The sequence below is a fragment of the Arachis ipaensis genome, chromosome B1 (genome assembly GCF_059453495.1).
Source record: "Arachis ipaensis isolate K30076 ecotype BB chromosome B1, ASM5945349v1, whole genome shotgun sequence".
NCBI classification, from domain to species: Eukaryota; Viridiplantae; Streptophyta; class Magnoliopsida; order Fabales; family Fabaceae; genus Arachis; species Arachis ipaensis.
The window spans coordinates 8,007,024-8,079,112 of record NC_142436.1 but is presented as its reverse complement, the minus strand read 5'-3'; the positions used below and the strand labels follow the sequence as shown (position 1 = coordinate 8,079,112).

At 32.6% G+C, this 72,089-nt stretch overlaps 1 protein-coding gene, 1 long non-coding RNA gene and 1 pseudogene across 2 annotated transcripts; 1 reads left to right on the top strand and 2 right to left on the bottom strand.

Moving 5' to 3' along the window:
• Positions 1 to 8,040: 8,040 nt before the first annotated feature.
• LOC148575645 (uncharacterized) lies at positions 8,041 to 14,012 on the bottom strand. The gene is made up of 4 exons (XR_015902206.1): positions 13,895 to 14,012; positions 13,742 to 13,796; positions 11,779 to 13,664; positions 8,041 to 8,436 (listed from the first exon to the last, which is right to left on the bottom strand). It is a non-coding gene; the product is annotated as an uncharacterized LOC148575645 (long non-coding RNA).
• Positions 14,013 to 16,607: 2,595 nt separating this feature from the next.
• Positions 16,608 to 51,859, top strand: LOC107645464 (ent-copalyl diphosphate synthase 1-like; annotated as a pseudogene).
• Positions 51,860 to 52,394: 535 nt separating this feature from the next.
• On the bottom strand, positions 52,395 to 58,230 carry AHG2 (Polynucleotidyl transferase, ribonuclease H-like superfamily protein). The gene is made up of 7 exons (XM_016318029.3): positions 57,681 to 58,230; positions 56,021 to 56,151; positions 55,253 to 55,578; positions 54,941 to 55,054; positions 54,335 to 54,461; positions 53,987 to 54,257; positions 52,395 to 53,389 (listed from the first exon to the last, which is right to left on the bottom strand). Exons 1-7 carry the CDS (start codon positions 58,040 to 58,042, stop codon positions 52,558 to 52,560), a joined length of 2,163 nt encoding a protein of 720 aa, XP_016173515.1. The 5' UTR covers positions 58,043 to 58,230; the 3' UTR covers positions 52,395 to 52,557.
• Positions 58,231 to 72,089: the final 13,859 nt, after the last annotated feature.

The following is a 72,089-nucleotide window of genomic DNA, read 5'->3' as shown; positions in this document are numbered from 1 at the left end:
AACCGCTACTGGCAGTAGCGGTTTACAGATGTGCATAAACCGCTACAACCAGCCGCGGTTTATGTGTGTGAGTGTGTGAGTGTAAACCGCTGCTGCCAGCAGCGGTTTACGTGCGTGTGTATGTGAGTGTAAACCGCTACTGGCAGTAGCGGTTTACGTGCGCGTGTGTGTGAGTGTAAACCGCTACTGCCAGTAGCGGTTTACGTGTATGTGTGTGTATACTATTTAAATAATATTATAAATAAAAAATTTAATTTATCATTTCACAATATAATTTAAAAAATATAAATATGCATGTAATAAATTTTTTATTTGTATTTATTATTAGAAGTGAGACCAAATTACAAATAAAAAAATACAGTCTTCAAAGTATTGAATTATATAAAGCAAGACTAATTTTTTTTATTCTCATCTCTTTTAAAATTTATAAATAATAAAATAATTTATTTTTAGCCAAAAGTTTACTAAATTATATATTTTACTCTTTAAAAATCAATTCATTCTCTTTTATTTATATCAACCATACAAAGGAGATTGGAGAGTTTGGAAAATGGGTTGTGTTCTTTGCTGCAATGATTTGCATTTGAGGTTCTAGCTAAATGATTTTTTTTTATTTGTGCAACTTTGTTGTCTTATACCAAAAAATAAAAATTATTTGTATTTTACAGTTGATTAATTAGATAAATAATAGTGATAGCATCATAATTTTGATGAATAAAATAAAAAATATAAATATGCATGTAATAATTTTTTATTTGTATTTATTATTAAAATGAGATTAAATAGCAAATCAAAGAGTGAGTACTCACAGAATACTAAAATATATAAACTAAGACTAATTTTTTTTTATCTTCATCCCTTCTAAAACTCATGAATGATAAAATAATTTATTTTTAGTAAAAAATTCACTAAAGCATACACTTTTTCTTTAAAAATTACTTCATTTTTTATCCATATAAATTATATGATTGCAAAAAATATATACTCTGTTTTCTTTCTCTCAATTTTTTTGTAACTTAATTTAGCATAAACAAACATTTTTTCTAATCAACGTAAACCGCTAGAGGAACACAGAAACCGCTAAATTAAGTTACAAAAAAATTGAGAGAAAGAAAATGGATTATATATTTTTTGCAATCATATGATTTATATGGATAAAAAATGAAGTAATTTTTAAAGAAAAAGTGTATGCTTTAGTGAATTTTTTACTAAAAATAAATTATTTTATCATTCATGAGTTTTAGAAGGGATGAAGATAAAAAAAAATTTAGTCTTAGTTTATATATTTTAGTACTCTGTGAGTACTCACTCTTTGATTTGTTATTTAATCTCATTTTAATAATAAATACAAATAAAAAATTTATTACATGCATATTTATATTTTTTAAATTATATTGTGAAATGATAAATTAAATTTTTTATTTATAATATTATTTAAATAGTATACACACATACACGTAAACCGCTACTGGCAGTAGCGGTTTACACTCACACACACATGCACGTAAACCGCTACTGCCAGTAGCGGTTTACACTCACACACACGCACGTAAACCGCTGCTGGCAGCAGCGGTTTACACTCACACACTCGCACACATAAACCGCGGCTGGTTGTAGCGGTTTATGCACACCTGTAAACCGCTACTGCCAGTAGCGGTTTACATAAAATAGTGAAACAATGCATTTGTGTATTAAATTTGGAAACAATGTATTTGCATAATATTGAGGGTCAAACAATTTAGATGCGTAAATTACCCTAATATGACTGCGACAATAAGGCACTTGGATTGCAATAAGGGCACAAGGTCGGCCAGTGAATGGTCACACATTGTCCGATATAAGTATAACAGAACATGTTTGGAGAGAAAGGTTTTAAACGATAACAATGAGACTTTTTTAAAAAATAAATAAAATAAAATAAAAAATTGATTAACCATTATAGAATAAGATAGGATATTAGATAAACTCTCATATATTTTAATTTTAGAAGACATTTTAGGACCAGAAAATAAACTAATAAACAGATATTAAGATGCTAGTCATTTAAGGTCCTCAAATATAAATTAGGATAAAGTAATATTTTAATTTAAAGTTTAGACTAAATTATAATTTGATTTTTAATATTTTTAATATTTTATTTTAATTTAAAAAATTTTAAATAAGTTTAATGTTATTTTATTATTAAATTTAATATGAACAATTGACATATTAAAAAGAGAATAATGTTCAATTTTTAGTACGAAAATAAAATTGATCCTCCAACAATTACTAACATAAATAATTTCTCTTAGATTTTGAAATGTTAATGATTAATTACTAGACTCAATGGGAGCTGGAACTAGTAAACCAACTTCATGCGGTTCTGTAATAAGTGAAACTTAACAAATAACTGAGAGAGAGGATAGAGTGGTCTGAAAATTTGGTAAAAAAAGATATTTATTCTATTAATTCTTTTGTGTAGGTATTGCACGCAGAGGTGCTTCTGGCGGATATCACAATCTATGGTTTCACTAGTACTATTTGGAGAGGATTCGTCCCACCAAGAGTTAAGTTGTTTACTTGATTTGCACTTGTTGGTAGGGTGAATATAAGAAAAAGACTGTATAGATTAGGCGTTATTGGTCAGAATGATAATATGTGTGTTTCATGGGCGGAGCTACATTATAGAGAAGGGGGCAATGACCCCCTAATTTAAATTTTTTACATGTAAATTATATGTAAATTTCAGTTTAGCCCTCCCTTAAAATTTTATTTTAGTCTTATTTTGTTGTTTAAATATTTTTGGCCCCCTTTAATATTTTATCTAGCTCCGTTCTTGGTGTGTTTTATGTCATAAGTCTGTTGAAACTGCTTTTCACTTATTTATTAGTTGTGAGCTCACTTGACAGGTGTAGTGTGCTTGATTATTCGCTCTTGGAAGGATATGGACCATTCCAGGTACACTCAAGCAACACTATAAAAGTTAGACGGATATATCAGCAAAAAAGATAAAACAGAAGCGGTGATTGGTTGGCTTTTTTGCGGTCATTTGGACAATTTGGCTAAAAAAATGATAGAATCTTCAAAAATCAAAGTTCAAGTGTGGTGGATATTATTAACAGATCCTTTACAAATTACGATGAGTAGATTGGTGGTGAACTCTATAGTTGTTGATGGCAATACCGGAGATGGCTAGGAGTTGTTATTTTTAGCGTTACGAGTTTTTGTTTCTTTTCTTTTGCTCCACCTTATTGTGTTGAGCTTTTTACTTAAAAAAATGATTAATTGCTAGGCTTTGAGATTTTATATAAAAATAAAAATAAAAAGATGAAATATTATAAGAAAATTTTAATTATATTTCTTTAATACGCACAAACTAAAAGATATAACTTAACTATAATTATTGTTAACGTTCACATCACTTGTTCGGTTGTTCCATTAATTAATTATTAATATCAAATTTAAAGGTGATATTTAATTCATTTAATTTTTTTTAAAATTAAAATAAAATATTTAAAATATTAAAAACTAAATTAAAATTAAATTCAAATAATAATAAAGACTAAAATAATACTTTGCCATCTAAATTAACTTGTTCGGCATTAATAAAACCAAACTAAGAAATCAATGAACTATATAGATGGAGCCAAACACTAACAAAATATGCTATTTAACACGTGCACTTACAATAAATGTTACCAAGCTGCTAACAAAATATCAATTCTTGAGCAGTGGATATTATCAACGCAGCACTAGTAATTTTGCTTGAATTGAGCCATTTTCTTTATTTAATATAACAATCTGATGTTCTATAGTTCAAATGAGTGGATGATTAAACATTATGAATTTCTAATGATTTTTTTTTCCAAAATATAAAAAGGCAATAGAACCAACAATATATAGTTCTCCAAAAAAGTAAGAATGGTATACAGTAAAATGAAATAATTATATAAGAATCAATTTCTAGATAAGTATTGCTAATTTGCTACTTTGAAACCCTTACAGTCACAGAATTAAAAAAAAATAAAATATAAAAAACTAAATAAAATATTATATATGGAATTTATCACTAATTTTCTATTTTTCAACATGTACATTTTCTCATAAATGCAATTACATAGGAGAACGGAATATTGTTTGATTTTGATACCTGAAATGAAAAGCTAATCTAGAAGACGAGAACTAGAATCAACAGGTAGTAAACCTTTGGGTTTTAAAGAACTCTTGAAATCCTCAGTGCGTGGCAGCAGACATTCATAGTCATAATCGGAGACTTTTTAAAATAAATATTTTATTTATTGAAATAGGTTATTTGTAATATTTTTACGAAAATTCATCTTTTTACTATTTCGTTTATACTGTAAACGATTTTATTTTGAGTATATCTCATTTACAATATAAATGAAATAAGACACATCATAAATTGTATGTATCACGTTTATAAATATGTTGTGTAACGTGTCTTATCTCGTTTACAATATAAACGAGATATGTACAATCCTATTTCGTTTACACTGTAAACGAAATAAGACTTAGACGCGTCTATATAAGCACCTCGTTTACAGCGTCTATTTGGTCATTTCATTACTTTTGTTTCTCCATTTCTCGAACATTTCTCTTGATATTCATTTGTGAGATACTCAGACTTTATGATACGTGCGGACGCACGGGACAGAGACATCAACCACCTGAATATTACTTGGCACATTGTGGGAGCGATAGACTTCGAGGTTAATTTTGATCATTTTTCTCTTTTAAGAGATTGAATATGTAATTACAGTTAGGATACTTTTATAGATTCAGTGTTATTATACATGTAGATTAGATTGTCATGTTAATAAAATTTGTTAGATTATCTGGAATATAGAAATTAATAAATGTTAATTAATTAATTTAATTAAGATTCTTAATTAATTTAATTGTCATTATTAGTTATAATTTATTTATTAAATGTTTATTCTATTTTTGCATGTATTTAAATCAAATTTTATATTGTCAATTTTAATTTTGAATATGTTGCATTAATGTTTGATAAATTAATTAATAGTTGGATTTTTATAGTTAATTATTTTGAAATGTGAAATAATTGTTTATCATTAATTTTTATCTTTTTATGTCAAAATAAAATTCTTTACAATTGAAATAGATTTGTTATTGGAATACATTTATCTCTTAATATAGGCTACGTCTACTACTCCCTAGGCGAGTGAGCCGCACTCTTGCACTACCGGACGCCATTGTCCCTTACTTGAGGGAGGCTGGCTTCAGGGACACAGTGTAGCTCAAGGACTTTGTCTTCGACAACTCCCTGGTTACTGCATTCGTGGAGCGGTAGCATCCGGTGACCTACACTTTCCATCTGCCTTGAGGTGAGTGCACGATCACCCTATAAGATATTGCATATATACCACCTAGGGTTACGCACGCACGGAGAGCCTGTGGGTGGGTGGTCGCATGACATTCAACGTGGTACCAGCACTTGACCTGGGAGTGGGTAGATGAGCTCTTAGGTGCTAGGCCTCCTTATGCTCAACAGCAGGGTGCGCAAAGAAATGAATCGTTTTCCATCAAGGTGACATGGCTGCGAGACCGGGTCCGGCATATGTCAGCTACTGTCGATGCAGCCACCTTTCGACAGTACACGAGATGTTATATCATGTTGTTGATCGGTGGTTACCTGATGACAGACAAATCAAACAATCAGGTCTATATCAGATGGTTACCACTGTTGGCGGACTTCGAGAGGTGCCATGGTATGTCTTGGGATCCGCTGTGCTTGCATGGACGTACCACTCTTTATGCCATGCAGCACATCGAGATACCACGGACATTGCCAGTTGCACTCTGCTCCTCGTTTCGTAGATATACTATAGGTTTTCTCAATGGTGTCTACCCAATAGACAGATCCTGACGTTTTCTCTGACCATGAGGTAACTATTTTCAATTACGATTTTTGTGCTTTCTATTTATGTAAATGTAATTCATCCTTTTATTGCATAAAGTGAGAAAATGTAGAACACGCTCTCCTAATACGCAACAGAATAGGATTTTCACACTCAAATACAACTCCAGTATCATTGTTTTTCATGTGGCAATTGGGATACACCATCATAACAAAATAACCACTCACACTAGACATTCCTACTAAATTTACTAAAAAAACGGATGAGAAGAATGATTGAGATGTTTGTGAAGAATACCAACAGTTTGTAGATCCTTTTATAGCTAATTGATTTTTGTCATACTGTCTCTCTTTTACAATGTAAAAGAGATATATGGATCCCACTATATTTCACGTATCACGTTTATAAACATGATACATGCAACTGTGTAAACGAGATAAATAAAAAGATGAATTTTGATAAAAATATTATAAATTATCTATTTCAGTAAATAAAATATTTATATTATTTATTTAAAAAAAATCAACCATAATTTGAAAATTCATACAACAATTCACCAACAAATTAAACTTTTTATCTAACTTTTTGTGTTTTTTTTTTTTTTAATATGACAGTCCAAGATTAAACTTGAAGGTTAACTGTAATTGATATTTATCGTGACCATCGGCCATATTTTTCTATAAATATGATTGGTACCAAACTACTAATAATAGGAGATTTCGAAGCAGCTACTAGTGCATAATGACTTCTCAGCTTTCTTTCCTTCTAAATCTCATGCCTACTCTTTGTTCTGATGCTACCACACCTCCACCACCCAAATATAGCTTTGCCGCTTTCAAGTTCCACCTTCAATCTCCTCAGGTTTCTTTGTGGGGTATGTTTCAAATTTTGTATATGATTTTTGTTCTATTGTTTATTTAATTAATATATTTGATCTGGTTTAATTTATATAGTAATGAATATGTAATTTAAGGGTCAAAGTCTTGGTATAAAATTCTAAATCCTTACCCACGTGTTAAAAGGAAGAGACTTTTCTATATCAAAAATATAATTATTTATATATTTTTATTCTAATAATCATCTTAAATTTTTTAAATAATTAATTTATAATATAATATTAAAATTTTTATAATAAAAAAATTAAAATTTTATTTTATTTTTAAAATTAGTAGTTTATGATATAATATTAAAATATTTATAATAAAAAATATTTGAAAAAAAGTTTAGTATTCTTAAGATATTTGAAAACTTGAAAAAAAAAAACAGTTAAGTAGGAATAATAGTGGCTTGGTTTAATTTGCCTCGTCCCACTAAATTAATATGAGTTAAATTTGTTATTTTCTGACAAAAAAAAAAACTTGTTACCCCATTCTATTAAAAGGTGAATCGCCAACCGCTTTTTTTTTTTTTACATCCCAAAAAATAATATTATACAAAGTACAATTCAATAAATTCATGATAATGACTATATTTTTTAAAAGTTTTAAGTAATATACAATCCATAATAATTATCACATCAAACATATTTAAATCACAATATTAACAGTTTCAAACACAACAACATAAATACATAATCTATATTCCATAGTAATTGAAATACTTAATAAGTCACACGCAATTATTGATAACTTTGGATAACGTTGTTCATATAATTTTTATCATTTCAAAATATTTAAATCCTTAAAATAATCCTTTAACAAAACTGGCTCATCTAAGTATGTATTAAGTTGATTTTTTTTAATATAGATCTTAGCTTGATGATTACATTTCATTAATTTCTAACAAAAAATAAAAATAATTATCTTGTTAGGATAGAATAATGATAATAAAATAATATAAGAAAATCAAAATATGTTAAACATTACTTATACCAATAATCATAAGTTGCTTCTTGCCTACACTTTAGAGGTAAGTACTATGGATCATATTTTTTAAAAAGCTTGTATAACTTTTTATTTCCACATGTTTCACCTTCTCTTTTGCAGTTTCAGCATCAATCTATTCATACATAAGCTCTAAAGTAGAAATCTTAGGATTAGGATCAAGAATAGTGCCGGATGCAAGAATGACAATATACCTCTCTTAATACTTCTTAAATTTGTTTATCATCTTTTCTCCCATACTTCTTAGAAGTCCATCTTCACTTTTCAAACTTTCCATCAAAACACATTGAATATGATAAACTTGTAAGAAATACAAGTTCGAGGTAGAATAAGATATGTCATAAATCAAATTAAAATTTCTTAGAAAGGATATAAAAATTCACACATCTTTTCGGTTCTCCTCCATTTATCAATCGAAGGACAACGCTTATAAGTATGATCGGCTTCCTTTAAATACTCAAAGGCCTTTCGATACTTGATAGCACTTTCGAGTATAATGTAAGTAGAATTGCATCTAGTAGTAACATCTAGATGTAACCCACTTGTAAATTTCAAGTTCTGAATCACTGAAACACATTTTTTGAACTTTATCTTTTTACCTTTTGATCGCCTTACATATTTCACACTTTTCCCAATTTTATCCGATGCATTATGGGCAATCTTTAATCCATCTTGCATAGTGAAATTCAAGAGCCGAACAACGAATATAAAAAAAACTCTTAGTCATACAACAACCAATCATGCATGTTTAAAGTACTTTTCAAATGATCTTAACATGTATAATTATCAAATGCGTTATTTACGGTAAGAGTCATAATCTTCTTCTCAATTTTCTACTAATTTAAAAGTTCAAAAATCTTGGAAGACAATTCAAATTCTATACGAGAAGGAGACAAATGACAAAAATTTAAAATTTTGCTTTGCAATTTTTAATTTAAATCAACAAAGTGAGCAGTTAAACATAAATAACTCTAGGTAGTGATAAATATTCACAAATTAGAAGTCAAACAAACTTTATTAGAAAAGGCTACTAAAGTACTTTTAAGCTTCTCTTTTTTCCTTAAGTAAAATTTCAGCACATCTTAAGAGTATTCCTAGTAATGAGCCTAGAGTTAGACTAATGTATTTTACTCAATTCCTAAATTTTCTATTATCAATAATAGAAAATGGAACATCACAATTATCACAAAGACAGCAAACATCTTACGCGATACATGATTATCTATCTCGAGGGATCCCATTTTATTTTGCATTTCTATCAACGTCTGACCAATATTCTCAAAGTTTATTTTCACGCACCTGTTCAAATGACGCGTAAGTGATATTGTTCCATATTGTTTACCACCAATTTTAAATTTTTGTTTGCATCCATCACGTTCTATACCATTATCATTAGGTCTAATTTTTGTGAAATATCTCTACACATTAGATGTTGTTGCCTTCAACTTTTTCTTTTTAATATTTTTTGCAGCTTCAGATCCCTCTTCATTTTAAGAATTTTGTGTTAAATTTTCACCATCAACTTCTATGGAGATAGAGTTATCCATTACAGAATTTATAACTCAAACCCTAAATAACATAATAATATTTAAATTAGTAACTACATCAATAACTAAATCAATTACAAAATAACAATAACAGTAACTAAATCAATAACAATAACTAAATAAGAATAATAAAATAATAGAGATTATGAAGGTTTGTAAATGGCCTAAAGAAAGGGGTTTGAATTTATAGGCTCCTTTGTTTGAACTTTTTTAACTTTTGCTTCTGATTGGATTAGGAACTCGGTTGCTGTTAAGTTTGTCAAGTTAAAAATTAGGAGATAATTTTATTTTGTCTTTTCATGATGCAATCAGGAACAGAGCAACTTTTTACTTTTGGATAGATGCAACTTCTAAGAAATGAACAATATAAGAGACACTTTTATTTTGTCTCATAACGAAAGAAATAAGAAGAAGAGTAGATAAGAGAAAATCACACAATCATATATCATGATTCAACCACCATGTGCAATGTGACCTATATCCAGTCTCTCCCATAATAGTGGTAGAATTTCACTATCATTCATAGTGATTACAAACACCAATTTTTCTAGAATTCAACCCAATCCTATTCGGAACAAATCCAACTTTTACCTAAGTTAGATTTGGCTAGGTCACTCTCTAGACTTGCAATCACTAAGTGCTCATCCAACTTAGCAAGGGAATTCCCTTAAGATCACGTGTACAAAATAGAAAAATATACAAAAGAGTTTGACATTGCAAAGAAATCCCATCAAGATCATGTATACAAGACTTTCTTTTTCTTGCTTTCTTTGAGCTACTTCATGTGGGTATGAAAAGAGAGAAGTGAGAGAACAAATTCGATTACTTTTGGTTTTGGTTCAGATGCAAGTGAATTGCTTCTCTTCAACTAGGTTAGTGATTAGCAACCATTCTTTGGGCCTTTAGTGGTTCAATGGGATGAATGCTTTGATCATGGGTTTGGATCATTATTTGAGCCTTGTCCATTTGCTCTTTTTTTTTTGTACATTTCCTGCACACTAGCCAAACAAAATTATTCACACCACTTTGAGCTTTTTGGCCTATTATCATAATGTTTGGTCATCATAAAATTGTTATTATTTCTTTTAAACTCAATAGATTAGAATCAATAGTCAGTAACTAAATAATAGAGAACAGAATTAGTGAATAAGTAATCACTAAGAAAAAAAAAATAGTAAATCAGACGTTTCCAAAGCTCAAATAGAATCATCAACATCCCTCAAAATTTAAAGTATAACACCTTACCATACAAAACCTCACGCTGCAGTCGTAAGTCAGAGGTGGCGAGGCATTACGACCTCTAAAAACAAAGTACATACGTATATACTTGAAAGATAATAATATAGCTAGGAGCTTGTGAAGAAAAATGATAGAACAAAAATCACACTAGTCTCGAGTTGCGAAGACAACGTCGGCTAGAAAGTATAATACAACTCAGAAGTAAACAAAATACAACATGTTTCTCCATAAATCAGCCTCTAAAAAGGATATACATATACATATCCAAAAGTGGAGAAATAAACATCTAAGTACAAAATAAAGAGGAGTCTTGGCTTTCCACAAAGTTCGGCACACTCAACAAGGTAAACCACGTCCTGCATTTGAAAAACAAAATCCGACAACAGGTGAGAACCTGAAAGTTTCCAGTACGGTAATAATTCCAAATAGAGACTATGTAAAAAGATATGAACCTACTAGACAATCCTGAACTCCAGTCATTCACTGTTTAAGCCTAGGGTCCTGTTCTAAACCAAACCGGAAAAACTTTAACAGATACTTCAAATTTATCCTTTACTTGTCTCTTCATTAACGAAGTTCTATAATACAATAATAATTCTCTCGTAGTTACGGACTAAGAATGTTAAGTTAAACAATTTATTCATCGGCCTTAAATTGACGCCACCATAATATCTTCTGTATCTATTAATCATCTCAATCTCTAACGATTGTCAACTCGCCAAACTTGGCTACGTTTCAAAGTTATAAATCTCATATCATCATCTAGCTCATATCGATTATTCTCTACATTTAGTTTCAACCTCAATCCGGAGCAAGTGGGATGAACCACCACATCTACCCAGGGAGTCTCAAATCTCAACCCGAAGCAAGTGGGAGCGAACCACTGCATCTACCCAGGGAGCCTCAATCTCAATCAAATTTATTTTTCCATCATACAATCATATCAATACATCACATCAGTAGCAACCCTCAGCATCAACACCGCCAGCATGAGGGATCTCTCAGTTGTTCAAACACATATAAAGCAATACAAAGAATACACAAGTAGAGAGAACATGTAACGCTATTAGGTCAAGTAACATAGAGATATAATTAATCAACAAGGCAAGACAAATACAAGATGTATACCCAATCAATATACACAAATACAAATGATGCATGTCTGTCCTACTGGCCATGAGCTCATCTATAGTTATACAGCCAAATCTGACATGTCCGGTTGTTAACCTGGACATTGTCTCTCTGTTGTGCACTAATATCTCAGCACATCGGCTAGCCATTAGAGGAAATATGTACCTTATCACCATTAGAGAGACTACGTGCCCTCTCACCGTTACAAGAAACACGTGCCCTATTACCATGCAATCAGAGAGAACCACGAACAAGCAGGAGTAACCACCGTCCTTGTTCTGGCATAACTCAGCTTAGTGCGCAAGCAGGATTGACTACCATCCTTGCCACGAGAAAACATCAATTCGCAGTAAAGTATTTAATTTGAAACCGTTAAGTCATTAACCACCTTCTCATTCAGTTTACTAATTTATTTATCTCGTGAGCGGGATAATACCACCATCCTCACTGTGGGGAACAAAGCTACCATCCCCACAAAGCAATAACACACTAGGTAAGCGGGATGATACCACCATCCTCGCCAATCTAGTCACTCAGACCACAATTCACCATTTTCATTTACTGAAATAAGTTTCATAAGTTAGTTCGTTCTTTAACCCAAATTAGTTTATCAATTGCCAAATTCATTAACTCATGAGTGGGATAATACCATTGTAAATAGATATTCAATTAATACACAAGCGGGATATCACCCTTGCCAATTCAGCCAATCAGGCCATACTCAGTCATCATTAATATCATTATCCATGTCTTATATCAATTTAGTATTCATTAAGTTCATTACTCTCAAGCTTTCATTAATATTCATCAACTTAAACCCTCAATCTCCTCTAAAATATCAACTTAATTTGTTGGACTTAATCACACCCTATCCGGGACTTAAAAATGAGTTATCGGAGTTTATTTAAGGGTTACAGGAGTTTACAAGAGTGCCAGAAAGGCCGAACAGTCAACAACATAGTTTAAGTGTGAAAACAAGACTTGTGCATACCATCATACTATGCGTACGCACAGGTCAGAATGACATTCCCATCTTGTGCGTACGCATGAGCCTTGTTACCCATTCTATGCAGTGCGCATGCACCATAGGGTGCGTGGGCATGCATACCAGAGATTCTGGTTTTTTGCATAATCTCATAATTCAGTTTTTTATATACCAGTTTTCATTCATTCATATCTTTCTCTATAAAATTCTGATTTTTTCCATTCTTAAACCATTTTAAAGATCTTTTAACTAGCTTCGATTTAAGATAGATCTTACCCCAATCCAAGTTTCAAGCACCAAGTTATGGCACATCGAAGTTGGTCAAAATTTTGGTTTTCCCAATTTTCACAAAATGCTCTTTTCATCAAAATTCCAAATCCAAATTAGCTCAAACCATTCCAATACCACTACTAGGCCTTCTAAACACTCAATCATTAATTTCTAGCTATCCAAAACAAATCAATCCAATTCTCACTCATTTATCAAATTTCACCAACTAAATCCAATTTCACAACCAAGCAAGACATCAATCATCACTTTCTCATACAATAATTCACACACTTATCTCATAGCGAATTTCTCACACTATCTCGGTCTCCGGCCAAATTTTCATATCAATATCTATCATAATCAAGCATACCACAACTCATATTTAATTCAACTCATTTATATACACATTTGTATCATTCGTTAACCACTCAATTCACAAAATCACAACTAATCAACTCAACATCAACCAATTCTATTCATCATATTTTAGGGACAATTAACTTAGGTATTCACATAGTTTTACATCATGCCTATCCGAAATTAAGACTCGTACCTTCGTTGACGGCGGTCTTAACTTCAGAAGCTTTTCTCCAGCAAATTACCAATGTCCACCGGTCCAAACTCCACCAATTTCACACCAAAATGATTCTTAAATTAACTCCACACCAAATTTCACCGGGTTAGCTCTACTTCACCCCAAAATCAATCCAAACAAGCTCTATTCTATCTAATCACAAAATTTTCACATAACTCAACCTAGATTTTTGCATATAGTGGAAAAATTAGGTGATTGAGCTTTCTTACCTTAAGCCACTCCAGTTTGGGATGAAACCCACTTGGAATCCATGCTAGAGTACCCCTAAACAATCAAAATTACAATTTTCTCAACACCCATATAACCAAAAATGCAAAATTGAAGGAAAAGAAGAATTGGAAAAAGAGTTCAAGGTTCTTTACCATAATGTTTAAATAGAATTAAAGAGGATTCCGAGATGAACACGTGGCCATAAATGGTTCGTTAATCAGAACTCCGAAGCAAAAGTTATGAACAATAAAAGTGGAGGATGAATAGTGAACAAACTTATCTTCTCCCTTCTCTCTTAGGGCTTTGTTTGTGTTTTAGTGAAAATGTGGGGTTGGGGGAGGGGGGGGGGGAGTGTGCTGAAGTGAGGTTGATTAGGAGTGTTAATGAGTGGACTTTGGGCCCAACATGAGCCCAATTCACTCGTTTTAGTCTGTTGGCTTAATATTTGGCCAAAACTTTTAAAATTAGCTTTTAAATTTGTATTCTAATTATTTTTATTTTCTCCAACCATAAAATTTTAATTTCTTAATCCTTTTGTTCATAATTAATTTATTAGTTAATTATTCATCATTTACCCGAATTTTACACAAAGAGAACAAAATCATCAAACATCCCTCCCACAAATAGAAAAATTAAGAAAAATAAACAAATAGATTACCAGAGAGAGGGATGCCAGGGAGAGAGACCTAGGAATGCTAGTGCGATGGAAAGTCGATTCATCGTCACCGCTATTGATTCTGGTGCTTTCTGGGCTCTGGGAGACTTCTCAGATTCTCCGCTCTCAAGCTTCGCTTGAGGGAGATGCAGGGATGCAGAGTATGGTCAAGTGGGAGAGAGGGACGCATAGTGTGGTCAAGTGGGAGAGTGGTACGCAGAGTGTGGTCATCGCCAATGTTCTGAGCTGCTACGGCGCAGCGGCGCTGCTTGTGTTGCGACAGTGCGACCTGCGAGAGATAAAGGGAAGGTCACCGTCATGAAGTGGGCAAGAGAAGGGAGGTTGTGCTGCTGTGACCCGTGTTCATGTTTAAAAGTTGAAAATAAAATCCTAATCCTATAATTTTATATTTATGTGAATGACCAAAAGTCCAAAATACCCTAAAAAAAAGATTGTTGTCCCGCCAGGCCATTCTGTCCTGTCCCGCCAAATTTTGCGGGTTTGGCAGTGCGGGTTTTTAAAATTTGGCAGGTCCTAAATCTGTCCCCCCTCCTCTTCTCAATCCGTCTTTTTTGGCAATTTGGTCCCGCGAAATCGGCCCATTTGGCTACCGCTACTGTTAAGCGAAAGCTTGTTAATATTTGGGATTAAAGATGTTATTCAAATTATATATCCGTACAAGTTATTATTGGACAGAAGGATAGAAACCATATTAATTTTTCCTTTCAATCACAATAAATATTTCATATAAGTGGGTCATCATTGATAGAGTGAAAGAAGATATTGAAAGTGAACAAAGAGGGCCAGTTAGTTAATCAGGTTTATCTAACTGTTAAATTTGTTAGAAGATTAGTTAAGTCTTCTGAGTTGACACAAGTGACCTAATTCTTCAGAAGCTTCTAGTGTATGTTATATAAGTCTTGTACAGCTGCAAGTCTCATTCAGTGTAATGAAATTTTCTACTGTTCAAATCACTCTTCTCTGAACTCTCTCTTCTCTTACTCATCTTCTTTGCTCTCACTCACCAGTCTCTGATTCCTTCAATCATTTTGCCTCAACTCTAATACCTCACGAGTTAAGCATATTTGAGTCGAGAGGGTGCGAAAATATATAATAATAAAATTTCTTGATTTGTATGGATATGAACTAAAAAATGTGAAAATGATCTATTATTCTTTATTTAATTTTTTAATGAGTCAACCCGTTTTACTTCTTAACTCTAACAAGTCAAGCCTGCATTGTCTTAACTCATTAAAAAATCGGTTCAACTAATTATTCTTTTACAATTTTGGTTTGCCGTTATAGATGAGCCGGCTCAAATTTGTCTGTTTGATACCTCTAATATTTGAGCTAAAAATGAAATTAAAGAGTGAACGAGGAGGAATCGAAAAAAATTAAATATAGGGTGTTTATGAAGTTTGAATCTCAATTTTTTTGGTATTTTGATTATAAAATGTAAATCTATTTTAATTATGTTGTTTACAAAATTTGATTATAAATAAGAATCTAGGTTGAATATATTGTTTATGAAATCTAATTATAAATATAACTATGTGACCATTCTGTAATGAATGATTTTCGATAATATGCATGGTTGATTATGTAGTACCTACCCTAGCTGGTACAACGCTTCTTGATGGCTAGGCTGATTAAAATTTTAGTATGTGCAATAATTGTTATGTATTTGTTGTTATTATTGGCAAGATTTTGAAAATCAAATCGAACCAGTTGATTTAACTGAGTTAATCGAGAACTGGTCTTTTAGTCAGTTCGGTTGGCCTTTAAAATTGTCCTACAAAAAATGATAAAAAATCGGTCGAACCAGTAGTTAATTGATGAACTGACTAAATTGGCTCGATTTTTTAAAAGGTTCTTGAAGATTCGGTTAACTCTTTCAAAGTCAAAACAGTACTGTTTAAAGAAAAAAAAGCCAGCATAACACTCCTTGACCCCCACCCCATCCCTTTCTCTCTCTCTCACCCACCAGAAAACCCATAATCCTCTCTTCTCTTTAAAGAACAACCACCACCAACCACTCATAATCCTCTCTTCTCTTCGAAGAACAACCACCACTCACCATCCTACTTCAGAGCTCAAACTCATCGCCGAACCTTTCTCTCCCTTCTCTCTCTGTCGCCCTCTCTGACCGAGCTCTCTCTATTGCTGCCTTGTTGCTCCTCACACGTGCCGCTGCTTCTCTTCTCTTCGTCATGGGTCGCCGCTGCTTCTCCCCTCCTTCCTACGCGTCGTTTCTGCTTCTCCCCTCCTCGTCGTTTTCTGCTTCTCTCCTCCTCGCCGATGTCATTTCTGCTTTTCTGCTCCGCACCATGTCTCGCCGTCGTTGCTTCTCTTCGTTGCGTGGTGTCCCTCAGTCGCTGATGTTCTACCCTTCGCCGTGTCTCAACCTCCCTCACTTTTACAGTTTATCTCCATGTCCAAAATTTTCAAATTTTCAACCTTTTCAGGTCTCAAGTCATAGTCTCTAACTATCTCTGACTCTTTTCCTATGAAATTTGAAATTTCTTCTGAATATGCATATGATGTATTATTAATGATTTTGCTGAGTTTTAAGATATTAATTTTTTGAATTTTTATTTGAATTCAGTCCATTGATATTGAATTAATTCTGTTGAAATTGAGTTATAACTTCAATTGTTTAATTTATTAATTCTGTTAGATTGATTTTTAAATCCAATATGTTGTACTTGTTGTTTTGGTGAATTGTTGTTTGCCGTTATTGATTCAAAATAAAAACATTACCACAATTCGCATTGAATTTACTATATGGTTCATATGATTTCGTTGAATTATGTTTATAATTCTTATGTTAGATGCATGTTTTGGATGTTTTGGATTAATGACTTGATTGACTTGCAGAAATTCATACATGGGGAGATAATTTTTTTAATAGTTTTATTATAGAGTTATACCAGTCATCAAAGTCAGTTACTAGTATAAAATATATTTTGAAATATAAATACACATTAAAAATAAATTAAATCACACATATTTATACACAAATATATTGGTAACTAATTTTAGTGTACAAATAATATTTTTATTTATTATATATTTAGTTAATTCGATTTAACTACGATTTGACTATAGTTAAATTATTAAATCTGTTATTCAATCGGTTCAATATAATGACCGGTTTAGTTCTCACAGAGTTGATTATGATAAAGTTTATTGGCATAATTGGGAGGAAGAAGATGGTTTGATTAAAGATATATCTTTTGTCCATAAGCGCTTAATTGTCTTCGATCTAGATATTCATGTTTCAATTATATCTAAAGAATTTACTTAGTATTATCCATCACTTAAAACAAAATGTTAATGTTATATATTTTAATTTGCTGTAAATAACTTGTTACTGAGTAACCAAACACAATATTAATGAACCCAATTGCTTCAAACATATATTTTCCGATAGGTACACGTTCTCACGGAATTAATGAAGGCAAACATGGCAAGAAATGTGATGGATTTCGTCCAATATGTGCAAAATCATCTCCAATTCTTGATTTCAAGGTGAGCAAATTTCGGTTAGTTTATCAGAAAATTATTATTAAGGGAATTTTTAAATGTCCTTGTTAAATTTTTTTTTGTTTGTCTGTAGTTTTAGAAGAGAACATTCGTAAAAAGTTGTATAAGATAAATAATTGTTATATACGTAACTGTCAGTTTTTAAATGTAATATTAAGTACTTTCTTTAACTTTAAAAAAAATTGTAAGAACTAAATTTATATTAGCTTCTAATTATATATGGTCACTAGAAAATATATTAATTGGTGATGAATAAAATATTTTGTTCTCAGAATCGAGTGTTACTTCAAACAATATTTAATTATTATTTAGTAAAAGAAGAAGTATATGCGTCAACCCGTAAACCAGCCGACTTAAATAACTCTATTTAATAATTAATTATTAAAAAATTATAATTTAAATAATTAGAATTAATTAAGTTTTTTAGTAAGATTTTGTTAGGTAGATAATGATTTTTGTGAATAATGTAAATAATAAACTCTAAAATTAACTCAATAAAAAAAAATTACACTACACTCCAAATTACTCACTTAAATCTTAATATTAGAATAACTATCCATACACCTATTGAACATCTGATATATCTATTATTCACATTGTTTAATATTTTGATTGTCAACTTATATTCTTCCTTTTTAGTATTAGGTCAAGTAACTTCGCTAGACGCATTCTCTCACTGTAATCATCCTTTTCCTTGCGTGGACCTTCAGTTGCCTAGACCACCCATCGCCTTCACAGCGTGCCGCCTTCCGACGCACAAAACACCGCCTCGCCGCCACCACATTGCACCGCGCAAAAAAGAAACATCCAACATAACCAGAAAAGAAACATCAGTAATTCAGAAAAAGAAACATCTAATATAATAAAAAAACATCCAATATAACGAGAAAAAAAACATCTCAAATGAACCACTATACATACTATCTGGACCTGGAACAAAGAAGAAATGTCCACTTAACCGTAAACCTTAAATATCTACTAACTTTTTGGAGACCACTGGGGTAAATGAAGAGTAGCGGCGCGTGACGTAAGAGGAGGAGACGCGACATGGAGGAAAAGGTGGAGGAGATGCGGCCCGATATGGAAGGATGGAGGTGACGGCGCAACGTTGCGAGTTTCTGAAGACGAGGAGTTTACACAGCGACATTGACATGCGTCTGAAGCTGCGGCGGCGGCTGCGTTGAGATGCACTGTTGACGGCGACAACGTGCTCGTAAGCGGCGATGGTGACATTGTGACGCGTTGTCGACTGCAACGGAGATGGCATGTGAGGGAGGGTGAGAGCGGATGTGGTTCTCTGTGGTGAAGATGAACGGCGCAGTTGTGGTGAAAGGGAAGGAAGCTGAAATGATGAAAAGTGAAATGTGAATTAGGGTAAGGATAGGTAAATGAAAGGACGTTTTTTTTTTTTTTGGTTGTAATAGGTTTTGGAATGCAACCTAACAGGAGTTGATAGAAATTGACTGATACCCTAATTAGTTATCTAACAGGATTGTTAGTAAAATTATAAGACCTTTAGATTAACTGCACATTAAAAAGTCAGCCAATAACCAGACAACAACATGATCAATTTTGGATTTACAATTTTTAAATTTTAGATATGTATCGTTTTAGTTTTTTTTTTTTTTTTTTTTATGTTGTAACTATTATATTTTAGTTAACTATTGCCTATTTTATTGTTCTTTAGCAGACTGTAATTTTTAAATAAAAATATAAATTCGAAATGAATCTATGAAGAGTTTAATACCGAAATAATTACCAAAGAATTCATAGAAAAACAAACAGTGTCCTTCTTATATATTATTGTGAATGTGAATGTGAATGTGATAGTTATATTACACAACAGGAAATGCACATGTGAGCGAAAATAGTCCATTCTTGTATTCTTGATTTAAGTGATGCGAATTCAATCCTAGACTTAGATAGAAAAAGAATTTAAAATATTATTTTAGTATGTGTATATTACAATAATTAAAATATCGATAGTATTTTAAAAAATATTATTAAAATTAAAATAATATTTTTTATTATTTAATAATATTTTTTAAAAAGATTTATTAAAATAAGTGTAATTAAAATATTAAAAAAATATGACAAATATATAATAATAATAATAATAATAATAATAATAATAATAATAATAATAATAATAATAATAATATAAAAGACTACTGTGTTTTTTGGATATTGTGATGAATAAATTATTAATTAAAATATAAAATTTTATTTACAAATTTAGTAAAATTGTAAAACATTTGAATCAATTAAAACTATTATATATCATAAATTCATAATCGTAAAAATTAATGTGTAAATATTTTTAGTGAATGTGCAAAATAATTGATAAATACATAAATTTGGCAAATAATAATTAAAAACAACCAAAACCTCAATTGCGTATATTTTAAATTTCTAAACTTGCAGATTTAATAAGAAAGATATAAAGAATTATATTTTTTATAACAACCATATTACGTGTTATATTAAAAGCAGTTATTAAAATTAGTTACTAATATAAAATATATATAAAAAATAAACTAAATAACACAGAAATACATAGTGATTCACTTAAGTACACAAATAATATTTTTGTTTTGAGATATTCTCTATATCTAAATAATTTTGGCATCCAAGTTCATTTAAACAATTTTAGGTCACACGTTTTTTTCACCTTCTTCTCTTCTTCTTCTTCTTTTTCACGCTCGTTTACGCACGGAGCGTCTTCTTCTTCGCCTTCTTCTTCGCATTCCTCCTCCTCCTCCTCCTCCTCATTCTCCTCCTTCTTTTTTGCGTTCCTTCTTTTATACGTATTTTCTCCTTATCGTCATTCTTTTTGTTGTTACTACTGTATTTTTTTGTCTTTTCCTCCTTCTCTCCCTGGTGAAGAAGCAGTAGAAAGTGAGGAGGAAGAGTTTTGAGTTGTGCAAAATAGAAATGAACCGAACATGTTATTATAGTGAAACAATTGTATAGTACTAAATGAATGGAACATTATCTATTATATAAATTCAAATTTGAACAGCTTTCTGCATAATGAACCGAACACGCACTCATGGTGAAACAATTGTATAGTATTGAGTGAACAAAATATAATCAATTATATAAAATCAAATTCAAACAACTTTCTGCATAATGAACCGAAGACGTACTCATGGTGGAACAATTGTATAGTAATGACTGAACGAAACATAACCCATTATATAAAATTAAATTCGAACAACTTTCTGCATAATGAACCGAACACGTACTCATGGTGAAGCAATTGTATAGTGTTGAGTGAACGAAACATAATCCATTATATAAAATCAAATTCGAATATCTTTCTACATAATGAATCGAACACGTACTCATGATGAAACAATTGTATAGTGCTGAGTGAACGAAACATAATCCATTATATAAAATCAAATTTGAATAACTTTTTGCCTAATGAACCGAACACGTACTCATGGTGAAACAAATGTATAATACTGATTGAATAAAATATAATTCATTATATAAAATCAAATTTGAAACATCTCTATCTACAATTTAGATATTATCAATTCAATTCAATTCAATTCAATTTAGAACACCTGGTTCCATTCAATTCGATTTAGCAATTGCATTCCATTCAATTCGATTGAAAAAATAATCCATTAACAAAATATTGGTGTTGTTGGTGATGATGATAACGAAAGAGGTATACGTGAATTTGAAAGAAGAAGAAGAAAAAAACGCATGTATACTAATGCTCTTTTAATGAGAGTGATTTTTATTGGTGTTGAACCAATTTAGATAAAACTTGGATGAAAAATTACTTGAATATGTAGCATAATTCTTTTGTTTTAATAACTTGTGTAACAAAAATTTAATTGTTGTTATTAGTTTTCTTTACGTTTCCCTCATCAAGTATATATTTACTACTAACGTTCAATTAATTCGTAATTAATGCTTGATTTGTGAAAGGAGGTGGAAACAAAGGAGATAAGAGAGAAGATAAAAGTGGTGAAATGTATGTTGGGGTCAATGGAAGATGGAGAAATAAGCGTGTCAGCATACGACACTGCATGGGTTGGTCTGGTGAAAGATGTTAATGGCGGAAATGCCCCTCAGTTCCCTTCGTGTCTTGAATGGATAGCCAATAATCAGCTTCCAGATGGTTCTTGGGGTGATGCTAATTACTTTTCACCCCGTGACCGTCTTCTTAATACCCTCGCCTGTGTTATTGCATTCACTAAATGGAATTTGCACCCCGAAATGTGTCACAAGGGTAACTTTATTCTTACATATAATTTATGTGATTGAATAATGTTTTTTATATTCAATGAATTTCATTACTATAACATTATTATGTCATAATATTATCACGTACAGGGCTCACATTCTTTAAGGAAAATCTAAGCAAGATTCAAGATGAGAGTGCCGCAGAAGATCTAGTTGGTTTTGAATTTACTTTACCTTCTCTTCTTGACTTGGCTCGAAGTATGAATATTGAAGTGCCAGATGATTCTCCTGTCTTGAAAGAATTATCAGCTATGAGAGATCTCAAGCTCAAAAGGTATCATATATTTGATAAGAGAAAGTATAAAAAATTAATTTTTAATTACCTAACATTATTTATTATTTGGGTTTAAATATGATTTAAGATCTAGATTTAAAATAAATAAGATAATTTTAAAAAATTAGATAATGTTGATGATTGAAAAGAAAAGTTGGTTATCTAACATTACTCTTTTGTTAATTAATATCTTAAGTAGTTTTTTTTTCAACATTTTATTATTACCTGAGAGCAGAATTTTGAGAACTGGATTGAGTTTACCGGTTCAATCATGTTAATCGAAATCTGATCGATTATTGGTTTGATTCAAACAAAAACTTGGTTAACAATGAACTAGGAAAAAAAATTGAAGAAATCAATAAAAAATTATTAATTGATACAACTTTTTAACGATTAATTAATTTAACATAATAAAATATGAGAGATCTCAAGCTCAAAAAGTATCATATATTTGGTTAAGAAAAATTGCAGGAACTAAGAGTTAGTTAACATTATCTATTGATGTTAGGGTTTAAGTTTATAGTTTAGAATCTAAGTTTGAGTGATATTAACAGAAAATATCGGTTACCTAGCATTATTCGAATGTTAATTAATTTTTTGAGTAGTTCTTTTTTAACTTTTTATTATTATTTGAGCAGTATTTTGAGAATTTATTGGTTCAATCAGGTTAATGAAAAATTAGCTATTAAATTAGTCCGATTCAAATAAAAATTGATTGATAACGAATCAATAAAAAAATTGAAAAATTTTGATAATTAAAAAATTGATTAATTGGTCCAATTTTTTATGATTAATCAATTTAAAATAATAAAATTAAAAAAAATTATTTTTTAAAAATATTTATTTCATGTATAAATATGCTATTTTAAAACTCAATTGAATCTTTAAACTTTTAAATCTTTAACTTTACTAGTTTAATAACCAGATTTTATTTTTAAAATTAGAAAAAAGTTTGGGAACCAAACTTAGAAAACAAAAATCAGTCAAAACTTTCTATTTCTAACTTTATTTAATGAGATGAGTAATTTCACGTGCCTCATTTTTTCTTTACTACAATATTTATTGTATATAAAAACATTGATTGCATATATTAAATAGCATATTATAAGCACATACGTTTATCAATTTACATTTTCATTAAATGAATACATATCATTTATATTTATGGTATTTAATTTACATTATAATACCGAAAACACATTTTTAATTTATTATATAACATCTATATATTCATACACATAATTTTCACAATTAATATATTTTTATAATTAATATTATTCAATTTTAAATTATATTTTATTATATATTTTAAATTATTTCACATGTGCACTAATAAATCATGATTTAAATTATTTTAATATTTTTTAAAGACATTATATATTTAAATCAACGTATAACTTTTTAAATCACCGTCTTTGATAATTTAAAAATTTATTTAATGTTTTTCAAAGTAAAATGATTTATTCTGATTCACATATATTTTCAAATTTTACTATAATTGAATTTAAAAAAAATCAAATACTTAAATTAATTTATTTAATTAACAAATTTACTCATAATATCCATAATTAAGTTCATACACGTAACATTTTTAGTTAAGTAAAGTACACATAACATTCAAAATTTTATATTAATAATATCCATAATTTCATACTCATAATATTCATAATTTTATACATATAATATTCATAATTAATAAATATTTAATTTACAACTAATATTACCAAATTTTAATCTATATCTTAATATATTTTAAATTATTTCACATGTACACCAAAGGATAATATTTTTAATATTTTTATTTACTTTCATATGTATGTTTATTTATTGATTTTAATACGACGAGTTAATAATTACTTTTAAAATTTTATTTTTAAATTTTTGTTTATTTTTTATGTTTTATTTTTTATTTTATAATAGTTTATTTGTAAAATATGAGTTGTATAATAGAAGTTGTTAAATTCTCTAATTTAACATTCATACTTTTATATATATAATATTTATAATTTTATACACATAATATCCGTAATCAATGAATTGGTGCTAATTTATTATTATTTATTATTTTATTTTTTAAGTCATAAACTAATAATTTTAGATGCTTTTAATTTTTAATAAATAGAGATCAATCAAATTTAAGATATTTTTATTTTTTATAAAATGTGTTGAGGTAATTTAAAATTTTTTTACAAATAAAAATATAAGAATCTAAAATTTTTATTTGGAAGAAAAAAATTATAGAATTATAAATTCATATAGTAATAAGAAAAAGTTACTTAAATAAATAATTGGAGTAACTATTTATGTAAATGCAATAGTTCAGATTTGATTACATGTGTGTCCTATTACAAATCTATATAAAACTTAAGAATCCCTTTCACGGTTTATGAACAAGTAAGTATACACATAATCCGTGAAATCTCTTCCACAATTTATGAGGAGTTAATTTATACATAAACCGTGAGACCAAAAGACGGATTGCATTCTTGAGTGTGAGTAGTTGGAGTTGAGAGGATTTGGGAGAGAATTCGGCGACAATGATACTCTGGCGAGGTGGCCTGGGGTCGTGAAAAATCAAAATCGTTTGTATCGATTGAATAGCGTTACCTCCGTGGGTGGAAACATTCATAAAGAGGTTAGTTCTTTATATGTTGTTCTCTTTAAGTGTTTGTTATTTATTATTCTGTTCATATTCTATATCACTTTGATTAACGTATTATTATAAATAATTGAAGAAGATGTTAGTGAATTATATGTTAAAATTTGATTGATACCAGTTTAACTTTTTTTTGTTAACTTATGTGTTAGTCTTTTTTTTTTTTTGAATTATTTAATTTATAAAAAAATTAGGCGTTATTTAATTTATATGTTAAAATTTGATTAGCATCAAATTAATTTTTTTTGTTAATTTATGTGTTAAACTTTTATTTGTAACTTATTTAATTTATAAATAATTTATAGTGTAGTGATTTATATGTTAAAATTTGATTAGTATTGAATTAATTTTTCATTAATTAATGTGTTAAACTTTTATCTTTCAATTATTTAATTTAGAAATACTTAAGAGTTTAGTAATTTATTTGTTAAAATTTGATTAGATTCGAATTAATTTTTTTGTTAACTTCTGTGTTAGACTTTTATTTGTGACCTTATTTAATTTATAAATAATTTATAGGATAGTGATTTGTATGTTAAAATTTAATTAGTATTTTTTTCGTTAATTAATGTGTTAGACTTTCATCTATCAATTATTTGATTTATAAATAATTAAGAGTTTACTGATTTATATGTTAAAATTTGATTAGAACCAAATTAGGAGGCAACAGTATATGCCTTTACATAACCGGATCATACTTTATTTAAAACCCATGAATTTGTATCACTTGACTAGACTAATAGTCATTGATTCTGGGTGGATGAGCCTTTGCTGAGCGCTTTCATTGATAGAACTGCAGATCTTCATCACACCCTATCACAAAAGTATCGTACTTCACACCGGTTGACACAATTGCGATAAAAATCTTATAAAATAATTTTTTCACCCATTTGATTCTAAATACCCCAAATTTCTACAATATACTGATTTTTAGATCTGACAAGATATTCAATGAACGGATAACATTTAAGGGTTCTTTGTCGATGAACTTCACACCCTCTCTTTTACTTTTATGAATTTTTCCAAAGCAATGCACTAGCATTAAAAAACTCTCCTTCTCATTAGTCATTGTAAAAATGACACTCTTTTAAACAATTGACTTCAGTTGGTATATATAAACATAGTTTTTTATAAACCGTGGTTGGGATAGGACAATTTATATATAAATTTAACTCCTCAAAATAGTGGAAGGAGTTTCACGAATTATGTGTACACTTGTTTGTTTATAAACTGTAATAGGGTTCTACAATTTATGTGTATTTATAAAAAGTGATAAGAGTTTTATAGTTTATATAAGTTGTAATAGGACATACATGTAAGCAGTTTTGAATTGTTACATTTGTATAAATAATTATTCCAATTATTTTATTTAAGTAACTTGTCCTAATAATAATAATGAGGAAGAACTTTTAAAATTTAATTTACATTAAATTTAAAATTAATTTTAGTATAATTAAATAAAAAAATAATTATAAAAAAATTAACTGTGTTAATTAAATTAAAAGAATAATTTATATTTTTTATAAGTACAAATATTATTAATTATATATCTTTATTTATTATTTATAATATTTTGACTATAGAACACTACTCTTTAGTATTTTACCAGAAGAAATATCATTAATTTAAAAATTGAAAACTAAACTGATATGATATATGTATCTGTTCTTAAATTGAATGTTTAGAATACCAATAGAGATGTTGCATAAAGTGCCCACATCACTACTCTATAGTTTGGAGGGAATAATGGTAAACTTGGACTGGAAACAACTTTTGAAGTTGCAGTCAAAAGATGGTTCATTCTTATTCTCGCCAGCATCCACAGCCTACGCTTACATGCAGACCAAAGATGAAAATGCTCTCAAGTATCTCCACAACACTGTTCACGTTTGTAATGGGGCAGGTAATTAACAACAGTACCTATATAACACTCTCTCTTCTAATTAACTTTAAAGTGTATGTTTGTAGAATTGATTTGACACAAAAAAAAAAAAAATAGTTGAAAGAATTGATTTTAAAGTGAAGCTATTTGTGTTTGAATATATATATATATAGTCTCTGATGAACAGGGACGAAAATTAGGGGGTGAGTAGAGGTTTCAGTCCCTAATTTTTTTTTTAAAAATTAATAATAATAAATTATTAAATATAATATAATTTTTTTAAAAAATTATTTAATATTTAATATAGTATAAATAAAAATTTAGTCTAATTTAAGTATTAATAATTTTTAATATTTAAAAGATAAGTAATAATAGTAACAAATTTAAAAAAATTATTCTTACTAATATTTTTTAATTAAATAAAATTTTTTAAATTTCATATAGTAAATTTTTTTTGTGATTTTTTTATTTATTTGGTATTAATTTTTTCTTTTTTAATTGCTATAATTGAGAAATTTTTTTAACTATAAATATTATGAAGAATAACTCAAAAATAAAATGAAAGATGAATTTTTTGTTAATTATCTTTTAATTATATTAAAAAAATTACTGAAAAATTTGACACAAATTCTATTATCGAAAAATTTTATAATATGAAGAATTAACCACTTCATTAATAAAAAAATATATACATATTTTTTATACTTTAAAATATATTTTTTATCCATATATTTTTATAATACCTCTTATATTATATAATATTTTATATAATTTTTTAATATTATATATATTATGGATCTCCCATAATAATATTTTTAGATTTGTCCTATGACTTTGTTTTTTGGTAACTTTTGGTGAATGTGTTTTGGAATATTACAAAGTTGACACGTAAAAATAATTTTACTTTTTTTCTTTTTTCTATGATTCATGATGATAAAACAATACTTAAAATACTAATGAAAAAAAAGTAAGGGTAAATCTGTAATAATTCTTTTCTTCTAACAAAATATGATTTTGAGCAAATTTTAAAAAGATTATCTTTTTTCACCACCAGAACACACTCCGCCCATGAGATTTTTTGTTGGTGGCCGCTATCTACTTTTTCTTTTGTCACTCGATTCAGATTTTTTTTCTTCAAAATGCAATCGCTCTCATTCTTACTTCGTTAATATCGTATATTCTATTAAATAATTTTGTGAAATTACAATTTTTTTTATGTGATAAAAATTTTAACTTTTATTGTCATTAAATTGTTAAAATAAATTCAATTAACTCTTAATCACTTTCAAATTCTAATTCTAATTTTACTTTATCTTTATTTTATTCTTTTCATCATTTTAAATCTCTTAAGTCTCAATTTTTCTTTTATTTTCTCTCTTCCCTCTCTTTTCACTATAGTATTATCAACGTCTCAATTTTTTATCAATTTCAGAATTTATTACAGTTATAAGTGATAGGGACATTTGGGACAATGAAAAAGAGTCACTTGGTGTTTTTTATGAGGGAAAGTAAACAAGTTTTTTATTAATTTGTTAGCAGGGTCAAAGTAATTTAAATCATAAAGTCACAAAACAAAGCTTTGACATGATAGGTAAAGACCAAGGATTTTGGATTTGTGGGGATTGAAACACGAACAAAATTATGTTACTTAGTGTGAGTGCCAACTGCCAACACAAGAATGGAACTTTTCCTTCTCTTGGAGTTATGGTGTTCAAAGTTCAATCTCGTCAACAAAACACATGAAGATTAGCAATTTAGCATGGTAAATCAAACTCCATTAACGGTCTCTTTGGCTTAGCTTCTCCTGTCCCGAATCTGAAGGCGAACCCAAACCCGGACCAGAGATAATGCTTCATGGACCCGATTATTTCAAACCTAACACCTTCATCTTGCTAGCGGCTGTGGAAGTGAGGGACTGTTACACCACCAACGTATTTAGCGAGTTGTGACTCAACAGAAGACAATGAGTAGTGGATACATTGTTGATGTTGCGGCTATTGTTGGAATTCGAGCCATTGTAGCGGAGCTCAGGGGCTTTTCAAAGGAGGTATAGTAGGCGGCACCGATTGTATGGAGAGAAAGGGATTTGCCTAAGATTGGAAGCGTTGGTGAAGAGTGAAAGGTATCAGATCCAGGTTCAAATTAAAGAAGCAAAAAGGAACTAGGAGAAGTCGAGAACGAAGAATGAATGAGAGTAGAAAGAGAGATCTGAAGGCATTGTATTCATCACAGTCAAAATCACACACTGCATGAGCTTCCCTTATGCTATTTATAGACCTTACTAACATGCCATATCACACTCTCTAACAGAATCACTAACAGAAATGTGCTAACCCATGTGCTAACCCACTTGCAACTAACTCCTCTGCTGACTCAGCTCGGCTCTTCTAGAACTTGATGGTCTTCTGGATTCTTCTGATGATCTTCTAGACTCTTCTCACATATCATACCAGCCACACTATTACTAGCTACACCATCATTCCCCCTCAAACTCAAGGTGGAAAGAATTTGCACCTTGAGTTTGTCCCTAAAGTGCAAGAAAGAATCAGAAGGAAGAGGCTTAGTAAGAACATCGGCAACCTGCACCTTTTCTGGAATATGACTAACCCGAACAAGCCCAGCTGTGACCAAATCACAGACAAAGTGCATGTTCATCTCAAAATGCTTCGATTTGGAGTGCAGGATCGGGTTGGCAGCAAGCAGCACAGCACTTAAATTGTCGCAATAGATCAGAGGAGGAGTAGCAAGAGGAAACCTGAGCTCACCAATCAGATTCTTGACCCAAATGAGCTCTGCAACAAGGTCAGCCATGCTTCGATACTCTGCCTTGGTATTGGAGTGAGCGACGGCAGATTATTTTTTGGACGACTAGGAGACAAGATTCTTCCCAAGAAAAATAAAATATCCCCCCTGAGACTTTCGATCGTCGAGATCACCTCCCCAGTCCAAATCACAGTAAGCAAAAATTTCTAGAGACGGGTCCTTGTCCAATAATAAACCAGAAGTAAGAGTACCAGCCAGGTATCTCAAAATACGTTTTACAACCAGCCAGTGAACTTTTAATAGATTTTGCATATACTGGGAGACTTTGCTGACATTGTATGCCAATTCAGGTCTAGTGATAGTTATATATTGCAGACTCCCCACAACAGAGTGGTAGAGCCTCGGATCCGCAAAGGAAGCACCACCAATGCCCGTAAGCTTCATGGTGGAAGGCAAAGGGGTTCGGCATGGTTTGCATCCCTCCATACCAGCCTTTTTCAACACATCTCCAATGTACTTTTGTTAAGATAGCAGCAAGCCACCCGTTCCTGTTCTTGTGACCTATAGCCCAAGAAAGTATTGCAGCTCACCAAGATCCTTAAGAGCAAATCACATGTTTAATTTTTGAATCACAACTGTAATGACACTAGCACTTTCACCAGTTACAATAATATCATCAACATAGATAAGAATAAATGTTCAAACCCCATTTGAGAAATTGGTGAACACAGAGACATCAGATTTGGTGGCTATAAAATCGAGCTCCCTGAGACCTCCTGCCAGCTTACGGTACCAAGTTCGAGGAGCCTGTTTGAGGCCATAAAGGGCCATGGTTAGCTTACAAACCAGAGTTTTATCACCTTGAGTATATCCCAGAGGCTGCTGCATATAGACGTCTTCTCTGAGATCACCATGTAGAAATGCATTGTTCACATCAAGTTGCCGTATAGGCCAAGTATTTGCAAGTGCTAAAGTTAAAACAACCCGAATGGAAGTTGGTTTAACCAATGGACTAAAGGTTTAAGTAAAGTCAAATCCAGGCCACTCAATAAAACCCTGAGCAACAAGCCTTGCTTTATACTTTTGCAAGGAGCTATCTGAATTGAACTTGGCACAAAAGACCCACTTGTTGCCGATAGTCTCTCTGCCCTCTGGTATTGTCACTAATTTTTAGGTATTATTCAGCATAAGTGCATTGTACTCAGCATCCATAGCTGCCTTCCACTATGGATTGCTGAGGGCCTCTCTAACAGTCCGAGGTTCAAGTTTGCATGAAGAGCTCGAGGTTTGTGAATGCCAGCTTTGGCACGAGTCACCATTGGGTGAGAGTTATAGGGCTGAGCACACTGAGTATCAACAGCTGGTAGGACAATTTCAAAGTCGGACATAGGAATAGAGACAGAAGTGAAAGACACTAAGTATAAAGGAGAAGGATGAAAAGAATGAGAAGAAGGTGATGAGCTAGCTAGGAGGATCCATTGGAATAGAAGAAGGTGGTGTAGAGGTGTGAGCATGATGGATTGGGACTCTAGGAACATGTGGAATTGTTGGCATTGCAGATGCAGCCTCTGAAAGAGGATTAGGAACCAGCAACTTGGCAAAGAGAGAATTACTATCTTTGAAGGGAAACATAGTTTCTGAAAACACCACATGTCTAGTGATAACAACCTTGCCAGCAGTGGTAAGACACTTGTAGCCTTTATGTTGAGAGCTGTAGCCAAGAAACACACAAGAAGCTGAGCGAAAATCCAACTTGTGTCTGTTATAAGCCCTCAGGTGTGGAAAACATAAACACCCAAACACACGCAAACTATCACACTGAGGCTTTGTGCCAAAAGCCTTCTAATGAGGAGAACAATGTTGCAGAGTTGGCGTTGGAAGATAGTTAATGATTCTTGTAGCTGAAGCGAATGCCTCTCCCCGAAATCGGATGGGCATACCTGCTACAGCTAACAAGGTTAGGCCCATTTCAACAACCTGCCTATGCTTTCGCTCAGCATTTCCATTCTGCTGATGCACATGAGGACATGAAAATGTGTGAATAATACCCTTAGCCTGCAAATCTCTAGATAAAGATAAATATCCAGCAGTATTATCGCTTTGAAAACTTTTTAGGTTTTTATTGAATTGCAATTCAACCATAGCAATAAAGTGACTAAAAATTGATTTGAGTTGACTTCGGGCTCAAATTAAGTACAACCATGCATACTTGGTACAAGCATCAATGAAATTAACAAAGTATCTATTACCACAACTATTAGGTAGCGTTTGGTGGAGAGACAGAGACAGAAAGACTGAGACTGAGAGACAGAGACTATGAGACAGGGATTGAAATAAATTTCAGTATTCTGTTTGGTGCAAAATGGGAGACAGGAATTGAAACATGAATAAAACTCTAATTTAATTTGCATAAAGGGTAAAATTGGAATTAATTAATTGAAATGAAAGTATTTTAGGTATAAAATGTTATTAAAGTTTCAGTTTCCATCTTTAAAAATTTCAGTCCCATGTGTCCCTACTTTTTGGAAGTACTGAAATACTGAAATTTTAGAGACAGAGACAGAAATTTTAGTACCAGTCTCTGAACTAACAAACACAATACTGAGTCTCAGTCTCTTAGTCTCTGTCTCAATATCTCAAAACAAACGCTACCTTAGGGACAGGAGCTGGCCCCCATATATCTGAATAAACTAGCTCCAAAGGTTCTTTATATACTAACTTAAAATAGCAAACGGAAGTTGATGTGATTTGCCAATACAGCAAGCATCACACACTGTCTTATTTACAACAGAAGGAACATTACAACTCCTAAGAACAGTGGCTATTACATGATTATTGGCATGTCCTAGTCTTGCATGCCACAGCAAGAACATATCTGCATTAACTACTAAAATCAATGATTGAGGACTGTTGTGAGTAGTTGACACAGTGAGAAACTTATAATAAAGGCCATTTTCCACTTTTCCTTGGATGAGTAAATCACTGGTTTCCTATGATTTCACACAGCAGCTATCAGCATGAAATTCGAAATAAACTCCATTATCACAACAGAATTGATACACACTTAAGAGATTCTTAGTGATATTAGGAACATGTAACAATTTGCTTAGCAAGAAAGTTCGAGCACTCAAATCAGATTTTAAAACAGACTTTCCGACATGATGAATATGCAAACCTGAACCATCACCAATTATGACTTTCTCTGAGCCTCCATACTCTTGCTGTTCCAAGAGATTCTGAGAGCTTGATGTCATGTGATGTGTTGCACCACTGTCTGGATACCAGCTAGGATCATCAAGTGTTGCTGGTGTAGCAATCACATTATTCAGATTTGCACTTACTTGTTACACAGCTCTATGATTATTGCTGCTGTTGTGGTAACTGTTGTAACTATTTCTCTCAGCACCTCTAAAATTGTCATCGAATCTATGCCATCAGTTTAGAGCACTGTGGCCATATTTTTCACAAACCTGACACTGAATCCTCTCATGTGAGCCATTTCCTCTTCCTTTGAATTGAAATCGAGAGTCAACAACATCTCTACCTCCACTGAAGTTATTATCCTCATGAAAATTGTCTCTACCTTCACTGAAGTTGCCTCTTCCTGCATTGAAGCCTCCTCTACCAGAACCTTCACAAAAAATTCCTCTATCAGTGCCTTCAATACTAGATCTGTTGTCAAACATTGCGAATCTGTCATAGCTTGACTGAGTTCTTTTAGCACATCCTATTCTTCCTCCTCTATTTTGATAACCTCCTCTGAAATTTTCTTGTGCATGTTGTGCTATATTTGCCTGAATAAATTGATCTGGATTTTTAAACCTTTCTAGCATACTTTCATGTGCCATTACTCTGAGGTCGTGTCATCAGAGACGTAATCAGAGAAGCATATTCTTCAGTTAATCCATGAAGAATAGTGTTTACATAATCGCTTTCACGAACAGGTTCTCCCACTGACGCTAGCGCATCTATCATACTCTTGATTGCAAGTACATAGTCACTTACGGAGGATCCAATTTGAATACTTCTCAATCTGTTTCTCAATTGCATCACCTTAGCCTTTATATATGACGTGAAATTATTCTCGAGTCTCTGCCATAATTCATGAGTAAACACACATCCAACCATCCTTGTGGTAAACGGTTTTGACATAGACGCAAGGAGCCATGACTTCAACAATGCATCTTGCTTTTTCCACGCCTTGTACTCAGGATTTATTGATCTTGTAGCTGCATCCGCTGTTGTGAGGTATTTTTTTGGAATATCTTCACTGGTAAGATGATTCAGCATATCATTGCCTTAAATGGTTGATTCAGCTTGATCCTTCCATTGTAGATAGTTCTCATCATCAGGTTTCATTGAGATTGGAGTAGACATGAAGCTTGATTGCATTTGAACTGCAGAACCTGGATCTGTTATTGGTGTGATTGAACCAAAGCTCTGATACCATGAAAGGTATCAGATCCAGGTTCAAATTAAAGAAGAAGAAAGGAACTAAGAGAATAAGAGAACGAAGAATGAATGAGAGTAAAAAGAGGGATCTAAAGGCATTGTATTCATCACAATCAAAATCACACACTGCATGAGCTTCCCTTATGCTATTTATAGACTTTACTAACATGCCATATCACACTCTCTAACAGAATCACTAATAGAAATGCGCTAACCTATGTGCTAACCCACTTGCAACTAACTCCTCTGCCGACTCAGCTCAGCTCTTCTAGAACTTGACGGTCTTCTGGATTCTTCTGATGATCTTCTGGACTCTTCTCACATACTATGCCAGCCACACTATTACTAGCTATATTATCAAAGAGGATTGGAGAATGGAGATGAGGTGGGATTAAAGTTTGAAAATGATTAGGTTAGATTAGATGGACAATATAGAAATTTTTGATAGATTTTTATGATTTAGATAGTTTTATTTATAAAACTTTATCTTTTATGATTACAAGTTAGTTTTAATTCTTCTATGGTTAGAGCTGTCGGCGTCATAATCTTTCACGGTTAGTTTTGGTACTCTCTCTCTCTCTGTGTGTATGTGTTAAATTTATCATAATCTTTCATGGGGTATGTGTAGTAATAAAGTATTATTAACATTAAAATCACACTTTTTACATTTTGGCAACACTTTCTTTAGCAATACTTTTTAAAAAATCTTGCTAAATATTTAAAAAACATTTAATTTTAGCAATAGAGTTAATTATCAATTAGTATTCGAAATATTCGAGCGCTGCCAAAAATATTTATGAAAGATGTTATTAACGAAATAGTATTTGAATGATTTGAAAATGCGGCAAAAACAACCAAGCAATAAAAATTATATTTTTCATAAGTGACAAAAAAATTTTTGTATTTAACAAATGACTTATCTATTTAATCCAAATTTTTATGTCAATATTTGAATAAATATTTAGAAAGTAACAAAAAAAATTCAAAGTAAAATTTAATTTCTAATTTTTTATTTTTTAAAAAAATTTAGTAATTTACAATAAAAAATTCACTTGACATAACATTGCAAAATTTTTAAGATAAAAATATTTTATTTATCTAATAATGGTTGTAAAAAATTACATCAGAATATAATATCTAAAGTCTTTTTTTAGAGAATATATATATTTAATAGTAAACTAACATTTTTACTTATAAAAGTTTTAAATACTGACAAATTTATTCATAAAAAAAAAATTAAAATTGTACCTATGAAACATGAATTTCGTATAATAAAATTATCCAAACACTAAAAAATCATTTAAAAACTTTAAATTATCCTTCTTTCTACCACTACTACCATCATCTCCCCCTCCCCTCTCTCTCACTCTTTCTCTCTAAATGGTTTTTTTTTTTTTTTTGGCCAGTTCCAATCTCGTATCCCATAGACTTATTTGAGCGGAGTTGGACAGTTGATCGTTTGAAACGTCTCGGCATTTTAAGATATTTTGAGCCGGAGATTAAAGATTTTATGACGTATATCTCAAGGTAAGTTCATGGGATTATTTGATTTAAATTTTCAGTGACTTCAAATATGGAAAATTGTATAATTTTAGATATTGGACCGACAAGGGTCTTGGTTGGACAAGAGATGGGGAGGTTTCAGAGATTGACAGTACAGGGGGCATTTAGGTTACTAAGGTTACATGGTCACCAAGTTTTACCCGGTAACTTTTATTATTCATATATAAAAAATAAAACAAAAAAGTATTTTCTACATTTTACTAATTGTATTTTAATTAAATACGAATATGATTATATATAATATATGGTTCTAGAAATGATTAAAGTTATTAAATTTGGTAGATGCACTGAAGCATTTTGAGAAAAATGGTGAGTTCTTTTGCTTTGCCGGAGAAACAAGTCCGTCAATGTCAGCAACATACAATCTTTATAGAGCTTCTCAGGTTCTTTTTCCTGGGGAAATGATTCTTCAGGATGCCAAATATTTTTCGTTCAAATTCTTATCAGAGAAACGTGCGTCTAATGAGATATTTGATAAATGGATCATCACAAAAGATTTAATTGGCGAGGTATGTTCCAATATCATTATTCCTACTAACCTTTTATTTTATTTTGAGGAATGCTAGGGCCAGCAATTTTTGTGACATGTAGCCATCAAATAGTCATTAATGATAGATTTAATGGTGTGAGACTGGTATAAGATTTCATCCAATGATTCACTTTTTTTTGCTGGTTACATGCTAGGCAGAATTTAACAAAGTTGATGGCCCTTAGACTTTTCTTTTTATTTTTACGTTAATAGACAATCATTTGATCTCTAATGCCTCTAATGGTAAGGGTCCCGCTTAGAGTTTTACCTATTACATTAGTATTTAACTATTTATGAATCAACATATCAACATATCATTAGTAGAGGCACAGGGGCATAAGGGAGGTATTTGGTTTCTATCATCTATGAAGGGTGTTTGTTGTAAGTTCATTGATGCTTTTGATCAGGGTGTTACTGTTGAGGTTCACTTTGATAATTTAATTTGGAGGTGTAGTGGTATTTATGGCAGTCCTCAATTTAATAAAAGGGTTCTCCTTTGGGATTATCTTGTTGCACAATCCATGGTTTTTCAAGGACCTTGGATTGTTCTTGGTGATTTTAATGAAGTCAAATTTTCTCATGAATCTAAGGGCTGTCAATTTTCTCATCAAAGAGCAGACATGTTTGCTACTTCATTAGGAGATAGTGGTTTGTTTGATCTGAAGACTATCGGGAGGCAGTTTTCTTGGTACAGGAGGGTGAAAAATTATGTTGACGTGGCAAAAAAGCTTGATCGAGTCTGTATAAATAGTAGTTGGTTATCTATCTTTCCAGAGGCTTATGCAGAAGTTTTAAATAGGCTTCAGTCTGATCATTGCCCTATTCTGGTGCGTTGTAAAGGTCGTCCTCAGCCTAAAGGGAATCGACCTTTTCGATTTGTTGCTGCTTGGGCTACTCATCCTGGGTATAAAGATATTGTGAACCAGTCATGGTGGTCTGGTAATAGAGGAATTCATGGCAAGCTTTCAGAAGTACAGAAGAATTCACTAGAGTTTAACTCGAAGGTATTTGGTAACATTTTTGTTAAGAAATGTGAATTAGAGCAGCAGATTAATTATTTACAAAAGCGTTTGGAAGTGGTGGATAGTATTTATTTGCGTCAGAAAGAGCAACAGTTGCTTGATGATTATAATAATACTCTAGTGCAAGAAGAGCTCCTATGGTTCCAAAAGTCCAGAGAGCAGTGGGTAAGGTTCGGGGATAGGAATACAAGATTCTTTCATATTCAAACTCTTGCGCGAAGGAAGCATAATAAGATTCATGGCCTTTTTCTCAAGGATGGAGTGTGGGAAACTGATCCAGAGGTTCTGAGTCAAGAAGCAGAGTCTTTCTATAAAAGCTTATTCTGTCATTTGGATGATGTTGATTTGGGTTGCCTTGGTGATGTGCCTCTTCCTTCTCTGAATGAGGAAGCTTGCAATAATCTTACGGCACCAGCTACTATGGAGGAAGTCAAAACAGCTGTTTTTCACATGAACTCTTTTAAAGCTCCAGGTCTGGATGGGTTTCAAGCTTTCTTCTTCAAAGAATATTGGGAGATCATTGGTCTTGATGTTTGGAAGATGGTTAAGCAGGCATTCTCCGGTGTTACTCTTGATCCGAGAATGTTGGAGACTTTACTGGTTCTCATTCCAAAGGTTGAATCACCGGTATCTATGAAAGATTTCAGGCCGATTAGTCTCTGCAATGTAGTTTACAAGATCATCACGAAGGTCCTTGTTAATAGGCTTCGTCCTCATCTTGCGGAGATTGTTGGCCCGCTTCAAGGAGGATTTATTCCGGGACGAGGAACTCCTGACAACATCATTATTGCTCAAGAAGTCCTCCACTTTATGAAGAAGACTAAATCAAAGAAAGGCACACTGGCCTTTAAGATTGATCTGGAGAAAGCTTATGACAGAGTTGACTGGAGGTTTTTAGCTCATACCCTTAAGAGCTTTGGTTTTCCTATTCCTACACTTAATTTGATTATGAATTGTGTCACTGCTTCTTCCTTATCTATTCTTTGGAATGGGAGTCGTCTGAATGGCTTTACTCCTAGCCGAGGTCTTAGACAAGGAGACCCTATGTCACCCTATCTTTTTGTGTTGTGTATGGAGCGACTGGCATGCTTTATTAGTCATCAGGTTGATTTGGGCTTGTGGGAGCCGGTTGCTATTTCAAGAGGGGGACCAAGAATATCCCATTTAATGTTTGCGGATGACTTGCTTCTATTCTGTAAAGCTACAAAGAGACAAGTGCAAAATGTGATGTTGGTTTTAGAGACTTTTTGCAAAGCATCTGGGATGAAGATTAATGTGGAGAAGTCTAAAGCGCTTTGCTCCAAGAATGTCTCTGCAACAAGGAAAGAGGTTTTCACTGGGGTATCCTCTATCAGATTTGTCCAGGATTTGGGCAAGTATCTTGGAGTTACCCTTAGCCATTCTAGGGTGACTCGTTCAGCTTTCAATGGTGTCCTGGATAAGATTCGGAGTAGGCTAGCAAGCTGGAAAGGGAGTTTACTCAATCGGGCTGGTAGACTCTGCTTGGTTAATTCTGTTGCCGCTGCTATTCCCACGTACCAGATGCAGGTCTCTATTTTTCCCAAAGGAATCATTAGTAAATTAGAGTCTATGATGAGGAATTTTCTTTGGAAAGGACAAGTTGATAGAAGAGGATTGAATCTTGTTAGTTGGAAGGTACTGGTTACTCCAAAAAAATATGGAGGTTTAGGGATTAGAGATCCTTATTGTGTAAATATTGCTCTTCTTGGGAAGTTAGTTTGGACTTTTTTCCAGCAGCCAAACAAGCTATGGGTCCAATTATTGGATGCCAAATACCGATCATCTCTATATGACTGTTTTAGTTATCCTAAGAACAAGGACTCTCCCATTTGGAGGTGTCTTTGCAAGGCTTGGAAAGTGTTGAAAGATGGGTTTGCTTGGTGTATTGGAGATTTGAACCAGAATTTTTGGTTTTCTAGCTGGAGGAGAGAAGGATGGTTATCTAATGAGATGGATTATGTCCACATTTCTGATTCGAATCTCCGGATACAGGATATTTGGTCGGTTGGTAGGTGGCATTTGGATACTCTTTATTCTCCTTTATCTCAAAATCTGAAAGATAATATTCTCTCTTACAATCCAGATGAACAAGCAGGTCCGGAAGTGGGTTGGTATTGGAGTGGGTCTGCTGCCAAAGTCTATGACTCACGCAATGGTTACTTGTGGTTGTGTAAGCAGCTGTTTGGTTGGGAGGAGAGGGAGAATTGGCTTTGGCTTTGGCGTCAGCTTGTTCCAGAAAAGCATAAGTTTTTGGCTTGGTTGTGTCTTAAGGAGGCTCTTCCTACTGCAAGTTTTCGCTTTAGAAGAGGGATGTCGTCATCGGATAGGTGTCCAAGATGTCTTTCTAGCCAGGAATCGGTTATACATTGTATTCGGGATTGTCCAAAAGCTCAGCTTGTCTGGCAAAGGTTGGATATTCCTTGTCATCCTTTGGATTTGAAGAACTGGTTCTTGTATCATAGCAGAGAGTACCCGTTCAAGTTCTTTTCGGGCCTTTGGTGGATATGGCGAGCAAGGAATAACGACATCTTTAATCCCCATGAAACTTGGCCTCCGGAAAAAGTCATTTATCTGGCATTAACTTCAGAAAAGGAGCTTAGAAATATTTTTGAATTACAACGTATGTCCCTTCCCTCTACTCTAAATGGTTTTTGGAATCCCCCATCCATTGGTACTTTTAAGATTAATTGTGATGCTAGTTATTTTGGTTCGGGTGATAGTGTTGGTTTTGCTTGTGTTATTAGAGATTGTAATGGGAGCTGGCAAAGGGGGTGTTTGGGAATGATTGAGAGTAATAGTATTCTTCAAGGAGAATTGTTTGCTATTTGGAGAGGATATCTCTTAGCTTGGGATGTGGGTCAACGAGATGTTATTTGTGAGACGGATTGTGTGGAAGCATTTAATCTTGTTACTCAAGATGGTTTTGGGTTTATTGATCCACTGGTGCTCAAAATAAGAGATATCATGCATTGGAATTGGCGTGTTGACTTTCGTTTGATTATGAGAGATGCAAACACGGTGGCAGATACTATGGCAAAGATGGCGATGAAGTTACAACTTTCGCATGTGGAGCTTCTTTCACCTTGGGAGGAGTTTAAGAGTAGTCTTAAACGGGACTGTCCCTCTATTTAAGCAGTTCCTTGTTTTGTTTCTTTTGTTTTTCTTTGTTTAATTTATTTCAGTCACAAAAAAAAAAATAAAAAATTTAAAGTAGGGTAACTTAGAAGACTCCTCCGTTCTATTTTCTTAAAAGATAGGACTGTCCTTTTTAAAAAGATGGCACACTCTAACCTTTGTTCCTATTTACTACGTGACGATGTAGCATCTTTGTGATCTGCAACATTAAATATTAATAATAAAATTAACTATGTAGCACGTTATTTTGAATTTTTGATGATTTGGTGTTAAATGTCATGCTGATAAATGAAAAATGAATACAGGCCGATATGTCCTTTTTCTACCCTCTCTATTCAGTATTGCAGTAATAATGTAAGAGGAGTGTCTTTTATGGTGCTTAATTTTTTAATTAAAAAAATATGAAAGAATCATCAAAATTTGGGCAATTCACCTAAATAAATTGTTTCACCTTCAAAATTACGCAAATGCATTGTTTCTAAAACGAAGACACAAATACATTGTTTCATATATCTATGAAAACCGCTACTGACAGTAGTGGTTTACATAAACACAGAATCCGCTGCTGCTAGCCGCGAATTACGTTGAGTTGTGGCAGCATGGAAACCGCTGTTGCCTGTCGCGATTTCTGCATGATTATTGTTGGTCATAAACTGCTACTGCCAGTAGCGGTTTATGTACATTGGGACACATGTGTAAACCGTTGGAGGCAGCAGCGGTTTACGTTGAGTATGAAAAAAATAAGAAAACTAATTTTTATCTAAAAAAATAATTACAAAATAAATAATTAATGGTATATACTATTTAAATAAGATCATAAATAAAAAATTTAATTTATTATTTCACAATATAATTTAAAAAATATAAATATGCATGTAATAAATTTTTTATCTGTATTTATTATTAAAAGTAAGACCAAATTACAAATAAAAAAATACAGTACTCAAAGTATTAAATTATATAAACCAAAACTAATTTTTTTATTCTCATCTCTTTTAAAATTTATAAATAATAAAATAATTTATTTTTAGCCAAAAGTTCATGAGTTTTAAAAGGGATGAAAATAAAAAAAAAGGAATGAAGATAAAAAAATTATTTTATAGAAAAAATGTATGCTTTAGTGAATTTTTTACTAAAAATAAATTATTTTATCATTCATGAGTTTTAAAAGGGATGAAGATAAAAAAAAATTAGTCTTAGTTTATATATTTTAGTATTCTGTGAGTATTCACTCTTTGATTTGCAATTTAGTCTTATTTTAATAATAAATACAAATAAAAATTTATTACATGCATATTTATATTTTTTATTTTATTCATCAAAATTATGATGCTATCACTATTATTTACCCAATCAATCAACTATAAAATATAAATAGTTTTTATTTTTTGGCATAAGACAACAAAGTTGCACAATAAAAAAAATTCATTTAGCTAGAATCTCAATTGCAAATCAGCAGCAAAGAACACAATCCATGTTCCAAACTCTCGAATCTCCTTTGCATGGTTGATATAAATAAAGGAGAATGAAGTGATTTTTAAAGAGAAAAATATATGATTTAGTGAACTTTTGACTAAAAATAAATTATTTTATTATTTATAAATTTTAAAAGAGATGAGAATAAAAAAAATTAGTCTTGGTTTATATAATTTAATACTTTGAGTATTGTATTTTTTTATTTATAATTTGGTCTCACTTTTAACAATAAATACAAATAAAAAATTTATTACATACATATTTATATTTTTTAAATTATATTGTGAAATGATAAATTAAATTTTTTTATTTATGATATTATTTAAATAGTATATACCATTAATTATTTATTTTGTAATTATTTTTTAGATAAAAATTAGTTTTACTATTTGTTTTCATACTCAACGTAAACCGCTGCTGCCTCTAGCGATTTACACACGTGCCCCAATGCACATAAACCGCTACTGCCGTCGCTACTGGCAGTAGCGGTTTATGACCAACCATAATCATACAGAAACTGCGCCACAACTCAATGTAATCCGCCGTTAGCAGCGGATTCTGTGTTTGTGTAAACCGCTACTGCCAGTAGCGGTTTCTATAGATATATGAAACAATGTATTTGCGTCTTCGTTTTGGAAATAATGCATTTGCGTAATTTTAAAAGTGAAACAATTTATTTAGGTGAATTGCCCTCAAAATTTATTATCGGTTAATTATTAATATTTAAAAATATATAATAAAATATATTATTAAATTATTAAAATAAAATAACTAAATTAAAAAAATTAAATTGATAATTAAATCATAACGAAAAAAATTAAAATTTTATTTTGTTTGAGTCACTTAACACTTGCACTTTTTAATGGACAAAAAGACTACAAATTTGACGCCGGGACATTGTTTAGGTCATCAATTTTGGCGAGGTTAATAACTCCACTATAGTAAAAATATCTATAAATCCATTTTGGTTGGCCAAACCAATGATGCACTTCTTACTCTCAAAGAGCCTAGAGGAAAATAAGCACACAACTTATTTCATATTTAAATCAACTTCAACTCTATTTCATAAATAAAAAATATACGAATTATTTATATTAGTGGGAGAAGGAAAAGTCTTCATAACTTGGACGATGTGGGACTAATACATAACACAAAGTTCACTATCCTAAACAATATGGACTTGTATTTTCTTATTACAATTAACTAATATAATTAACCTACTAACTCTACTTGCTCCCGCGTTAAAATTGGTCATAAATTATATTTTGTACTTTATAAATTAATACTATTGTGATAAACATGATGTTGTAGATGCATATTCATTATATAAGTGACTAATTTTTCTTATGAAAGAATGAAGCTTCTAAATTAAACTCAACTTAAATAAAGTTTGAAAAAGTAAACATTTTACCTTTATAAATAGTGAAGAGGTCTCAGACAATTGATGTACAACAAAAATACTCTTCTCTTTCATATATATATAAAATATAAACTCTCTTTTTTCTATCTTTCTAAGTATACATTACAACATATATAATATTAGTAAATATATGAATTATTTCTATTATAGTGAGATAATGTATTGGTGAACATTAACACTAATGTCTTCTATTTATATTTTGTTATTTTATTTTTATTACTTTTTTCTTATTTATTTATTTTACAACACGTTATCAGCACGAGACTCTGATCAAAATTTAGAAAGACTCAGGTTATAAATTTTTATTATGTCAAAGTTCTCTCATCTTAAATTTAATGCTCTTGATATATTTGGAAATAACTACTTATCATGAAAATTAGATGCCAAAATCCATCTTGATTCAATTTATCTTGAAGATACCATTAAGGCTGAAAATAATGCATCTCAAAAAGATAAAGTCAAAGTCATGATCCTCCTTCTTCGTCATCTTGACGAAAGATTGAAAAATGAATATCTCACACTAAAATATCCTGCAGATTTGTGGAAAAACCTTGAAGAAAAGTATAATCATCAAAAGACAGTGATACTTCCTCAAGCCCGATATGAGTGGACGCACTTACGTCTACAGGATTTTAAATCCATAAATGAATACAATTTAGCAATGTTCCTAATTACCTCACGAATGAAATTAAGTGGAAAAAATAACTGATAATGATATGTTATAGAAAACTTTCTCGACCTTCTATGCCTCGAATGTGTTCCTGCAACAGCAGTATCGAGAAAAAGAATAAAAAATATTCTGAGCTAATTTCTTGCCTTCTTGTTGCTAAACGCAACAATTAGTTATTTTTAAAAAAATCATGAAGCGCGTCCAGCTAGTGTCGCCTCATTTCCTGAAGCAAATGCAACAAATCATAACCGCAGAAGAGGTAAATGGCAAGGTTTTGGTAACAAGAAAAATTATGAAAGGAAAAAAATTATGCTCACAAGAAAGGATCTCACGAGAAATGGGATAAAAAAAGAAATAATAATAATAATAATAATAATAATAATAATAATAATAATAATAATAATAATAAAATTTTTAGTATAGTATGTACAGTATCTCTTAGAGAAACAATTTTAATCAAGAAAATAATTTTACTGCACATATACTTTTGCTCATTTTATTATTTGTTTTTGAAGAAAATGGCAACGACATATAGTGAAGATGTTTGCCTTGCAGATAGTGCAAGTTCGCATATCATTCTCAAAAGTAATATATATTTTACTCATTTTGTACCAAAAGAAGAATATGTTAATACTATTATTGGCTCAGGCAATGTGATAGAAGGCTCCGGAAGAGCTATGATTTTGTTTATCGGAGAAACAAAATTCATAATAAATAATGCACTATTGTCTACCAAGTCTCTAAGGAACTTGTTGAGTTTTAAAGATATTCGCTGAAATGGATATCATATTAAAATAATGAATGAGGAAAATCATGAATACTTATGTATCACAACTCATGATTCAAACAAAAAGGTTATATTAAAAAAGTTGTCCTCACTTTCGTCTGGGTTATATTATACTAAAATTAGTACAATTGAATCACTTGCTATTGTAAACCCGAAGTTTACCAACCCAAATGAATTTATAATTTGGCATGATCGATTGGATCATCTGAGAACAACCATGACGATGCGGAGAATTATTGAAAATTCATATGGACATTCACTAAAAAACCAGAAGATTCTTAAATCTAGTGAATTTTGTTGTGCTACATGTTCTCAAGGAAAGCTAATTTTAAGGCCATTACCAGTAAAAATTGGATTTGAGTCCCCTAAATTCCTAGAAAGGATTCAAGGCGATATATGTGGACCTATTCATCCACCATGTGGATCTTTTAGATATTTTATACTCCTAATAGACGCATCTTCGATATGATCACATGTGTGCTTATTGTCTTCTCATAACCTGGCGTTTGCGAGATTGCTTGTTCAAATTATTCGATTCAAAGTACAGTTTCTAAAAAATCCAATCAAAGCAATTTGTCTTGATAATGTTGATGAATTTACTTCCCAAACCTTTGATGCTTATTGTATGGCTAACGGAATAAGCGTTTGAACATCCAATAGCTCATGTTCACACACAAAATGGGTTAGTAGAATCACTTATTAAATGCCTCCAATTAATTGCTAGACCCTTACTTATGAGAACAAATCTCCCAACCTCAGCTTGGGGCATGCTATTTTACATGCTGCAGCATTTATTCGTTTGAGTCCAATAAGTCACTATCAGTTCTCTCCTATGCAATTAGCTTTTGGCCAGCAACCAAATATTTTCTATTTAAGAACATTCGAGTGTGCGATATATGTTCCCATTGCACCACCTTCTCGCACCAAAACGAGACCCCAAATAAAATTGGAGATATATGTTGGATATGATTCTCCCTCCATAGTGAGGTATCTTGAGATACAAACAGGAGATGTGTTTAAAGCTCGATTTACAGATTGTCATTTTAATTAATTAAGATTTCTAACATTAGGAGAGGAGAATAAGCTTCTTGAAAAGGAACATAATTGGAATGTATCATCCTTAACACATTTAGATTCTCGATCAGGACAATGTGAACTAGAAGTTCAAAAGATCATACATTTGCAAAGAATAGCAAATGAATTGCCTTATGTATTTTCTGATACAAAGAGGATAACTAAATTTTATATACCAGTTGAAAATGTATCAATTCGAATTGGTGTCCCAATTGGACAAGTGGCCACTGAAAGAAATTCACGCCATAAGCATGGTAGACCTGTCGGTTCCAAAGACAAAAATTCTCAAAAAAGAAAAGAGGTAAATATTATTCCTGTTGAAAAAGATAAAGACATGATAAAGACACCTACAGATGTTCGAAATTCTGATATAGTTTTGACGCCAAAAGATGTTCAGGTACCTGAAAATTCTGAAAATGATGAGATCTCGATAAATTATATATTTACAGGAGAAAATAGGACCGAAATAAGACAATTGTCAATGAATATTTGCATATAATGTTGCATTAAATATCATACATGAAAGTAAGGATCTTGAGTCAAAAACAGTCGAAGAATGTCGACAAAGGAATTATATATTGGCCAAAATGGAAAGAAGCTACAAGGGCTGAGTTAGACTCACTTGCAAAATGTGAAGTCTTTGAACCTGTAGTGCGTACACCAGAAGATGTAAAACCTGTTGGATACATATGGGTATTTGTGAGAAAACAAAATGAGAAAAATGAAGTTGTACGCTACAAAGCTCAACTTGTGGCACAAGGTTTTTCACAAAATCCCGGTATAGATTATGAAGAAACATATTCCCCTGTAGTAGATGCATTAAAATTGCGTTATTTGGTCAGTTTATCCACATACCATAGACTACATATGCATTTAATGGATGTGGTAACAGCCTACTTATACGGATCATTAGATCGTGATATTTATATGAAAGTCCCTGAAGGATTAAAGATATCTAAATCATCCAATGAATATTCACAGGGGTTATACTCAATCAAATTGCAAAGATCTTTATATGGTCTAAAACAATTTGGACGAATGTGGTATAATCGTCTTACTGAGTATCTGGCCAAAAACAGATTCAAGAATGATGATATCTGCCCATGCTGAATTCATTATAATTGCTGTGTACGTTGATGATTTAAATATCATTGAAACTCTTGAAAAAATTCCAACAATTATAAAAACTCTAAAAGAAGAGTTTGAGATGAAAGATTTTGAAAAGACTAAATTTTGTCTCGGCCTGCAAATCGAGTATACAAAAAATAGGATCTTTATTCATCAAACAACATACACAAAAAAGATCTTGAAGAGATTTTATATGGATAAGTCACATTCATTAAGTACTCTAATGATCATAAGGTTTTTGGATGTGAAAAAGGATCAATTCCGTCCTAAAGAAGAAAATGAAGATATCTTTGGTTCTAAAGTACCATATCTTAGTGCCATTGGAGCGTTAATGTATCTTGCTAATAATACACGACCCGATATATCATTTGCTGTGAGATTAGCAAGGTATAGTTCCTCCTCAACCTGAAGGCATTGGAATGGAATCAAACAAATCTTTCGATATCCTCATGGAACGGTTGATATGGATTGTTTTATCCATATGGATCTAAGTCACAACTAGTTGGCTATGCAGATGCATGATACTTGTCTGACCCACACAAAGGGAGATCTCAAATAGGATATCTGTTCACATATGGTGGTACAGCTATATTCAAGGAGGTCCACGAAACAGACGATCGCAACAACATCTCCTAATCATGCTGAAATACTATCGATACATGAAGCTAATTGCGAGTGTTTTTAGCTCAGGAGTTTAATCCAATATATTCTATCATCATGTGGACTAACTGATAGAAAAATAGCTCCAACTGCTCTGTTTGAAGATAATACAGCATGCATTGCTCAACTTAAGGGTGGATACATCAAAGGTGGTAGAACAAAGTATATTTCTCCCAAATTCTTCTTCACTCATGATCTTCAAAATCAAGGAACAATTGATGTCCAACAGATCCGCCTAGCGATAATCTGGCAGATTTATTTACAAAGTCACTTCCAAAATACTCTTTTAAAAGATTGGTACATCAGATTGGGATGCGCCGATTTTGAGATATTAAATAATGTCGACAAGATGGAGAGACTGTACTCTTTTTTCTTGGTCAGGTCTTTTTTCATTAGATTTTTCTTGACAAGATTTTTAATGAGGCAGTCCCCATCACAAAGAATATTGTACTATTTTTCCTTCACTAAAATTTTTTCGCATTGAATTTTTTTCAGTAAAGTTTTAATGAGACATAATCCTAAATGGTCATCCAAGAAAGAGTGTTATGATAAACATGATGATGTGAATGCCCATTCATTATATGGGCGACTGATTTTTCTTATGAAAGAATGAAGCTCCCAAGTTAAACTAAATTTAAATAAAATTTAAAAAAGTAAATATTTTACCTCTATAAATAGTAAAGAGGTATGAGACAATTAATGTACAATAAAAATATTTTTCTCTTTCATATATATAATATAAACTCTCTTTTTTCTATCTTTTTGAATATACGTTACAACATATATAATATTAATAAATATATGAATTACTTCTATTATAATGAGATAATAATATTGAATAACATTAATACTAATATCTTCTATTTATATTTTATTATTTTATTTTTATTATCTCTTATTTATTTATTTATTTCACAACAAATATCCTTTAGTTAAATATTTTTAAAATTCTGTTTTTCTCATGCTAATAAATAATCTTTATAGGTGAGTTACGCGTTGGATGTACCTTGGTATGCTAGTTTACCGAGATTGGAGACAAGATTTTACATAGAACAATATGGTGGTGAAAACGTTGTTTGGATTGCAAAGACACTTTACAGGTAAAGATTCTTTAATCGGTGAACCAATAAAGAATATGCATTTAAGCTAATACTTATCTTTTAAAACACACATTAAAGTTATTGTTAGTAAAATATTTATTTTATTATTTTTTTAGTAATATATATATATATATATATATATATATATATATATATATATATATATATATATATATATATATATATATATATATTAAGTCGTTAATACTTTTTTCTCACATTTACCATTTTTATGCTAACACTAATTAAAAATTATTTTTCTTCGATAAAAACATTAGTCCTAATATTTTTCAATTAAAGTTCGAAAGTGTAATTTCTAATGTTGATTTTATATACTAAAATCATATTTTTTAAATTTTAATTGTATAAAAAATATATATATATATAATTGGCTAATATAATTTACATTCGTCACTGACCTATTTTTTATTAACGATTTGTTAATATAATTTGATGAAATAGACTTTTGATAGTATGAATTGTTTATACGTGACACGTTAATGTGAATAGTAGAATATTTTTTTACAATATTATTTATCTATGTAACAAAATCATAATATGACATATGCATGTCATTGGTATACATCATCAAACCACATTAGTAAATTAATAACAGAAAACGAGTCAAACACTAACATGAGCCATGTAACTCGTGTAAGTCATTCTTAAAGATGTCTTTTGTGAATAACAATTTTTGTGCACAAGACCAATATCAAAAACCTCTTTTAGAACTTTAGTCATATTTCCTATTCCACAATAACTTGCAACTACTTATACACTTTATTTTTGTGTGCTGAAACATGCCAGCCATCTCTTCATTTTATTCATTTATGTATTTGTTTATTGTTGGCAGGTTGCCTAGTGTGAACAACGAGATTTATCTTGAACTTGCCAAATTGGATTACAGCAAGAGTCAAGCAGTGCACTCTGCAGAATGGGAGAAAATCCAACGGTGAGGCACTCAATTATTATTTTATAAGACATGTGTATTGAAAATTGACGTGCTTCTAAATTTTGCAATGGAAATTGTTAGATGGCACTCGGAAACAGGACTGGAGGAATTTGGAGTGAGTAAAGAGAGTCTTCTCCAAGCTTATTTTGTGGCAGCAGCTTGCATTTTTGAACCTGAAAGGTGGTTAGAGCGACTCGCATGGGCTAAATCCGTAACTTTGACTCGTGCATTCAAGTTCCATATCAACCATGATGAAGCAAGGAAGGTCATTCTAGAACAACTCAATAACAACTTCAACAGACAAGACTTGTCAAACAGGTAAATAAATATTAGAGAAAAAGACAAATAAATCCTTGGCCTTTCAGTCCACGGATATTTAAGTTTTTAAAAATTTAAAAATGTTAAAAATACATTTAAATTCTTAACTTTCTCAAAATCTAGACACATCGATCCCTCTATTCACTTGGGTCTGTCAGATCCAATGGAAAAATCAAATGTAACTTCCATTGTACTGACTTGGCCGATATACAAATGTACACGTGAAAAAAATTTTAAAATGAGACAAATTAAACTCAGAGATCGATATGTTCAGATTTTGAGAAGGTTAAGAACTGCTAGAGACATACCTTTTATTAATATTAGCCAACATTTTTAGTTAATACTTTATTTTTATACACTTAGGAGTTAAATTTTAGTATTTAGGGTTTAAAATGGAGTATACAAAGCATAGAATGTTTGGCCAAAAGTTGGTAAAAAATAATACTTTTAGAGAAAGTTTAGGAGACCAGCAATTTTATTAAAATTTGGCCAACATGTAACTAGTAAAAGGAAAATGACCAATTCTAGGGAGTGGATCCTCTCCAGTGAAGAAAAAACTAGATGGTGTCAATTGTGATCTCTCACCCTTTATTGCTCTCTCTCATATTTATTTTTAGTCCCACTTATAAAGTTAATGGTGAAAAATCACACTTCATTTCCTCAAGTGTTAAAAAAACTGGAGAGATCTATTTCCCCAATTCTACATCATTAGATATAATCTTACACCATTAAAAATACTAATGATAACTAATTGATAGTTATAAATTACAAAATTTGCTGGTCTCTAGCACTTCTCATAATTTTATTCGTCAAGTAACATTGCTCTTTATTCTATTATACATCTTTTAGAAACTTGATTGTGTGGTGAATATGCAACCCATGCTGCAGGAGGCTTGATAAGAACAACAAAAACGAGCAACTTCTTGGGATTTTGCTGATAACTCTTGACTATCTTGGATTGGAGTTCTTTCAAAATCATGGACAGGAAATTTCCCATTATTTGAATCAAATTGTGAGTTTTTATTTATTTATTTATTTATTCCTTGTGATTGGAACACAACAAAATTTACAGTTTGTTTAGTTTAACAAAACATTTTGTTTTTATATTGTGAAAGGTAAAGGAAGAAAATTTTTATTATTTTTTACAAAATTTTAAATAAAAAATATTAAAAATGAAAATAAAAACACAATGTAACAAATAAGAGAGGTTAGTCTCTTTTGAAAATTTGTTATTCCTGAATTGGTCAGTGGCAGAGTTGGTTGTTTAGTTGGCAAAATGAAGGAAGCAGCTCCAAAAGAGAAGCAGAGTTGATTGTGCAAACTATAAATTTAATGGCTGGTGATTGGTTACAAGAGCTACAGCTAAATACTCAGTACCAACGATTACTCAAAGCCACTAACAAAGTCTGCCATAAGCTCAAAAATTACCAAAGTGAGAAGGGAAAAAATGAACTGAGTATTGCAACCAAAACCACCACTACACCAGAAATAGAATCAGAAATGCAAGAGTTTTTGCAAATAGTGCTCCAAAATTCCCAAGATGGCATTAAGAGCTCATTCTTCTTGGTGGCCAAGAGTTTTTACTATGTTGCATATTTTGACTCTCAGACCATTATGTCTCACGCTGACAAAGTCCTATTTCAGAAAGTGATGTAATAAATTAACGTATTTCACTTTTTCAGTGGAATATATAGACCTTGAACCTTTTAAGATGGGAACCCTAATATGCAATAAAATAAACCATCACAGGCATGGACATTTTATATTTTCTCCCACTCATTCACAATAATCTAACTTTTACTATACATTCTATAATATTCCACTCATTCACAAAAACTGTGAATTGCTTCTCTGCTTAGAGCTTAGTTGGATTTTGGCTTTTGTTTTTTTTTGGGGGGGGGGGGGGTGTTCAAAGGTGCTCTATTTATTGCACAAGAGTTACTTGTTCACTGGTTTATGCAGTTGCAATTTTTCTCCCCCTATCTTTGAAACAGAATTCTTTACCTTTTGTAAGTTGGAATCTGAAAACACTGACCTGTTGGAGCAGATTTTGCATTCTATTTCTTTCGAAATTCTGTATCCAAATTGAGTTCCCCGTTTCATTTGTCCTTTCATCAGATTTGGGTTCTTTTGTTTTGATCACCAATTCCTCCAACGAAAATACTGCTTCCTCTAGTATAAACCAAGCCACTATGTCCACTCCCTCTACTTCTGCATCCGTGCTATTACCTGCATTCTCAAATTCACATAACAACAATTTATTATTTGAATTTAAAAGAGAGTCTCCCACTGCAAACATAACATTTGTTTGTCTGGGATGTGAAGAAATCAAAATCAATTTTGATTTGTCTACACATTGAAAAGATGACGATACAAGTTGATAAATATAAACTACGTGTATTAGTTACAAACTTGATACAATATGGCATGTCTAGGCTAATAGGGTATAAAATCAAGAGTCGGGGGTCAAGCATTCATTTCTACTGCACAGCAAGAATCTTCGGTCTCAAAAGATGAGACTTTCCTATGAGATGGAGCATTTCTTAACTGCTCAATTATGTTTGGTTTGGACTTTACAAATTTCATAACCGAATTTACAGAACCTTCTGCGCCTGGACTTTCGTGGTCTTCAGTTTGCACTGTGACATGGCTTTCTACCAATTTGGTCTTCCACTTTATGCCAACCGCCTTTGCCTGCACGGCAAACAAAGCTTCGGAAATGGGTGAACCACAGATTTCTTTGTAAGTATCATAATCAGCGGCACATGTATTGCCCCCTTCCAAAATCTTTGCAAGAGGGTGCAAAACCAAGATTGCGCCATCACTTCTTTCTAAGGTGTCCTTCAACAAAAGGAAGTCGTAAACTAGTTCTGTCTTACTAAACTGCACAAATACTGCAGTCGCATCCAAGTGGTAGACAGAAACCACAGAAGCTGGACCAAAAACTTTAGATATGCACACTCTTAGATCATTTGCCTTCAGCTGAGAAGGAAAACCCCAAATAATAACAATATTTTCAAACAAAATCTTTGGATATTGCCTCTTGAGGTTATTGCTTGGTGTAGATTCTGCAACCTTATCACCGGTATTCAGATCAATAATGTCCCCATGTATCCAACTAAGATATAGATGGTTAACATACTTTTGTAGTTTCTCATTGAGGGCTAGTTGTTGTGGAGAAGATTCATGGTGTTTATAATCAACTCCTAAATCACTGCATATTTGAGCAAAGATGCAACCAGTCATAAAAGCATCATATCCGGCCTCATGCTTGGCTCCAGGGTTCCAGCTCGATGATCTGCATACAAATATATGTTATGTTGGTACAAAAAGATACATCTAAAGACGTAGACAGCTTGGACAACAAGTGATATAAAAAGCAACAATGTTTTTAAGTGTTGCTCCGTGTAAAACACTTAACTATCAAAATTCTGAAAATTGCCTTAGGCTATACACCGATATGTAGAGAACAGAAACGAGAACAGTACAATATTGTCCAACAACAAAAGAGAAGGGAATTTGTATATTCAGATATACATAAGCTGAGATTACTGGAGACAGATATCAGAAAAGGAAGAAATCTAAAGGAGGACAAAAAGGGAAAATATTTGAGTCATTCATGGAAATTGCCAACTAGAAATTATACATAAATATCATTGTCTTTACTTTCTTCTTTTTTAGGTGACAACACATAAACTCCACTGCCAATCAAATGCAAACCAGGAGTTGGGCATAAAATCAATTTCATAGTGTGAGTCAGTGATCTGCTGCTCCATTGAATACATGAGAAGAATAACGTTATATTATGCAGATAACACCATCTTCTAAACCACTAGACTGGTAAACCACTGAGAGATTACCATTCATGATTTATAGAGATAATGCAGAAACTAACCTCAAATCATTAACTTCAACATTCACTTTCACATGTAAGGGTGAATCAAGATCACTGCTGTTGGAACCTACTGCAATTTGTGGACAAAACAAGGAAAATGCAGAGGCCAGTGATTTTCTTGACCTTTTCATCTTTTCTTGGAGCACATGATTATTGTTGAAGAGTATTTTAGTGTCAACAATGTGCGGAAAATACTTGTTAATAGAGGTGACAAACTCTTCAGGAGTCCCTGGAAGGGGACCTATAAATTTGTTGTAGACATGAGCAATATCTGTATTAAGGAATATCATCATCTTGGTATCTTATAAAATTAAAAAGCAATATAGGAGCTAAGAATAGAATTGATACCCAGAAAACAATTATGACCAACAATCAACTTCTTTTCTGCAGAAAGGAGATCAATAACATGGCGAAATCCCACAGCATTTTGAATCTTCTTCTCTTCTGCCTTGCGATTTCCATCTTTTACCTCCTTCTGCAAGAGATTAAGGAATATCTTTTATGAGGATTTAATGTGGTGGTGTGGTGTCAGTTAGCTTTATAGAGATGTGTTATCCTTCAAGCGTTTAATTGAGACTAGCTTTGTTTCAAGAACATGTTTAGCCATCCAAAGACGGCAAATTCTATGCTAATAGTTCATAGATGTGTTATCCTTCAAATGTTTAATTGAGGATTAAGCTTTGCTTCAAGAACATGTTTAGCTATCTGAAGATTCTAAACTAATACAAGGTCATTTCAAGTTTTCATTTAGTAGTAACCAAAATTCAGTCAGTTAACAAGACCGTTGTCTTGAAAGTGTGGAAAATGTAATTCACTTCCAAAAATTCATTGGCAATTTAGAACACACATTACAATTTTAAGAAGGTAAACAGAGGAAAACATAAAAAGATAATATCAAGATTTAAATAGCTTCTCAGTTAATTGTAAGGTCCTCAAATTCAATAATATATTTACCAGAAGTAAGTTTAGTTCATCCTTTGAGTCTGTATATACAACCATATGTTGTGAACCAGAATCTTCGCTATTCACACATACATATGACAAATCTTGAAAGTGTTTTCTGATGACCTGAAATTTTCAATGTATAATCAGACAAATTCAGCTATTTTTTCTCACAAACTTCCTACATATATCCTTATCTACAGGGAGTAGATGACACAATTAACAAATAGATAAATAGACAAAGAACAAAAAATAAATACAATTAAATACTAGGAGACAAAATGTGAACATATCAACTAAGGGTCCAAGATGTAATAACATTACCAACTGAATCAATTTTAGCTGCCGAGATGTAAATCCACTAAGTCTAATAGCAGGATGCATCTTAAAGAAAATCACTTCAAATAGCTGTTTTGAGTCTTTTGAAGTTCCTATAATTTGTTCTTCTCGACTTTGCTCCTGTAATAACCCATCACGCCATTTACTGAATTTGTTTTTCATTCGTTCAGAGAACAATATGTCTGCCATGCTGATCAATTGTATGTCTTTAACGTCTTTTAATTTACAAATGTTTGAATGCTCACTTTCGTATCTAGAATTCAATCTCCTTACTGCTTCGCTTTCTTGCGCTCTAGATAAATAAGATATTCCTGACATTATCCAAGTGCGCAAAAATCTCAAACCACAGAAACTATTAAATCAGTGAAAAATTAAGCACGTAGAAAAAATGCCTATTTCAAAAAAAATGACAGATTTTTGAAGGATCGACAAATCCAAAATTCCTCCAGGTTTGGTTAGTGGATAAAGATCATAATCCTTCAGAACGTTCAATGTCCCAGAATTTTTATATATAAACTTAATATGCATGTAGCTAGAAAAGAGCATGCAACCAGTCTAATCTATCAAGAAGTGAAGCAGGTGCACGTGAGTCCATTTAAAGCAGAAAAGAGCACGCAACCAATCTAATCTATTGTCGCTGAATACATTTCTGGCAGCTTTTAGTGCACGGAACCCTTTATTCTATTAATTAGGTAACTGTTTATTTGCTTAATACCAGGCAATGAAAGGGGAAAAAAAGGAAGAGAAAGAAACCTTCACGTATGCATGCATTGAAATCAAACTGGTATTTAGCCAAGAAATCCATTGAAGTAGTCTGGCAGAGAAATTCATAACATGGAGCCAGATCCTCAAGCTCCTGACGTGGAAAAACATAGAAATTGTACCTGTCAAAGAACATTTGTCTAAATCAAACAGTAATAGATAATTCATCACATGAACCAAGAAAATAAAAGAGAAAAAGGAGGAGGGGGGAGGGGAGGAGGGAATATTTGTTAATTTGTTACCAAACTTTAGCCTTTGTTTGTGCATTCAAAGTAGGAGGGAAAGGATAAGAAAGGCAAAGCATTAATTAAGAGGTTTCTTTGTGCTTGGGAGTTTGGATTTGAACGGGGGAAAGGATTTAAAGGGTTTCATTAGCCATCTACAACTACAACCCTCCTTTACCCCTACATTTTAGATCCCCAAACAAAGGGAAGGCAAACATCTTATTCTCTTAAACACTCTCCTTCCCCTAACTTTCTTTTCTCTTCAATGCCTTCCCTTTCTTTTCCCTATTAACTCCCAAACAAAGCTTTAGGGAAGTCACAAGCAGAAATAACAAAAACCAGTAAGAAATGAAAAAACAAAAAGAAAAGAAAAAAAGCGTGCCTCTTCTATTACGTAACTTGAAATATTATACAAATATTTTTAGAATATTTATTCAAACTACTCTTTGAAATAAATCAGGTTAAGTTTCAGTTGTTACAAAAATGTCATAGATACATAAGTACATATCAGGTTCTAGCATAAATACAGGGCCATGTTTTCATCTAACAGGTATAATATTGCAATGTTTTCAATTTTTACTTATCACTCCCACAAGTCCATGACCACAATCCTCACATTGTCATCGAAATTCCCTTCAGGTTACTATCTACCATCAAAATTGACATAATTTTATTTTTATGCTAATAATATTCACTCCAAACGAAAGTATATACTATTTGAAACTTAGGTACATGTATCTGACTATCAATTTCTCAAGCAATCTAAATTCACTTTCTACAAATTTCCTCCAAAGAAAAAAAAACCAATTAGTAACAAAAAGTAATAATATAATCAGAACTCTTTAAAGTTGACTAAATACATTGGATTAGCATACAAGAAATTGAAAAAAGAAATTGAGTAGCAAACTAAACGAATTACACCCATTTACCACTAGTTCCTTTAACACACAAGATTACAAGAATCAATCTCATTATACAACAACTACAATAATTCGCATCAATCAACCAATTTTCCATCAATTACTGTAAACCAGCAAGGAATTATTCAGTACATGAAACTCACTCATAAAACTCAATTACCATCGTATTACTTTGTATGAGTTAAACTCTAAATTGAGCTAAGAATTTGGAGTACATCAAAGACATTGACTTCAAATTCATCCCAAAAGTAGCTCAAGTTCACTGACGCTAAGGGACTCACTTGCCAGAATTTTGCCAACTCCAAGGACCTCGGATGAACTTATCCATCAGGTTCAAACCTCAATGCAGTTTATGTACCAAAAGAACAATAAAAATACCAACTCACACAAAAAATGAACATAACGAGTAAACTATAAACACAAATAACTGCAATACGTCAATAACTAAATCACTAACTGCAGGAAAGAAAAACTAACGGGCGAAAAAAATGAGAAGGAATAACATACGGATAAGCGACGAAGTAGTGGTTGGAAGAGTCCCAACGGAAGGGGCAGACGCCGAACTGAACGACGGCGAACTTGTGGGCGGAGTCCCTGACCTTCAGGTACCGGACGTCGGAGCGGTCGAACTCGAAGGACTCCCGCCAGGGTGCACTGGTTACGCCGGTCATCTCAAGGTCGATGGCAACAAAATCGGAGGTTCGGACATGGTCCCGGAGCTCCGAAAGAGACGCTTCGAAGTTTTTGGTGGTAACCGTCTTGAGTGGGAAAGCCGATCCAGATTGCGAGGCTGCGGCGGTGGCAGTAGTTAGGGCACGTGAGAGCGCACGTGAGAGTGAGAGTGCGAGTTTCCTTGGTGTTGGGTTCATTGTGTGGGATGACGCATTTCCGTCGACAGGGTTTAGAGGAGGTTAACTATCTGCCTATGTGTGTATTAATGTGCTTCTTCTTGCCGTAGAACGGGGGCAGGCTGAGCCGCTGAAGCGTCGCCGATATTGAAACACAGCGTTTTGGCTAGAAAGATACCAGCCCTTAAAAAAATACACTTTTTGGCCTTGATTTTTATTTGTAGGAGATTGATTACTCTTTTTATTAATATTTTTTCTCGTATTAATAGTAGGAGTGTTCGAAGTGTGGGTTGGTTCGATTTTAAGGAAAAAAGTCATCTAATCCAAATGTTTAATTGATGTACGGTGCGGTTTACATTGGATGAACTTTTTTTAAAAATACGATCCGATCCGATCCAATTACAAACAGTTTGGATCGGTTTGAATTTATGATTTTTTAAATAAAAAATAATAACTTAATTATAGAGTTAATAATCTATCCAACAATCTAACATAATAATAAAACGTAAATCCCATAAAACATTATAAAGCAACATGTCTAAATATCCAACAATCCAACCTATTCAACAAGTCTTGAATAATAATTCTTCAACATAAAAATAACTAAACAAATATCAACAATACAAAATTAAAAAACATAACAAAATCTTAATAAAAAAATAATATAAAAAACTCCAAGTTAAGAGATGAAGCACCGATCACTACTCAGATTTATCACCAGAGTCTTCTTCATCCATTAGTTGAGGAATTAGTTCAAGTTCTACAATAAAATATAATAAAATAAATATTAGTAACTTAAATATATTATCAAATGACAAATAGTAAAATTAATTAATATATGTAGATAGAATAAAATATAATAATAAAGAATATTACCTTTCTCAAGTTTTTCAAATTCTTTAAAGGACTCCTCAAGGTCAATTGGCAATGAATTAGCTCAAAACCAATTGTGCACAAATCAAAATTTCAACAATTTTTGGGTAAGAGAGCTTCTATATTGATTAAGCACTCTACCTCCAATGCTAAAACGGATTCAGAAGCAATTGTTGACACCGGCATAACTAGAATATCCCTCGCAATTTGATTTAGAACAGAATATTTGTAATTGTTAGAGCTCACTTTCCACCAAATTAAAATATCAAAACTACTTGGATCAACTGATTTTTTCAAGGACTCCATGAGATATAAATTCACTTCATTTGTGTTGACACTCTCACTTGCTTGTACATCATTTTCAAATGCTGCTGCAAAGCGAACATCATCAAAGGCACTATCATCCATATCCACATCTTGGCTGTGTTGTACAAATTGGTGTGCTATTGAGAGCAATCCTATAGCTATTAAACAAGCCGATGAATACTTCCTTCACCTTACCACATAAGAAATCAGCATCCTTCTTCTCAAACAACCTTTGAAAACTCCACTCAACAAACTTAATTTTATATCTAGGTTCAAGTACCACAGCAACAAAAATCATCATATTCATGTTCCTCAAGTTACTCCAATATTTATCATGTTTAGCCTTCATTTTTGTAGCCATACCTTTAAGTAATATATTATTACTATCAGCCCAAGTCTTCAAAAAACTAAGAATTGAACAAAACTAATGAAAATATGAAGAAGAGGTCACAAATATAAAGCCCAAGACTTTTTTTTGTTACATAAAAAAATCTTCAAAAACTTCACAAAACATATTGCATTATCCCAATTTTCATTCTTTGGAATGCCCCCTTGCATCATTACAAACTCTACATCCCTCTCACTTAATCTCTTAAAGGCCTTTTGGAATTTTAAAGCACTATCAAGCATTATGTAAGTAGAATTTCACCTAAGAGGGACATCTAATTACACACAAGAGCAGTCTTAAATCCTAGCCTCTTTAATACAACTTTTAAACCTATCTATGCGACTAGGAGAAGCACGAACATATCTAACAGCATTCCTAATTTTACCATCCTTCAAACCATCATTCACCACCAAGTTCAAGATATGAGCACAACACCTAATATGCAAATGTTTACCTTTTAAAGGATGTGAATTCTAATCCTCCATTCTACCTTTCAAGTAACAAATGGCAACATCATTTGAATCAGTATTATCAACTGTGAAGCTAAAGACTCTACTTATTCTCCAATTTAAAAGATATTTTTCTATCTTCCTACCAATTATTTCACCTTTATGATTTTTGATGAGATAAAAATTAAAAATTCTCTTTTGCAACTTTTAATCTTGATCAATAAAATATGCAGTGAGGCAAAGATAATTTAGATTTTGTACAGAAGTCCAACAATTAATTATCAGACACACACTTTGATTTGAGTTTATGGAGACATTCTTCAACTTTTGTTTTTTATTCGTGAACAAATTCTAACAATCCATAGCAACTGAGATGATTCATATAAATTCATTAATATGTAGTATTAATATTTTTTATTCATCTTGTGTGTGTATTATCTGAGACCTTGTCTTTTTATTTATACACGTATCAAGTTCACATTTTTAAACTTAATTAATTTAATCTATTTAAAAAACTTGATTCTTCTTCTTATTGAGAAATTGAGGTACCCATATTATAAAAAAAGTCAAATCATTAATGGACATCATATCACAACACTCTTCTTGAATGTTCATTTAGGATTATGCTTCAATAAAATTTTACTAAAGAAAAATCTAATGAAAAAAAAATTAGTGAAAAAAAAAGAGTGCAATATCTTTTGTGATGAGGTATACCACATTAAAAATCTTGTCAAGAAAAATAATAAGGATAAAAACCTGACCAAGGAAAAAAAGTACAGTTTCTCCCTCTTGTCGACAATATCTAATATCTCGAAATCGACGCATCCTAATTTGATGTATCAATCTTTCAAAGGATTATTTTGAAAGTAACTTTGTAAATAAATCTGCCAAATTATCACTTGAGCAGATCTGTTGAACATCATTTGTTTCTTGGTTTTGAAGGTAATGAGTGAAAAAAAATTTGGAAGAAATATATTTTGTTCTATCATTTTTAATGTATCCACCCTTAAGTTGAGCAATGCATGCTATACTATATTCAAACAAAATAGTTGAAGCTATTTTTTCTATCAGTCAATCCGCATGATGATAGAATATATTGGATTAAACTCCTGAGCCAAAAACACTCGCGGTAACATCCCAAACTTTTAAAAATTAAAATAATGAGTTATTTATAATTTATTATATTTGTTGAGAATTTTATTTTAAGAAAATTATTTTACTGAAAGTAATGTTCATACCCAGACCTAAAATGAAAGCAGGCCCAAAAGAAATAAAGCCCACCCAACGAAGGTAGCCTCATTTACTTCTACCCAACCTCATAAAGGCCGGGCGCTACAACGAGAATTTGCCTTACTTATTTGAATAAGTAACTAACTCCTAAGATATCTCTTATCCACCTAGAAAGGAGATCTAAATAACTTCCCTAGAAAAGAAAAAACGGCCATCCACCATCTAAGATGGAACTACTCTAAAAGGTGGTTATCTTTTCTACTATAAATACACTGAGACCCTTGGGTATATTCAGGACCTAATTTACTAAAAAACCTGCCTAAAACCTTTGCTAACTTAAGCATCGAAGTCTCTTGCAAGTACCACACCTCACCTCCTCACGAGAAACTCAGACGACAGCATCTCGACACCAGCACAAGTCGGACGCTGCCTCAGAAGAAGTCTGGACCTCACGTTCAGACCCAAGTCACTGTTTCAAGTAACCCTAGGAACATTGACACCGTTGCCAGGGACTTGGAAGTCTACACCCCACCATAGCGGACGAACCAGAACCAGAACCAGAACCTCAAAACGACGGCCGAGCCCTTATGATACCCCATACACGAAGGAACAAGTAATCCCAATGAGGAATGAACATCACGAAATTCTCGCACCCGACGACTACAGTTAGATTTACATCCACCTGAGAACGAAGAGCCCCCATACCCAACTGAGATCATGGAACTCATACACGGACATCAAGGCCGGTTGGAGCAACTCGAACAAAAGATTAAACGACAAAGGAAAGCCGAAAGAGATCTATGAAGGGAGGTACGACGTCGAAGGAAACTTGAGGAAAAGTTTTTGAAATTAGAAGCTAACCTACAGAATCGGACCAATAACACAGAGTGAGAAGAAAGCCGTTTTGGAGGAGAAGATCCATTCATAGAAGAGATCATATGGGTTAGGATTCCAAGAAATTTTAAAAGTCTCGACATGAATCTCTATGATGGTACAACCGACCCAAGGATGATCTTAGCAATTTCAAAAGTAGGATGTATCTGGCGGATACATTCGATACGAAGCATTGCAAGGCTTTCCTGATAATATTAACCAAAACAGTAATAAAGTGGTTCGATAGCTTACCACCCAGGTCGGTGACTTGCTTTTATGACCTGTCAAGGAAGCTTCTTACCCGATTTTCAATTTAGAAGGACAAAGTCAAACATGCTCCAAGTCTCTTAGGGGTAAACAAGAGACGGAGAGACTCTCTGAGCGTATATGGAAATGTCTAACAAAGCCTACTTATAAATACATAATTTGCCTCCCAAAGAAGTAATAATGGGGTTAGTTAATGGCTTTAGAGAAGGGTCATTTTCTTAATCCATATCAAAGCAGCATCTGACCTCTTTATATGAAGTACAAGAGCGGACAGAGAAGTATATCAACATGAAAGAGAACTCTCAACTTAGAGACCTCATGTTCTAAAAGAAAAGATATGTAACTCGCATTTTTCAAAAGGATGACAAAAACATATATTAAAACTGCAATATAGTCAAAAGAAAATTTAATTGCATTTCATCCAAATAGTTTCCAAGTAAAAGACAGAATATGTGAGGTTTGGAAAAAATGAAAATCAATTGTGTTAAGGCCAAAATAATGTCTCACCATTCTCGAAAGACATGTAGGTACTCAATCAGATAAGGTTGTGCAATGGAATCGCGGCAAAGTTGGAAGGAGTCAAATTTTGTTAGAAAAGGAAAGTTTGGGGTAAAGTTTTAAACTACACAAACTTTCAAAGTTTATATTCAAACTCCATTTAGAAAAAAAAATCCGAGGTAAAATTTGCTTATAGGTCAGTAAAGAAAATAAGTGGTGCGTTGCAAACAGACAGGTTCCCGCTAATTAAGGAAGATTTTTAAAACTTTATTTAAAATAGCGCATGCCAACTTTAAAACAACTTTGTCAAATTTAAAGAATAGCTATGGATGCAATTAAGCGAGAAAAATTGATTTAAAATTTCTTAAAAAGAGAATCCAAAACTTGTTTTAAAAATTCACATCAAAACTTCAAGAATACACTTGAAATCGCTATCACCTAGGGACATTCAAGAATATTAAGGTGTATTGAAAAAGAAATCAAGCTATATGAAAATGGATCTTAAATCAAGGGAGTTCAAACAAGATTCACGAGGCATGAGACATCAAACAAGCTTTCAATCGATCCAAAAGAATACAAAACTCGTAAGGAAAGACAACTCGATCAATAGTGAATTTTCGAGAAAGAACCTTTCACAAAACAAAGACAAATAAGAGGACAAACGGTGCACTAGATTGAAACAAATTCAGGATGACTCGGACGAGTATGAGATTCACAAGAGAAGGAAAACTAAGACTAATGGTGATGTTCATAACAGTAAAAGAATAATTAAAAACAAAACCAGGTATATCATTCAAAGAAGTGAAAAGCTTAAAAAGGAATTGGTCTATTCCTAAAAGAAAGGATATGAACCCAATACTTTTAAAAAAACAACAATTGCATAGACAATGTGTTATACTAAACCAAATTCAAATTAAAAATAAATTAAGTGAAATTTGTCAAATGAAAATCAACGGAAAAGAGGCAAAAATCTTTCTTTTGAAGAATTCCTAAATACATAATCAAATAAAGATATTCGTAAAAACTGTAATAAAGTTGTTAGAAAATCAAGTTGTATTTAAAGTAAATATATTTCCATAAATCAGAGAAGGAACAGGCGAGGTACTGGAAATAATTAGTTTTAAACTATTTAAGGAACTTTCAAAGTTTATATAGAGAAGTGTATATCAAATCAAAAGCGGTTTTGTTAAGATTTGAAGAATGGCTGTAATTATCGTCAAATAAGAGAAAAACTAAATCACAATTTGTTTACAAAGGACTCGGAATAAGAACTTAAAAAGGTATACTGCATCAAAATAGGTTCAAAAATATATATCAAAGAATACATGACTCAAGAGGAAGTGCCTAAACAGAGAAGGTAAATACACCAAGGATTTTAAGCAGACATATGCAATTAGAATCAAACAAGAATGCATATGAACAGAGGAATAAGGTTGAAGAAATCAAACTACTATTCAAAAGAAAAGGCAACAAGAACTTCAAGATAGACTAGGAAAGAACAAGTCACATGATTCTAACAGAATTCAAGACACATAACCGAGTAACCTTGAGAAATACTCTCTAACGTTCCCAAAACCCACGATTCGCGTTATCTATAACTCGTATATCGTCTATGATCACTCATGAGTGTTTTCATATACATAATCCACTAGCTATTAAGCCGACCAAACTCAATACCAGGAATTATGCATTGCAAAACTAATGGCATTATCAATAGACTGTCATGTGCATAAAGCTCTCTAATTCTTGTTATCCGAACAAGACCTACTACATGACAGACGCTTAGAGTATGCAATTGAAGCATAGTTAGTCCATTCCTCAGGTTCTACAAGAAAGACTGCTCTGATACCATAATGTAACACCCTAGCTATCAAAATGATACGCTTCCGGCTACGCCACTCTGATAACTCGGGTATTACGACTACTCTTATAATATTTAATACTAAAATATGAGCCTGTTTAAAAATTTAAATCGTATTTTTCAAAAACTTACATCCATACTTACATTGCAAAGTGCAATACTCACAGAGAATACATATAAATATATATACTCAAATATTTTTTACAGGCATTACATAATCAAATTCCTATCCCTCTTATAAGAACTTGTAAGGATAAAGGCGAGGAAAAAAGTAATTACTACAATACATCATATAAATAAAAAACAGAATAAACTCTTCGTGACTTCTTTGTCCATACCCTAAAAAAGAAATACCTGTAGGGGAGTGAGAACATCGTCCTCGAAAGGGTTCTCACTATAGGGTTGCAGAATTATTATAATAGGATACGTGAAAATAAAATGTTTTTAAAGTACAGTGATTGTTACCCACCTTATGTATCTTTTCAAAACCATAGATCCACATTCAAAATTCGAAATCCTTTTTAAAAGAGAAATCCACTAATTCTCCAAAAATCCAAACCTTTTTAAAATAGCTTTTCCTAGGCAGGATGAATGACCAAACTGTTCCAAGCATAGGTTCATTAAGTCTATGTTGAACCAGTTTAGTTTTTCATACTTTACTAAACTAAAAACACAAACCATTCACGGCCTCCGGCTCATCACATAATCAATCACGGCCATAGGCCCAAACATTTCAATCAATAGTCAATCCCCACAATCCAACCAATTTTCAGTCACAAACATAAGTAAGAAGGTTCAGACACAATCAAGCAGTTATATTAAGTAGAGCAATTAGCAATTAGACATAATTATTCACGTAGGCAAACCAATTACAATATGCACACCCAAACAATGTCACGTAGATGCATATAATGAATGCTTGCCCTATGGCTGATGAGTCTCATTTGTCGGTTATCAAGCCAACCCGACAAGTCCGGTTTGCTAAACCTTTGGACTGTCCCCCGACGCGCATCCCATGAGTCTATGCATAACTTTTTCTCATATATATATATATCAAATCGCTCAATGGGGGTACCATTCCCGGGAATTTATACGTGCCCGGTCACCCTTACGTCGTAGGGTCAACAGAGTATTGAGTCTTGACAAACCCCAATTTGACGGTTTGTTTTGTATTGATTTTTGGGGATTTTATCACCTTTTACCCATATTTATTCAAGAAATAGCATGGTTTTGTATATTCTCCTTTAATTGTGCTTAAATGTGAAAACATGCTTTTTAGGACTCAAAATAGCTAAATTTATTTCACCTTGATTCTATTAGATGCCTTGATATGTTTGTTAAGTGATTTAAGGTTTAGGAGGCAAAGATTGGATCAAGGGAATGAAGAAAGAAAGCATGAAAAGTTGGAGAACTCATGAAGAAATGAAAGAACCGGGAAGCTGTCAAGCCGACCTCTTTGCACTTAATCGACCATAACTTGAGCTACAGAGGTCCAAATGATGCGGTTCTAGTTGGGTTGGAAAGCTAACATCCGGGGCTTCGAAACGATATAAGATTTGCTATGGTTGAACCGCTCATGATGACGCGTACGCGCATAGTACGCGCACGCGCCATTGCTGCCACCTGGTTCACTTAAAGCAAAACGTGGCCAGCGAATTCTGAAGCCTTGTGGGCCCAATCCAACTCATTTATGATGCTATTTAAGTCAAGGATTGAAGGGGGAATGGGGAGACTTTTCATACTTTAGATGTTAGTTACCAATTAGCTTAGTTTTAGTAGTTAGAGTTAGTTTCTAGAGAGAGAAGCTCTCACTTCTCTCTAGAATTAGGATTAGGTTTAGTTCTTAGATCTAGATTTTAATTCATCTTCTTCTACTTCTATCTTCTCAATTCCTTGTTGTTACATTCATTCTTCTTCCATCCTTTTGTTGTAATTTCCTTTATGTTGTTCTTGCATTTTGTTGTAGATCTACTTTTGTTCCTTCCTTTCTCTTTCAATTCAATTCAAGGTAAATCATAATAATTGTGTTCATTTGATTTGTTGTTGTTTAATTCCTTGCAAATTGAGTAGTGTAGATTTACTTTTCTTGCAATTTTACTATGCTTTCCTTTTATGCCTTTCAAGTGTTTGATGAAATGCTTGGTTGGATTTTAGAGTAGAGTTTTATGTTCTTGGCTTGGAAAGGTAACTTAGGAACTCTTGAGTTACTAATATCCAAGTAATTGATGATTGGGATTCATTGACTCTAGTTCTCACTAATTGAATTAGTGGAGAGTTAGGACTTATGGACTAGGATTGATATAGCTCATTTGACTTTCCTTTACTACTAGTTAGAGGATGATTTAATGAGATTAATCCTTGCCAATTCTCATATTGTGGTTAGTGATTAGGATAGAGATCTTTGACCACCAACCCTTGCCAAGACCTTTTTAGCCATTAGTTTACTTTCTTACCATTTATCTTTCATGCTTCATATCAAAACCCCAAATATAACTCACAACCGATAACAAGACACTCCATTACAATTCCTAGGGAGAACGACCCGAGGTTTGAATACTTCGGTTTATAAATTTTAGGGGTTTGTTTTAGTGACAAACAACTTTTTGTATGAAAGGATTAGTGATTGGTTTAGAAACTATACTTGCAACGAGATTTCATTTGTGAAATTCTAAACCGTCGAAAATCCATTCGTCAAAATGGCGCCGTTGCCGGGGAGTTGTAATGGTGTTATGTTATTGGTTATTGTATATATGTGAATATTGTGAATAGCTTGATTTTTGGATTGCTTGTTAGTTTTGCTTGTTCTAGGACTTTGTTTCATTATTTCTTGTTAACTTTTGTTTCTTATTTTTACTTTTACTATGAATTCTCACTTTGGCTATGAGTGTGATTACAACTATGTTGTAGGAAATGGGAACTTCAATGAAGATGTGCATCAAGGATGGGATGACCAAAGGTGGGTGGAGCCATATACATATGATCAATCATCATGGCAACAACCCCCACCAATGCACTATGAGGAAGAGCCATTCTATGATGCATACCAACCCAATGGCTATGGTGAATCTCCTTGTGACTTTCAAGAACCACCACCATATGCCTATGAGTCATATCCTCAACATGAACCTCAACCACACTCACAAGCCTATTTTCACCAAATACCTCCATATGACCCTAATTCTTATCCACCATACCAACCACCTTATGAGCCATATGAACCATACATGGAACCACCACCATTCCAACATCAATATTTTCAAGAGCCACCTCCTCCACATTATTACCAAGATGAACCACCTCCAATATATGAAAATTTCCAACTACAAGATGAATACTACTTTCCACCACAACCTCCCATGGAAGAATATTCATGTCCATCAATCCAAGAACCATATGATCCTAATCATATTATCCAAGAGGAACAAGAGTCAAGGGATCGTCTCAAGGAAGCATTGGATCAATTTCAAGCAACCATGGAGTGTGTTGTGCAACAAGTGAAAAGAGTGGAAATTATTGAACCACCACAACTCTACCAAGAAGAACCACCTTCCTACTATGAACCCTTCCCCCAAATTGATGAACCCTTCCATCCACCCCAACCTCCAATGGATGACATCCTTGATGTTCTTGTTCAAGGACAAGAGGAAATGAAAAGGGATGTGCAACAATTCACGGCCGCCTTGGATGAGGTGGTAAACCGGTTAGCATCCCAATGCTTGAACACTCAAGGAACTCCCATGGCTACATGTGGAGAAACAAATGAAGAGCATAACATGAAGGAGAGATTGGTGGAGAACGAGGGAAGTTGCTTTGTATTGGAACAATTGGAGGAAGCTATGATTATTGAAGAAAGGAAAGAATTGGTTGAAGACTTAGGAGATGCGGAGCCTCCATGGGAATCTAGAATTGAAGAAAACCCCTCCAAGATGATTGAAATTGATGCTAGGAAGGAAAGTGCACACCCTCCAAGACATATTCCATATGAAGATTTGGATGGGATAGAGCAAGAAGTGAGTTCCCTTGGTGATGAAGATCAAGCATCAAACCTTAGTGGTGAAGAATCCTTTGAGCATGAAGAACCTTCTCCCAACAAGATGGAAAGCAATGTGGAGGTAAATTTTTCTTACCCTTCCATTTATGACTTGAGTAGGAGAAAAGGTTTATATAAAATTGTTGAACAAAGGAGTATAATTGAGAAGTCTTGTGAAGAGGTGGAAATCCTTAGAAAAAGGAGGATGGGAATTGAATACGCTTTATCAAAACTCTCGGAGTTGTCTTTGCCTAGGTTGCCATCTACTCCTTCATTTGAGTGGGTGAAATTTATTTCTATTAGCTTTATTATCCCACTTGAATATGGTTTGCTTGAAACGGATGGCCAACTTAGGGAGCTTTGTGGGATGAAGCGTAAACGAAAAAGGTTTTGTGGTTGGCGTTGCAAATCAAGGCTCATTATGGTTGATGCATCAAACATGAGATATAAAGGTTGGAGTAGTGCTCAAATAGATGGGTCTAGGAGGATTGTTGGCCACTATATAGAGAATTCACCTTACTCACCACCCGGTTGGATTAATAATGATGATCAACTTCAAGACGGGTGTGAAAACAAAGTGTGGGATCCCGGATTACAAGAAAAGGATCAACTTTGGGAGCCCCAAGCTTGTGAAGAACTCCATCAAGACTTGGCTCAATCCATGAAGAATCTTGGGGCACAATGGAGAACCAAGCATTGGTGGGAGTTCCAAGATGAATACAAGCACAAGCCACCTTGATGAGGAGCCCCCCATAAGTCCAACTTAAGGACAATAAACAAAAGTGCTAGGTGGGAGACAACCCACCATGGTAAAATCCTTTCATTTTCTCTTTTGTATATATTGGTAGAATTAGTTTAATTTCATGTTTTGTTTAGTTAGTTGAGTATGTTTGGTAGTTTAAGTATGTTAAATAAGGTTTTATGGTGTTTTGGTAGCTGTTTGGAGGTTTGGAATGCTTGGATTGGTGCAAAAAAAAAAACATAGAAAAAATTTTTTGAAAAACAGAGCACCATCCACGCGTACGCGTACATGGCGCGTACGCACACTTCCAGCATTTTCGACCATCCACGCGCGCGCGCCATGCGTGCGCACGCGTGGATTGAGAAGTTCCAACCTCCATACATTTTCCAGAGAGTTGTGCCTGCGCCGCGCCAACGTTGTGCCTCTGGCACAAACCCCACTTGCGCACACGCGCACATGACGCGTACGCGCCACTCTTGAAATAAGCCAACGACGCGCGCGCGCCATGCGTGCGTACGCGTGGATGCCCTCTCTTCCATCCACTTCTTTTCTTTTCCCCTTTCCATTTCTTTCCTTCTCCTTTCTTCTTCCCTCCTTCTACCACTCATCCAACACCTCCCAAACACCATTGATAACCATTTATTTTAGTTAGTTAATTAGTTAGTTAGTTAGTTAATTAGTTAGTTAGTTGGTTCATTAGTTAGTTTTAGTTAGTTTTCATTTCATTTTCTCTTTTTCATTGTAAGTGTTGGATTGTTATTCTTGTCTACCATTAATTGCTGCTGAGTTTTAAGAAGGGATGTTATCTTAACATCATTATGTTTATAATCATTGTTGGATTCTATTGTTGAGGTTACCTTTTGCCACTTGGTTTCGAGTTTTTCATGCCTACCTTTTAAGAATACCAAGTGATGAGAATTGCCTTCGAGCTCGTAGCCCTTCTTGAATTACATGATTTGGCCACCATGTGATTTGAACCCTATTCTTTGATTAGGCAATCTCTTGACATTGGATGTTGAGCAATTATTTTAATGCATTGTGCTTCATGATCATATGCATCCATATGCTTTTAGCTTGAATGCTCTCGTGCTTCTTTAATGCTTGTTTTACCTTACAAGTTTACTTAAAGCATCCCAAGCACACTAGGACGAGTGATGTACATGCTTCTTTTGTGACATAACTTTTTATGCTAATGTGTGTTCTAAAAAGCGCCTAATTTAGAACTCACATCCCTATTCTCCTAATGTCACACTAATTCACTCACTCAATTCTAGTGATTAATACCTCATTCCAACAATGTATGCTTCCTTGTTTTTGTGTTCCCTCATCTTATGGTGTTATATTTTTGTTTTTCATAAATAATGCACCGCAAGCAAAATTGGAAGCAAGAGAAAGAACACACAGCGATCCAGAGAGTCGCCGTACCCCCTTGCTCATCTTTGAGTGCACCGAGGACGGTGCAAACTTTTAAGTGTGGGGAGGTCGTCCGACCGGTCGGCGATTTTGGGTGACAAATTTCTAATCCCAACACTTTTGCATTTCATTTTAGGTTTTTTGGATTTTTGTTGCATTTTCTTATTTTTGCATATATACACAATAAGCTTAGTCAAAATAATGAAATTTTCCAAGGATTTCTATCTATAGGGCACCAATTGATTTGAGTGGAAAACTTTTCATAGAACTTGCTTGAATTATATATTTTGTGGAACATGATTTATGAGCTAAGAACATAAGCTTGTGAGATTTGAGCCTAACGGTGTGGTTACATCTTATAACCACTTATTCTTCCTTCTTGTGTGCATTATTCTCTTTCTATGATTGTAATCTTTGATTTATTTGATTCTTTATGTCCATTATTTTGTGTATTCATGCATTTATGTGATTGAGGCCATCATTTCATTTAGCTCACTTACCCAAATGGCCTTACCTTTTATCTTCCTTTGTTAGCCAAATTTGAGCCTACGCTTAACCCATTTATTCTTTAATTTAGCACATTACTAGCCTTAAAGCGAAAAACAATAAATGTCCTTAATTTGGATCTTTGATTAGCTTAGGCTAGTGTGTGTGAGTATCATTCAAGTGTGGGAACCTTGGGACATTGGGTGAATAAAAGGGTAGTTTTGTGATGTTATTGGAAATATTGGGAATTGGGTACATACTCATGTATTGATCAAATGTAAAACCTTATGCATTGAGGTTCTTGTATATAAAAAGAAAAAAAAATAATAAGAAAAACAATATGGAAAAGAAAAGAAAAAAAAATAGAAAAAGAAAGAAAAAAAAGAATAAAAATAATAAAAAGGGGACAAAATGCCCCAAGGTGAAGCTCAATAAGATCAATGCATATGAGTTGTGAAATGAAAAGAAAATGCATGAGCATGTGAAAAAGTGAGAAAATGGGTAGTTAGGTTAGAACTTAATTGTATAGGATGTCATAGGTTATGTGGGAAGTTTAAGCTTATCAAAGATTCAAATTTCAAGCTCACTTGACCAAATATGCATCCTACCTTGACCCTAGCCCCATTACAACCAATGAAAAGACCTCATGATA

Coding starts and splice junctions, on each gene's coding strand:
- AHG2 (XM_016318029.3), bottom strand. CDS start 58,042: ATGAACCCAACACCAAGGAAACTCGCACTCTCACTCTCACGTGCGCTC. Junction 55,055..55,252: donor AGCTAAAATTGATTCAGTTG/GTAATGTTATTA, acceptor TGAAAATTTCAG/GTCATCAGAAAACACTTTCA. Junction 54,258..54,334: donor TGGTCATAATTGTTTTCTGG/GTATCAATTCTA, acceptor TCCTTAATACAG/ATATTGCTCATGTCTACAAC.